The sequence below is a fragment of the Ruditapes philippinarum genome, unplaced genomic scaffold, assembly GCF_026571515.1.
Source record: "Ruditapes philippinarum isolate M1 unplaced genomic scaffold, ASM2657151v2 ctg3345_1_1_1_1, whole genome shotgun sequence".
Lineage (NCBI taxonomy): Eukaryota > Metazoa > Mollusca > Bivalvia > Venerida > Veneridae > Ruditapes > Ruditapes philippinarum.
Window position 1 is genome coordinate 227,084 of NW_026855583.1, and position 72,089 is coordinate 299,172.

Genomic DNA, 72,089 nt, shown 5'->3' on the forward strand with positions numbered 1-72,089 from the left:
CTATATCCTAATTAGAATTTAATCAATTATAAAATTGAAACCTATTAAGTAGTTCGGCCCACATAATTTACGTCCCAAGACAATATATATAACTATGATAATAGACTATGTTTATATTTTAGTGATAGTATAATACAGTGTTAATTAGTTTGAAAAAAAATACATTATTATTTAGTTAAATAACAAAGTTGAGTGTTAAACTTTAAAGTTGAACAGTCGTAAATTTATAGGGAATAATAAATCTATTTCTATTTTATTATATATTATTTTATTTTCTAGATCCTGGTCCTGGCTGAAATTTAGAGTATTGCAGCTGTAGTCTGTATACCATACACTCAACATGAAAAGGACTGTCAGGTTTGTTAAATTGAAATTAATTCTTATTAATTTATATATTTGAATTTATTATATACTTATAAATGAAATATTGAGAAATATTGATGAAATAAAATGCGTATTTTCATTTTCCGTATTTTCACTGTAAAAATTTATTTTTCACTGCAGTGAAACATATTTTCCGTATTTTCACTGGTGTCTTGCCGGACTACTTTCTTTTAAATTCTGCCAGTACACAAAAATTAAGGGAAAGTCTTTCAAATTTTATCGTAAAAAAGAGAAAAATGTATATAATAAACAGAAAATTCAAGTTTTTTTCTATAAATACATGATTTATTTTCATCTTGTGGCATGAAAATTACCATATTACACTCGTGGCTACCGCCACTCATGAAATATTTATTTTCATACCACTCGATGAAAATAAATCATGTATTTATAGAAAAAACTTGAATATCCTCTATTTATTTACAATACAAAGTATAAATTTTTCAACTAGATCTACTGGATATTTATCTTGTCTTAAAATATATTATTTTCTGAATATTCCTGTAACATTATTAATATAAAATTTACATGTTTGTTGATTTCAGGATGCTGCATAAAATGGTCTTAGCTAGAGCCTAGAATGTTAATTTCTTGGGAATATGCTGCAAGGAACTGACGGGGAGCAGTTTTTCTTACCAATCATAGGTGAGACTTTTAAATAGCTTCTTTTTAAAAAGATTTTGTTGTCTTATATACAGTTTTTGCTGTCAATATGAAACTTAGCTATGTTTCAATTTCTATGCTGTTTTATGGGAAAAGCATTTTAAGATAAAAACAAATCACTAAGTTGAGTAATTATATGTATAATTTGAGATTGACCAAGTCAACAACTTCTTATTTTTATTTGCAGAAGCAGTAAGAGAAAGCCAAGGAAGTACTCAAACACCTGACATACCCAGAAAGATCTAGAAGAAAAGATTGGAACAGATTGTAGCTTAATTGTTAAAACTATTAAAGTGAATTTAAGCTGCACTTGAACTGTATTTTTTAATTAAAATATCTGAAGTATTTAATATTGTCTTGATATTTTGTTAAACTTGGTAACTTTGCTTTATATCCAAAAATTAAAGTATGGTGGGTTTTCAACGTTGAAATGACATTGAAACTTCAACGTTGTACCAACGTTGAAGCTGCAACGTTGTATCAACGTTGAAATTTCAACGTTGTTTCAACTTTCAAATCCGAATATAAAAATCCAACCTTATTTCAACGTTGAAATCTGACCATAATTCAACGTTGAAACAACGTTGATGTGCCTGCTGGGAGTGTTTTAAGAGGTTAGGCTTTCGAGGGATTTTTCTGAATCTTAGTTTGAACACGTTCTTATGGACCTTTGCATCTAATTATGAAACAGTAACGATTTTTAAGTGTTTTGCTCTAGGACCATATAAAATATTTAGGACCGTTTAAAATATTTAAGACCTTATATAATATTTCGGTCAGTCATACAGATCGATTTTAATTGTGAAATTAAAGAAAAATACATATTAAAGGAGCTCAACTGAGGTCGAAAAGCCTAAACACATCAAAGTGGAAAGATTGTGGTCTGAAATTTTGCACACAGGTTAATGGCAAATGGTCCTGAAATCTTGGTAAAATATTGTCAGTCCCGTCATTTCAAAACAAACTCAGTAGAGTCCCTTTAAATTCGTTGAATACAATGTATTATCACAGTTTTATGCATTATGGATCTAATACGAAAATTCGACTTTGGACAGAATACTAAAATAATACGTACACATTTTTGCAAGAAACGTGCAAATACATTGAGTTGTAGATATCTTAAGCAATAAAGTATTATGTTTAAAATAATATGAGTGAATGCGGACTCAATGTATTGAAAAATAACAGCATTGTAGTGTTTTGCGATGACTAAGCAGATATCGCCAAATCCCGCGAGAAAATTTTATGCCTTTGTTAGTCCAGAAACTCCGGAACCTTTATTTAATGTAAATACAGTTTTGCTGCTGAATAATTCACCTTATTAGCTATGTCTAGGACGAAAATGCATTAGACATGAAAATTGTATGGAATCAAGACGCTTCTGTAATGTTGCTTATTCTTGGTGTGTGTTTTTAGTTGTTGTTGTTTTTTTGTTGTTTTGTTTTGTTTTTTTTGTTTTTTTTTGGGGGGGGTTGTTGTTGTTTTTTTTGTTGTTGTTGTTGTTGTTTCTGTCTGGATTTTTTTCTCGTTTATTGTTGTTGTTTGTTTGTTTGTTGTTTATCTTGTTTGTTTCGTTTCGTTTTATTTTTTTTTAGCTAATTATGATGTTAAAGTTTAAGTCCAAGCTAAAAATGACTACATCACGAAGGTGTTGCTATGTATTGTAAAACAATTTGTTGTGTTTCCTTCTTAAATTCGTTTTATTTTCACATTATCACTTCCAGCCACGATTTTTGTTCTCAGTAAACGTGTTTAAAAACATTATGAAGACATATAAAGATTACTTTATCAATGTGATATGGATGTTAACGAAGCTGCAACACATTCTTTGTCTCATTAATTACTTTGAGATGAGAGTATTTATTTTTTTACTTCATCCTTAATATTTATCTTAATTGTTAAACACTGTTTTATCGGAATAATTTTTGAACACCCGTATTCCTAATTATTGAGTTTTTAAGGAATTGCGATTATTTAAGAGCGTTGCGCTCTTTAGGTGTGGCTCAAAAGTTCCAGATGTAAAATCTTTTTGAGTGGTGATTTTCTCAAGTATTGCTTTTTCACGCGTGAGTAAAACATTCAGGTTGTTAGTTCTTTAGGAGTCGCGATACTTTTAAATATTGCGTTATTTTCGGCATGGCTTAATGGTTCAGGTGGTTGGCTATTTATGAGTAGTATAGCGATCAGTGTAAAAATCTTTAAGAGTGGCGTACATTTTTAGGTGGCGAGGTCATTAGGCATGGCTAAAAGACTCAGGTGGTTGGTTCTTTATGAGTTTTATAACGATCAGTGTAATAATCTTTAAGAGTGGCGGTCATTTTTAGGAGGCGAGGTCATTAGGCAAGGTTAAATGGTTCAGGTGGCTGGTTCTTTATGAGTGTTATAACGATCAGTGTAAAAATCTTTAAGAGTGACGGTCATTTTTACGACGTGCTGAGGTCTTTAGATGTGGCTTCTAGGAATAGGTGTTGCCTACTCTACGAGAGGCTTTGTCCGTTTAGGCGATTTCAGACAAGCTTATATCATGCTGTTGCTTAAGAAAGGGTCTTCACATTATTACAGATGAAACTTGTAATATTGTCGAACACAAATCATCCTATGAGCTTATACAAGAAAGTACATAAAGTATTTTGAGTCTCTGAAGAAATTTCTTTATTCCCGAGTAAAAACTGAGCCAGTGTCTGGCAAAAATTATTGAAAGACGGACATCTTATTATTTTTTTCTTTTTTATCTTTTCCTGAAAGAATCGGTCCTCACCGAAAAACGGCATGAAATCTGTTTAGTTCAAGTAAACATAAAGATTTTATAGAAATTACAACCTAATTGTCAGTTTAAACGAAGGGAAATAAATATGTAAATGATGATTTACATAATTGTGTTTGGTTTTTCTCCCATAGTTCCTGCCAGGAAATGTTGATAAATAAGTAATTTGTTTTGAAGAGCCTCAAGCACAGCATTTTCCATTTATTTGTTGGACTTTTACGCATAAAATTAAAATGTTAACATTATGCTATAATTGTTGAAATTTTAAAACAAAATGTACTTTAATAATGTCGATTGAACAGTAGAAAAATTATTATGTATTTGGAACATGTTTCTGTAAGGAAATAAGTTGTTATCGACTTAGTGTCCAGCTTAATTTTTGATCCAATGACAACGCTGTATCTCTTTAGACTGGTGTCCAGCTTTATTTGTCATCCATTGAAAACACTGTATTTCTTTAGATTTGTGTGTGTTTACTTTCATAGAAGAACAAAAGTCGATACTATATGAAATTCTTTTCATAGTAGCCTTCTATTTTTCATGGTGTTTCATAGAACTGCATTCGTAATTACAGGCATGACGTTATATAGAGTAAATATATTCATGAAGCCAAATAAAGCTTGGCACTAAGTATATTAGTATTCATCAGAAAACACGAAAAACGTCAGTACTCGTGTTTTCCCCTGACGCCCCACGGAGCAAAAATAGGACATTGCGCATCAGCCACCATATATTGCCCTTTAACTCTAGTTTAAGAATCAAGTCAGTCTGCATATCTTTTAATTTTACATCTTGATATCCCCAAAATTATTAATCAGAATCAGTTTAAATCATTGATCGAAATTGAATAAGTTGGCGTTTTCTAGCGATATGGTCTTACCTGAGTTGTAATGTTTTACAGTTGTGTATCCCATAAATTACGTCATTTAAATTACATCAGTTAAATTATGTCGTATAAATTTCAAATTTGAATTAAATAAATGGATGCAGTATATATAAAGTCAATACCCTTCCTCTTCAGTACTTAGAAGATCGGTTATTGTAGCGTACGGTATTAAAATCTTGGAATCGAAAGTTTGAGTCATTCTTGTCTTGGTCCTTGTTTATTCCGTGACATGTTTTATCTTTCTGTTGCGCATGCGCCGCCGTTGTTCTTTGTAATAGATGTTGAAAGCTATACATAGTCCGTTTCCGGTTTAAAAACGTGTTCGGTAGAAACTTTTCGCAGTAATTTTTCGCAAACACTGGGCCTACAATTAACTTTCGAAAACTGTAAAGAAGCAGTTTCATATATTGACAGTATAAGTATTGTAGTCAATCAACAAATTAATGATGGGACCTTCTAGAAGTGGGAAGAATGACAAAAAAAACTCAAGGAAAGGGAAGTAACTCCTCCCACACTCAAAAGCAGACGAATCAAGCTGTCGAATCTGATGATGATGAAGTTATGTTGGATGAAATTTTATCATCTATAAATGACCAAAGTCAATCTCCAAAGATGAAATCCCTTGCTAATGAACTTGCAACATTATTGTTGCCAGCAATAACATCTGTTCTCACTAATGTAATTGAGAAATCATCTGTGCAAAAAGATCAGTTTGAAAGAGCTAAGGCGAATATAAGAGTTATTAAGTATGAGAATGATAGACTTGAACAATATACTAGAAGAGAGAATATTAGAATTTTCAATCTTAAGCTGAACCCAGGTAAATCTCTGGCAGAAGGTGTTGTTGCCATGCTGAATGAAATGGCTTTACATGGGTATAATCCAGACGAGTCAGAGGGAGAGCCTCCATATCATTTTAAAGTAGAAGATATCAGTGTGTGCCATCGCCTTGGCAAGTTTCCGGAGGAAGGTCATCCAGATTCTCGTCCTGTTATTGTTCGGTTTGTCCGCAGGCAAACTGTACTTAATGTATTCAAATACAAAAAAAATCTTAGAAGATATCAGTGTGTGCCATCGCCTTTGCAAGTTTCCGGAGGAAGGTCATCCAGATTCTCGTCCTGTTATTATTCGGTTTGTTCGCAGGCAAACTGTACTTAATGTATTTAAATACAAAAAAAATCTTAGACATATGTCAAGATATCAAGAAGATAAACGTCAGGGAAAGAAGTATGTTTTCATTACAAAAGACCTTACAAGATTAAGAGTTAAACTTAGAGATTATGTTAAAATGCAGGAAGGTGTAAGCAGTGTGTATACTACTGAAAGAAATATCCATTGTACTAAAGAGGGTAAACACTATATTATCACAAATCCCGATGATCTCTTTAAACTTGGTATTGTGCCAGACCTTGATGAACTCCAGCTTCAGTCATTTGTATAGGATACATCGGAAGGTGGTGATGTGCCTCATTGTATTCTTGATTGCGATGACAGTGAGAATGTTCAAAGTGACAGTAACTTCGCACATGTAGAAGCCAATGAAAAGACAGTTCATGATCACACTTACAGTTATATGTTGTTACATTCCAGTTTAAAGTTTACATGTTTAAATATTTGTGGTTTGATGAACAAATTGAATTATCCTGATTTTCATGACTTTATTAATAATTACGATATTATTGGGTTAGTTGAAACCAAACTAGATGACTTTGATACTGTATGTTGTAATGGTTTTAAATATATTGGTCTAAATCGTAAGTCCTTTAAACGTAAATCAGGTGGAATTGGGTTGTTAGTGAAAGAATGCTACCATCAATATGTATCTGTTTTGAATTCTAGTAATGAAAACTGTTTGTGGTTTAAAATTGATAAGTTGTTTGAGTACAATATTATTTTTGGTGTTGTTTATATACCACCAGAAGGCTCTTCTTATAGTTCAATTGATATTTTTGACGATATTGAAAACGATATTTTAAATTTTTCAGAAAATGATCCATACATATGTTTGATGGGTGATTTTAATTCAAAAACTGGACATTTACAAGACTTCATTAATTTTGATGAAAATATTGTTGACTTTAACTTTGACTATATCGCCAAGTATCAGTTAAGCAAACATAATTTAGATATGTTAGGTGTTCCCATTGATAGATATTCAATGGACCATTCTTGTAACAATTATGGTTACAGACTGTTAGAATTATGTAAAACTTTTGATGTTCATATACTGAATGGTAGATGTGGTAATGATCAATATATTGGTCATTATACCAACACAAAAAACAGTGTCATTGATTATATTTTAATGTCTGCTGAGTTATTTCCGCAAGTATCTAAGTTTGATGTTCTACCATCTGATATTCATGTTGCATTATCATTTTGCTTATCTTGTAAATTTGTTGATATTTCTGAGAACAATGTTAATAACAATTCTACATCTAGTGTTGAAAAGCCTGTATGGGATGCCAATTGTAAAACACTGTTTGTTGATTCTTTTGATCATATGGATATTAATAATCTTGTTGCTCAACTTGATAATTTAGCTGCATGTTGTAAGGAAGAAATTTCCTCTTGTATAAATTTAGTTGTCTCAGATATTTCTGACATTTATACTAAAGCTGCAAAAAATGCAAACATGATTAAAACTGTTGTTGTAAATAGTAGGGTCGATAATGATACTTATAAATTAACAAAACCATGATATGATCAGGAATGTAGGGAAAAAAGATCTGTATACATGAAAGCAAAAAAATAATATAGACGTCTCAATTCCGATGTAAATTTAGAGACTTTAAAAAGTGCAAGTAAAATGTACAAAAAAGAAATAAGTTTAAAGCTTCATAAATATAATAAAACTATTAATAATAAGTTTAGAAATTTACGTCATTCAGACCCAAAAGCATAGTGGTCTTTACTGAATAAATACTCGGGAGAAAGAAATAAAATTATGTCTAATATTAGTGCAGAGGCTTTTTATGAACATTTCAGTAAATTGAATGAAAATAATGAGGGAGAGAATGTTGATTTTGATATAACCAATATATCAGATTATTATTTTGAATTGAACTCCACTATAACTAACAGTGAAATATTGAATACAATTAATGGTTTAAGTAATAATAAAGCTTGTTCTTTACATGACAATATACTGAATGAGTATATCAAGTACTCTAAAGATATTATGGTGCCTGTTCTAAATAAATTGTTTAATATCATTTTTGAATCAGCATGTGTCCCAGAAGTCTGGTGCAAAGGACTTATTTTTCCTATTTATAAAAAAGGGTGATGTAAATAACCCAGACAACTACAGAGGAATCACTATTTTAAGTTGTTTAGGAAAATTATTCACAAGTATTGTTAATAACAGACTTAATACTTTTCTAGAAAATTCAGGACTGTTATGTGAAGAGCAGGCTGGTTTTCGTAAAGATTATGGAACTGTAGATCATATATTTACTTTGAAACTGCTAGTTGATTTTTATCTAAGTAAGAATAAGAAACTATATTGTGCATTTGTGGATTATAAAAAAGCTTTCGATTCTGTAAATAGAACTTTTTTATGGATGAAACTTTTAAAGCACAATGTAGATGGTAAAATGCTAAGGGTAATTTATAGTATTTACGACAAAGCTAAATCCTGTGTAAAAAGCACTCAGGGTTTATCAACATATTTGTGCCCCCACGTTAGTGGCGGGCATTTAGATTTACCCTTGTCCGTCCGTCCGTCCGTCCTTCCGTCCGTCCGTTCACGTTTGTGTCGCACGTAATTCAAAATGTATTTGACCTAGAGTCATGAAAGTTTACAGGAATGTTGATCAGCATGTGTAGTTGTGCACCTGGGTATTTTCGTCTGGATATTTTAGTATTTTCAGAGTTATTGCACTTGACTTAGTAAAATTTTGCAATTTTCAACTTGTGTCGCGTGTAACTCAAAAAGTATTTGACCTAGAGTCATGAAACTTTACAGGAATGTTGATCAGCATGTGTAGTTGTGCACCTGGGTATTTTCGTCTGGATATTCTTAGTATTTTCAGAGTTATTGTCCTTGACTTAGTAAAATTTTGCAATTTTCAACATGTGTCGCACGTAACTCAAAAAGTATTTGACCTAGAGTCATGAAACTTTACAGGAATGTTGATCAGCATGTGTAGTTGTACACCTGGGTATTTTCGTCTGGATATTATTAGTATTTTCAGAGTTATTGCCCTTGACTTAGTAAAATTTGCCAATTTTCAACATGTGTCGCACGTAACTCAAAAAGTATTTGACCTAGAGTCATGTAACTTTACAGGAATATTGATCAGCATGTGCGGTTGTGCACCAGGTATTTTCGTCTTGATTTATTTAGTATTTTTAGAGTTATTGCCCTTCACTTAGAAACTTTTTGCAATTTTCAACTTGTGTCGCAAGTTTCTCAAAAAGGATTTGACATAGTCATTAAACCTTATGGGCAGGTTGCGCAAGCATATTTTAGATTTGCACCTTGGGTTTCGCTTGTGGATTTATCCAGTATTTGTAGAGTTATTTCCCTTGACTTAGTAAAAAGATTGACAGAACAGTGGCGCGGTGGGGGCACCCGTGTCCTATGGACACATTTCTAGTTTACAAGTGCAACAGGTGTCTGTCAAGGTGAAAACCTATCACCCATTCTTTTTTCTGTCTTCCTGAATGATCTTGTAGAACATATCTCAAATACGTATAATGGTTTAGATTTACTTTCGCAGTCTATTAAAAATGTACTAAGTGATGATATAGTAGAGGTTTACTTTAAATTGTTTTTACTGCTTTATGTTGATGATACTGTAATTTTTGCAGAATCTGCATCTGATTTTCAATTAGCACTAGATGCTATGTCTACTTATTGCGAGTTATGGAAACTTCAAGTAAATACAGCCAAAACTAAAGTGGTGATTTTTTCAAAAGGGAAATGTAGAAATACTCCTTCTTTTTACTTTAACAATGCCATACTTGATATTATTGAGGATTTTAGCTACTTAGGTGTTAATTTTAATTATAATGGTAAGTTCAATAAAACTACTAAATACCTATGTGACCAAGCTAGAAAAGCTATGTTTGCTGTACTTAAAAAATCCTGAACTCTTTGTCTTGATATAGATTTACAGTTTCAACTTTTTGACTCCATGGTCACTCCTATTTTGTTATATGGTGTAGAAGTGTGGGGTGTAGGTAACATTGATATTGTAAAGCATATTCAGTTGGAATATCTTAAACTCATAATGAATGTCAAAAAGTCCACTCCTAGTGTTATGGTATTTGGGGAGCTTGGTACTCTTCCAATTGATTGTGTCATATAATGTAGAGTCCTAAATTTTTGGTGCAAAATCATTAATTCGAAACCTGATAAAGTATGTAATATTATGTACAAACTAATGTTTGAATTGGACCGTCAAAACGTATATCACTCCCCATGGATAGTTTATGTTAAAAAATCATTGCAAGAGCTTGGTTTTGCTGAATACTGGATAAACCAATCTGTGTTATCACCTTCTTATTTTAAAAATATTGTCAAATCTAGAATCAAAGACCAATATGTTCAAATGTGGCATGAACAGGTGTTTAACTCTAGCAAATGTATCACTTACAAAATTTATAATCTTCATTTGAGTTAGAACCCTATTTTAAACTTTTACCTAGAAATCTAGCCTTATCGCTGTGTAGGTTTAGATGTAGTAACCATAAACTCCCTATTGAAAAGGGTCTTTATATAGGTTTGGATCATAATTTAAGATATTGCCATCTCTGTCCAAATAATTCTTTATTAGGTGATGAGTTTCATTATATTTTTCAATGTCCTTATTTTAACATTTATCGTAGAAAGTACTTGCCCATTAATTTACGAACATGTTTAATTTACAGCAATTATTTCAAAATACTGATAGAACTGTATTAATCAAACTGTCTGTTTTTACACTAAGAATAATGTCTATTGTGAAATAATGTTTACCACCTTCTAGTCAGTATCTATTGCCAAGTATTGTCTTTATTTTCATTATTTACTTTTATCTATTTTTATGTATTTTTTTAATTTTTTGTTATTTTTTCATCTTTAAGGTCTCATGACATTTGTAATCGCATTGTGACACTTCCTATTTAATTTTTGTGGAACTAATTGTACCGGCATGGTGTAGTTGCAGTGTGGGGCTTCATGGGCCCCATGTTGTGGTTACACCATGTCGCTGCATCACTTCATTTGCGTTTTGGTCAGGAACTTTCATTGTGCGGTTGCACTATGTCTCATTCTAGTCACTCATTTGTAAAGTCATTCATAATTTAAGTATCTCTAATCTTATTTTTGTATTTATCATGCAAATTATTTTGTCTCAAGCTTTATTTACACATCTGTATTATTTTGTTAATGCTCATTTGTTTGTGAAATTTTACTGTTTATAAAACTGATGCCCATATGGGCCTAGTTGAAATAAAAAAAAACTTGAAAACTTGAAAACTTGACGATATCGAAGTATTCAGTACGGATTTAACTCATTACAGGATTGGAGCAGTACCTGTAGACGCTTGCAAAATTCATGATCACAAAATAGACATATATCGTTGATTTCGCCGGTTATTACCTTTTTCATACATTAACATACAAAAATCGTTGTGAAAAGATGATTAAGATCTTTTAAAGTTCATTCCGTTGGGTAAAAATGCAATATTTTAGCATTTTATCATTCAAGCGCCTTGTCCGGTATATACCGGAATACGGTATTTAGTTAGGTGCTCCAATCCTGTTTTAGTCTCACTCATTCAGTACACTGTGATGAAAACGACAGAAAAACAACGTTTCAAAACTGAAAATCACAACTGTCTTTTTGAAAATCATTGTTCCCCATTTTTAATTAGAGAAATTTAAAAGAAAATAAAGAGCTCTTGAAAATATATATGTTTTTATTAATTTTGTTATAGGAATGTACATACAATATACATATACAAAATAGAGTAGAAAAGTAAAAAAAAAATGAGAGTAGGAAAAAAGTCGGCAAAATCAAACAACATAGAATTGACCACATAAAATAATTATTTAAAAAAAAGATATGTTTTCTTAAGCGCTAGCATAAAAAAGATGTCTAATGTTTTAAGTACAATTTATGAATATGAATATTCCAGGGCACGTTAAACATTGCATGGTTTGTAGACTAGAAAATAATATTTGGAATGGTAGCCAATAAAAATGAGGTAATGTTATAAATCTATATATTCAATATATTTCTTTATTTCTTCTTTCTTGGTCTCCATTTCAGTTGCTTTATTTTCTGTTTAGTAGTGTGAGACTGTCTTCATTTTAACATCCATTATTTGCCAGCCGTACCAGTAGTCTGGAAAAAAGAAACAAAAGCTGAAAATTCCATATTGTCTGAAAATGTAATTATTTTTGTATTTTGAACCAAATGTGAACTAGCCAATTTATTGGTTATTTCACACGTGTTTGCAAAATGTAATTATCTATAGTTATAAGTTTTTCAATCTGCGTTCCGTGACGTTTGCTTATAGTAGATATTAAATATTGTGAACATCGTTTTGGTACAGCGCTTGCACTTGAAAATTCTTTTAAGTAAGTAAAATCTTTGCAGAACGACCCTCTGTTGACCAAAAACCTTTCTATTCTTCCCAAATTAGACTTAACAATTAACTTAACCCCTAAAATAATGCACAGAAGCGCACCTGATGTCTTCATCCACCAGTAAAGTTGGAAAAACGCCATATGGCCTATACTGTGTTGGTGCGACTTAACCCCCCCCCCCACCCCCCCCCCTCCCTCCTTCCCCCGACCCCCAAAAATATCAATAAAAATGCAGGTTTAATTCCAATTTGTTCATCAACTGAACATTAAAACTTGACAATAGCGAACTAGAATAAATGTCTGAAGTAATATTTTGTCTATGCAATAAAACCAATCTACATTTAAATATTTGGACAAATTCATTCCTACTGCATTGAAATGTGCTCCGCCATACATCTATGAATTAACATTTTTTAAATGCCGTATAGGTCCATCCATACCTATGCAAGGGTTTTAAGAATACCAAAATATATCATTTTCTTACATCAGGAATTCGGCAGCAAATGTCATTCCCATAGCAATATACTTGTTGCCCAGAACAAATTTTTCTGCCTATACTTCCTTCACCATTTGGACAACCATCGTTTTCATCTTTGCACTCGTAATTGGCTTCTGTAATTGGAAATATGTATACAAATGCAAATGTCTTTGAAAACTGGCATGACGGTCTACTTCTGAAATAAGTGTCCGCTTGAAAACAGTTAAATCATATTCTAATCTGCTAATTTAAAAGCAAGTTTACATACATCTTTTGATTCGAAAAAAAACACACGAACATTAGCAACACGTTTTATACTTTTCTGAAATATACACATGATTAAAATGTATATGTACTCGTATACAGTCAAGTTTATCAGCTGTATATTATAATGATTATATATGATATTATATGTTTATAGATAATTAGAATATTTAGATATTTCGGCATCAATTTAGTTATTTCATTAAAAAAATACTCGTAGTTAAAAAAAACAACGGGTAGATTCGTTAATTATGTAAAATTTACTTTGTTCCGTTAGGGCCAGCGCGTTTTCTCTGAGAACGAAAAGCGCGAAACATGACAGTACGATGGTGACAGTGTGACAGTACGATCAGTACGATTGAGAAACACGACAACGCGATGGTGACATTCCATCGTACTGTCGTTATGTCACCAACGTACTGTCACACTGTCACCATCGTACTGTCATATTGTTATCATCGTACTTTCGTATTGTCGCCTTCATGACAGTACGATGATGGCATGGTGCACCGTACTTTCGTGCTTAGCCATCGTACTGTCGTATTGTCACCATAGAACTTGCGCACTGTTACCATCGTCCTGTCATGTTTCGCGCTTTTTGTTCTCAGAGAAAACGCTCCGGCCCTTACGGAACACTGTAAAAATGGGTGCGTAAAAACTTCCAATTCAGGGCAAAATTGAAAAAAACTCGACGCCATTTTGAACCTGATAATTCTGACTCTTATTTTTAAAATATAAGCCCCATTTCAGTTGTAACACTACACAAATCCAAAAAGTAAACTTTTTTGTGTGTTTTTGTTAGTATTGAAATGTTCATTTATAAAACTGACAATAAATATAATTATAAATTGCTTACCAGCCTGAAAAACACACATCACGACAAAGACACCAAGCACCAGTACAGCCAAAGACAATCGGTTGTTCATCTTTAATACAAAGTATCTCTTATTTTTCACTCTCTTGAATCACTTTAAGTAAGTTTTACGTTTGGTTAACTTGAACTACGGCACAGCTTTATATATACTATTTAAGTTTGGGCTTGGGCTACGTTCAACCTTCAGATTGTTTACGTTAAACTCATTATAAAAAGATAAACTTATTGCTAATGTCATAAACTACGTCATCTTATTCGCCGACGGCGCATTTTGAACTTAAATCTTCGTTAAATTTGAATATTATCTCACATTCGCTTATCTTAACATTAAAACGCCAATTCTCGCCTGGGAAGAAAAGGAACGATTTTTGTTTTAATGGGTATCTATCTGATGTTAATATTTACGAAAAAGTAGATTGGTCTAGAAAGGGAAGGGCACATTCTCCAAAAATATTTTTGATATTCTTACAAACTATTGCTTGAATAAAAACATGTTGATGGAGTTCTAAGTGATTTAGTATGAACACTCACATGATGAATATTGTTTGTTTTGTTTTTTGTTGTTGTTTTTCTGGGATATTTTATTATCTGCTATATATTGATATTCATATCAGAGCATTATCTCACGCTTGGCAACAAGTTCCAATGCTTAATTCTTTCCTGGTCTGTTGATATGTCTAATACTAGGTATGATCAACATAATTATTCATGCATTCTATGAAAGATCTTCTATAATTACAGACCAATCCACTTTAAAGTTTCCCTTCTTATTTCAGTTTAAAAAGTTAAACAACATAAAAGTAAACCATTGTATTACTATTTGGCTATTATAATACACAACCGATTCTAGACCAAGCCAGCCTAGTCAATTATTCTGATTGGTCACACCCTCGCCCTCTGATTTAGCGCAAGAAACACACTGCGAGTAACAAAAGTTATGATTATCATAAGAACTCTAGGAGATCTTCAGAGTTATCACAAGAACTCCAGGACATTTTGAAAAATCGGGTATTAAATTGTAAGCCGGGGCTTTATGTTTGCAATTTTGCATTATAATTAGGCAATAATGTATGGCAAGGATGAAGACCAGAAAAAAACAGGTCAATACGTGGAGAATAATCTGGAAATTTCACTCAAAACTACCAGATTTTAAGCAAGAGGCGATGAGAAATGGCCAATGAATTAGTTTTTGACTAGCTTAATCATTAATTTTTAAGTAAGCACCTAAAACTCACTTGTAAAATATGAAAATTACCATTTTTGAGAAGTGTTTTTGTAGTTTATACAAATGTTTTCCGACGAACTCCGTGACAGTTATCACAAGAACTCCTGACAAGTTTTTATAAGAACTCCATCCCTCGTTGTATTATTATTATTATTATTATTCTTATTATTATTATTACTATTATTATTATTATTATTATTATTATTATTATTATTATTAGCCTGATATTTAAGATAGTCTGATCAAAGTTTGTGGACGAAAGTTTTTTTCAATCTATAAGTTTGGGGATTTTATTTCAACTTGGTTATCTGATACGCCAAAAGTAAACTTTCAAACGGCAAATTCCTAAATGTGTTGTTCAAAACAAGTTGATTTCGTCTGTAAAAGAGACACCCACACATTTGTATTTCAAAGGATATGTTTTATGTATTTTGCTTCTTTTTTGTGTGCGTGTGTGGGGGGGGGTCATTAACTATCTTAATAGAATTTACCCACTGATAACTGATATTTTAGTGGTTTTGCAAAAATGTTAACGTTATCTCTGAGACTTAAGGGCATACTTTTAAACATTAATTAACAATGGGGCATTTTGTTTTTGTTTTTTTCAAACCTTAATTACTGGCTTTCAGGCTTCCTTTTTCGTACTGATTAAAATCAATCTCATTTATTCAACATGATATAAATCATAGAGACTAAAATCTTAAATTACTTAAGTACTCTTAATGCGTGTTTCATTGAAGTCTTTACCCGAAGAAAAAAACAATAACATGTTTTTCATGCGAATCTCTTAAAGTAGCATGCCTTCAGATTAAACCTAGTTTTCATGAAAATTTTAAAAACGCATTAAAATCAGTAAAATAATGTGAACAAGGTATGTGATTTACACATTGCAGACAGTACTTACAATCCAATAAATTATTGGGGGAAAAGGTTAAAATATGCCAAAAATAGACCTTAATGCGTTAGTCACGCAGTAGATACATGATGATCAATACTGAAAACCCAGTCATTAATCGCACATTACAAGTAAATCATTACTTGAATCTTTTTTACTTTTCTTAAAACCCTTGTACATTTCTTTGAAATTTGATTTTCTTGAAATCAATAGGCTCATCTAGAGGCGCGCATCTTTAACGTATCGATACACGTAATATGACGTCAAAACAATGCCCAAGAGATGTTTTCATCATTTTATCATTTACATATTTCAAGATATGATTTAGAGAAATATAGTTCAATTCTTGCTAATATCGAAACTGGTAAGAGAAAATCAGATACATAAAATGGGTGAAACAAGCCCCTAAACCAACCGAACTGTTGTAAATACTTTGTTTTCACTGTTTTATAAGGTGACTTATTTGTCCTATATAGGCGGTTATCATAACGATTTAACGCAATACAAAGTTGAAGCAATACTTCAAGACGCTTGCAGAAATAATGATCACAAAATAAGACAAATGTCGTTTTTTTTTTCTTCTTACATTCTTACATTATTCATTCATGGTCGTATATAAATCGAGTTGACAAAATGAATTAGCCGTCTTAAAGTGCGTTTCGGTGGATTAAGAATTAATTACTCAAGCGCCGCCTTGGCCGTATATACCGGAATACAGTATTTAGTATGGTGCTCCAACACATTTTTAAAAGACTTTGACACGTTATATGGACTTAAATAAACTTTTGTTTATATCGCAAAGAACCGTTTATATAGGGTTATAATTATCTTTATAACGAATTCATAATACTGCAAACTTTCTTCATAAGGGGAAAAATGAAATTAAGTCATAAATCGAGTGCAGCTGTGTAAAAAAATTATATTAACGTCAAAATTATCCAATGAAAAACAACGTTACAAACATTCAGTATTATGAATATAATGATTTATTACGTAATATCAGTTTTGATTTCTTCAATTATGCATATCAGCAAAATAATTGCTACTTGGTACGTTTGGCATAAAGAAATTTCAAAAGAAAAAAATCTTTCGAAGCAGGCTGCAAATTTTTATAAAATTTATGTTTTTAATAACACTTAGCACGTGCGCGTTTTCTGAAACGAGCTTAAAGTTTCAGTTCAACTCTTGTAAAATATTTTAGTGACATTATGCCCATCCAGTCAGTGAAAAGGTAGAAATAAAGATATAAAATAATGTTCAATATGAAAACAATTCAATAATCCATGCGACCAACATACATTTTTATAAATATTGTTCAAAATGTATCGATTAAAAAAGTGGGGCATTCTTTTATAATTAAGTTAGTTTTTACTTGTATCATAAACATTTTTCATTATCAACCATTATGAAAGTCTATCTTTTGAAATATATACCTAATTCAACGCTACTAAAAAACGGAAAAAATGAGCATAATATCACTTTAAAGCAAACTAATACAGTACATTAATATAAGGTAAATGTTAATCCGGGCGTGTCACAATCTGATTTAAATCCCCACCTAATTAACATGCAAGATCCGGAACTTTAGTCAGATCGAGGTGTGTTATGTAATTTGATGATAGCAAGTACGGAGCAAGACACGAGGACGTACATTGAATAAATAAGAAAAAATTATATAAATGGTTTATAGTAAAATATGTTTGATGTCTATTTATATGTTTCGCCTCTTTGTATATATTTTCACGCAATTTGTTATTTGTAAATATGGATAACTCAATTTTAACTGAAAGAAAATGTCAAAAGGGAACGAATTTAAGCAAAATTACGTTATCTTAAATAACTAATGATCCACAAAACTTATCTACCGTGTTGTTTGGTTGTTTGTGTGTTGTTGTTTTTTCTGGGAGGGTAGGATTTATTGTTGTTGTTTTTGTTGTTGTTGTTTTTCTGGGAGGGGGTGGTCTTTGGTTGGTTGGTTGGGTTGGGTCGGTCGGCCGATCCGTCTGTTTCTTTATATTGCGCCGATTTTAACACATATGTTTATCATATCCGAACGACCGATCCGCCTAACCGACTTTCCTGGATAACTAACCAGTAATTACCAGTTTATCCACAAGTGACCGACAACAATCCTCACATGATTTCTAAATCAGTTGTGAGATACAAATGAGCCGCGTCACGACAAAACCAACATAATGGGTTTGCGACCAGCATGGATCCAGACCAGCCTGCGCATCCGCGCAGTCTGATCAGGGTCCATGCTGTTCGCTTACAAACCCTATAACAAGTAGAGAAACCGATAGCGAACAGCATGGCTCCTGATCAGACTGCGCGGATGCGCAGGCTGGTCTGGATCCATGCTGGTCGCAAACCCATTATGTTGGTTTTGTCGTGACGCGGCACAAATGACCATTAGCCTTGGCTATGTTAAAATACGCCTGGTCTGATGATCGAACCAGTGACCCCTGGATTGCTGATTCTCTCCCTAGTGTACCCACCGAACGTACATAACATGTGTCAAAATATGAAGTGATAGCCAGTTTTCCGGTACCGCCGTTGTAGAATTTTAGACTTACTTCGGAATAAAGAATATTTTGGATTTTCTTAGCTAATCCGGGGTCAAAACAAACTTTAACAAGCGCAATAGGTTGACTAATCGACTGTGACTGGTAGTGTGCACCGTAAAACTATCACGGTACAAGTTTTGTTTGTACCGAAGGATAAGCCTGTAAAACCCCGCATTTCCCGAGTTCTATTGATATTAAGAATAGAGAAAAGAAAAAAGTCTTATATTCAGAACCACACGCGGTAAATAAATATAATTGCATTCCTTAAAGAAATCATAATATACTTTTTTCCTGAATTTGTTTAAATGAAAATTACTTTCCTCATTTGGGTGGGTGTGCAGCTTAAATAAGTGACACAAAAACAATAAATTCAAGTCGTGTCAATAAATTTACACTAAACAAACATTTATTATCATTAGCGTTTGTTCTTTATATGGAGAAAGGTAAAACTAATCTAGAGCTCCAATAAGTTGAAGTGGTCAGGCGCACTGAAGAGGTCATAAATACTAAATGGTATCCTTTATTACTTGACCCACCCTATTTACAAATGTATTTCATCGTTTTCGAAAATAACGGACAGTTCAACTGTACTCTTTTGTCTTTGCTCAAATATGAAATCTATTTTTTATTTTATATTTTTTGTTGTAATATGCACGGAAATTTATACTATACATGGAGCTAAAGGTAAAATATATTATATATTTGTTTGTATTTCAAATTGAACTTTTGATATTTTACGACTTTTTTACCAAAAACAAATCTTTTCTTGTTTCCATTTTTTTTTTTCGAAATCTGTCTTACATATTTATTTTTTAAAAACAATATTAGATATATTTCAAAGTTTGTCAGTTTTCACCCACTAGTGATATTAGCATGTTGGGAAGAGATTTGAATAACTGGCAAAAAGTTTTAAGTATTGTCAGATTCCTTGAATTTGTAGAACATGGCTTGCTCTGTATTGGTTGAATAGACAAATCATCATGCAAAAAGCATGGAAAGAGTAAAATGAAAATGTTTAAATCAGGTTGTTTTTAGGGTTAGTTGAACAGAAAATTTCCGCTAAATGTCGCAACGTGACGCTAAATGTCGCAACGAGACGCTAAATGTCACAACCACCGCTTCAATCTAAATTTTATCTGATATTTTTTGTTGATATGGTCAATCACAACTGAAGTGAACTGCAACGTCCGGGAATCGAACCTGGGTCGCCCGATTCACATGTTAAAACATGTTTATTTTATATTTATAAAGATACCATGTAATAATTATCAATATTTTCTTATATCAAATTTGAGCATAGTATATCTTTAAGTAAAAGATGACTCAAAACAATCATTTCATCATCCATGAGGGCAACTGATTATTTACATTAAAAGCACATTATGCACCAGAAACGAATAATGTTTTACTTCTTTAGAAAGCAAAATGTAAACAAAGTATAAAAGTTTGACTTCCATACACATTCTAATTCACAATAACTGTCCTTATTGCCAAAAAGCAATAGAGGAAAAGGATTAGTCAGGTAGATAGCCAATGAATAATTTTTGGATGCTATAGAAGTACACCAAAATTTAAAAGCTTTTCAGAAATAAAAATAAAAGCATTTCTTGGGCATAATGGGTCTTTAATACGCATTCAAAATATTTAATTTTTATCCAGAAATCAATGTAGCTTTGAGTAAGGACGCAACACAGTTGGGAGTCTACTGGGCACCTGGACGAGCCGTGGATGGTTGTTCTTTAAATGATGACCCTGATACACAGCTATGTTGTAGTGCCTCGGAAAGTGCGGATCCAACCGGCTCAGATAACTTTTGGCAAGTTGACCTTCAGGAGGTATACAGTGTCGGGCTGATTGTGGTGTATGGCCGTATAGCTCGTTAGTATTATACATTTTGTGAATAAAAATATCATTATGTTGCATTTTGACGCACCTTTGAACAACCGATTTTTTATACTCTGTATTCCGTATCATAGAAAAGTTTAGAATAAAATATAAATCGGGTTAAAAGCAAACAGTACATTCATTTACTACATGAATGAACGCGAATGCTTATATGGCAACATTTTTTGTTCACAGTATGTTGTGTTAAAAAAGTGAAACTTACGCACAAAAAAAACAACTGAGATTCAAGAGGATATTCCACAAAGATATCTTTTAAACAGCATACTTTATTCTCTCACATTATTTATTTTCTGATTTTCTAAATATGCAATGAAATATTTATTGGAGTCTTTCGCATTTTTTTACAGCAAAAGGTGTAGAGCAGTTAGGAAATTTTATCATGTACGGGCAGTCAGGAAGCACCGGTGATAGGGTGCAACTTTACAACAACACGGGAGTCGAGTACGGGGACGGTATTTTCCGGGTGGACGTCAATCCGGAGAAAAATATGTCTGTCATTCGGCTAGAACGTCCTACCCAAAATGGAATTATTACTCTTTGCGAGGTAGAGGTGTATGAAGGTAATGAATTATCATACCATTTAGAATATACCATATTATAGTACGCGTATAACAATTTCATCATCTCCTCTCGGAACATATGGGTGCACTTTAAGTAGCGCTTTCAAATATATTAAAGAAACAAAAAGCTTTATTTGGCGCAGTGCGTTATAACAAGCTAATTCAAAAATTTAAAGTTGCATGCCTCCAGATGGGCCGAAATATTTCAAGAAATTCAAACTTTAGAAAGTGTACTAAGATTTTAAAAAAATTAAAAATATTCAAGATTCAATTAATGATTTACATGTAATATGTGTTTAATTATTGATTTTTCAGTATTGATCACCATAATTTTACCTTGTTACTAACGCAGTAGGGGATAATTTTGCATATTTTGACTTCTTTCTGGTAATATACATGAATTGTAAAAGTAATGTTGGCAATGTGTAAATTACTTTCAAATGTTCACTTCACAGTATTGTACTTATAAATACATTTTCATTTTTTTTTATGAAAATTAACATTAATCTGGAGGCATGCTGCTTTAACGCATCATTGTTCAAACTGTACCTGTTGTATCGAAAAAGTTTTAGTTCTGTAAAAAGTTGTACATGTTTACAATTGCATGTACATAAATAAAATACCCTTAAATTACAATGAAATCTTGCTAAAATGTTAGGTAACAATACTTTGAACTTTTTACAAATAACATTTTTTCTGTTATGATGCGCAAATATTCTTTACTGCATAATTAAATAATTGAATTTCCAATTAAATAAATACAGTTTACATAAAATTTGCCATGCTTGTTCTGCATGATATTTGAAGCGACTTTATACTTAACCCTGTTGTCTTTGTCCAAACACTATAACAACCGCACCTTTTTATTCCTATAATGTCAACTATTTATCGTGGGAATGTATTCATTATCTTAGTTATTATTTACAGAAGGGGATAAATTATGACCGCTATAAATTATAGTGGTATACTAACTTTGAAATTAGAAGAACACTTTACGAAATCACTAAGTTTATCTTGTCAAAACCTATTGTTTCATAAATTAATTTCTCCGACAACAGTGGGTATTGTATATTTGTAAAATAAAGTGATTGTTATGGTTTTAAAGGAGACGGTGTAAATTCATCACCTTACTTTAAACCGCTTTATACTAGATTACAATAAAAGAGATCGTCATAGAAATTTAGTGCATGGAAAATTTTGCAAAATTAATATAAATCCGCCATATACATAAAATGAAAAGTAAAAAAATTAAAACTCAATTTTTTCCAATAAATTATGTATGACATTTTTAAAATTTCATAGCGGACTTAAAAACGTTAACTGATACACCGCTTGGTTTGCGTAGCTATAGTCAATTCAAGACATAATTGTGACAATTAGCCTACTTATAAGTTACAATGAGAAACAATCTGGTTAAAAACGCTACGCATTAGGATCTGACATCTACTCAAAGGAAGTCACCTTCTCGTGGTCTTTCATACAACCAATCATTGGCGAGCTTTCATTAATTTGAAAGAGATGCGGTTTCTAATTTTAACCACTGGAAAATCAAGTTATCTAACCAAAAATCAGCAATTTGTTTAATTGGACTTATTCTACTTGTAATAGAAAAAGTAATGTGATGGGCTTCAGGAAAAAAAATAGATTAAACTTGAATAACCGACAATTCTGACACTGGTACGACTGTACATATTTGCAAGTCTTCTCTCACCTGCAGAATTTTTAAAATTCACTTTCCAAGCTCCCATTTTTTAAAACTGACTATCAATCTAGAAATATGAAATGAGCCGCGTCACAACAAAACCAACATAATGGGTTTGCGACTAGCATGGATCCAGACCAGCCTGCGCATCCGCGCAGTCTGATCAGGATCCATGCTGTTCGCTTACAAACCCTTTAACAAGTAGAGAAACTGATAGCGAACAGCACGGATCCTGATCAGACTGAGCGGATGCGCAGGCTCGTCTGGATCCATGCTGGTCGCAAACCCATTATGTTGATTTTGTCGTGACACGGCTCAAATGTATCTTTTCTGTGACATCAGCATGAACATTTGGTTTGGCACGGTGTATTATAATTGTTGTTTTATTTGTCTTCAGCTTGCGACGATGGGTCATACGGTACGAACTGTTCATCTGATTGTGGAAAATGTATGAACGACCTCCCTTGTGATAAAGTTACGGGCGCATGTTCCTCGGGTTGTGAAGCTGGCTGGGTAGGACCGGAATGCCAACAGAGTATGTTTTAAGAATAAAGTTTATTTCTTTAGATGTAAAATGACATATCTAGTTTCCAATATGAGTAAAGAATGTTTCGACTAAAGAATGCTACGCTTTTTTGGTAAAGTATAAGATTTTTCTCCAAGTTCACAAAGAAAAAATCGGAGCAGGGTCCTGATTGTGTCTACATTGCTGTAGAAGTGTGCATGGATTAATGTACTGTGGCTAATATTCTTCAAATAGTCCTCAATCTGTTGCATAGCCACAAAACCAAATTATCTTTTGGATAATATTTAGGACTATCTAAAGATTATAATATAAGCTGGATAAAAAATACGAATCAAATCAAAGACCAATTGCAAAATTATGATCAACTTTTAATAACATACCTTTAAACAACACATTTCTTAAAAAATATTTTTTGTTTCTTCTACAATTGTATAATCTTATTTGATTTCAAGTCCATCTGTAAGTTAACATTATACATGTATATGTAACTATAAAACAATTTTGAAATAATATATGAAATGCTGAATCCTCGTCCATCACCCTTTGTAAACACAAAACCAGAACTTTAGTCGGATGGATTTTTCGGATGATTTACACATTTCTATACTGCGTTATGGTATGACACAGCAAGGGGGTTGGAACTGGTATCAACTCGATAGGAGGCGGATGGTGTCTATCTAGTCCGCGCTCGTGTTTGTTTTGTTTAGGATTCGGAGAGATGACTTACTAAAGCAGATGTATTGTTATGAAAAAAGTTGTTACGGACAAAATTTTCTTAAAGGCCCATTATGCCTCAGAAATTATTTTGTTTTTGTTTTTCAAAAGCTTTTTGATTTTGGTGTATTTCTATAGTATTCAAAAAGTTACTCATTGGTTAATTATCTAAGCCATCTTTTTCATCTGTTGCTTTTTGGTAATAAGTACAGTTATAGAGGATTAGTATTTTGTATGAAGGACAACATACTAGTCTACTTGGTTTACATTTTTTCACTATCACTTCTTTCTTCAGGTAACACATATCTAATAACAATCTCTAAAACCATTATTTTAACATTATAAAACTCATGTTTGCCATTTCTAAAGAAGAAAAAAATTCTTCTGGTGGCATAATGTGCCTTTAAACAAATATTAAGGTAGCTTACTAATGGTAAGACTTAAGTCTATATTGTTATAAGGAAACGTTAACATATGTGCATGAAATATAGTGTCGTATCTAGCCTGAAAAATGAGCAGGGTACACAGGAAACTAGGCAGGGCACAAATGGTAAATGGGACAGGGTGCGCTGTGATATTCACAATATCAAATTCTTAAAAAAGAGAGCTCTAAAATTCTAACATTTTCAAACTATTCTATTATTCCACAGGAGAAAATATTGCCCTGAACGCTACTACGTCTCAGTCCAGCACGGCAGCTGATTGGACGTCTGATCGAGCTGTAGACGGCTGCACCAATCGGAGCGCAGAAGCTCCGTGTAGTAGTAAAACACAACCAAGCACGGAAAATTTTCTTGAAATAAACTTGGATAAAAGATATACTGTCGGAAGAATCGTTGTAACCGGACCGGAAGAGGAAGGTTTAAGAACTTTTAAAGATGTTACTTTTTTAAAGCGGCCTTTAGCGTTTCTTAAGGATAAATATGTTTTTAGATAAATCGTTTCATAAAATTTAAATTAGTAATGCGGAAATGATCTTCTATTTTTAGAAACGAACGCCACTGGCGCATTATAAATAACTTTCGGGTCGCTTTGAAGAAAGCTTTATAGAGATATTATGCACTTTTCCAAGATGAACTTATTGAAATACTTATTTCGAAACAACACACAGCCTAAAATAATTCTTAAAAGGAAATAAAAAATGACCAGTTGTCATGACGACAAGGATGATTTGGTTGAAAGGGAGATTTGATTTTTTTATAACAAAAAAAAAGAAAAGAAAACAGCGAAGTGTCTATGTTGCCATTACTCAAGTTATTTTAGTTATCAGTTGTTTTAAATTAAGTTGTTGAATTTTGTGGATTGTAAATGAATCTAATATTCTGCATTTTTTAAAGAATACATTCATGTACGAAATGTTTTAAGAAATTGTGAGAAGGATTGCTGAAGATATAATATTTGGACTTGATTTTGCTTTATTTTCTTTGTAGAGGAGCTATCTGGTTTTCAAGTTTACTTCGGTTCTTTTTTGAGGCAGCTTTTATACAGTAATGTTGGCAAACCGTATGGTGATGGGATATTTACAATAAATCTCCTACCACCACTGGACATTTCAACACTAAGAATTATCCGTGACAACAGCACTGTCAATGTTTCACTTACTGTCTGCGAGGTGGAAGTATACGAAGGTAAACAAACGTTTGAGCCGCGTCACGACAAAACCAACGTAGTGGGTTTGCGACCAGCATGGATCCAGACCAACCTGCGCATCCGCGCAGTCTGATCAGGATCCATGCTGTTCGCTATCAGTTTCTCTGCTTGTAATAGAGTTGGTAAGCGAACAGCATGGATCCTGATCAGACTGCCCGGTTGCGCAGGCTGGTCTGGATCCATGCTGGTCGCAAACCCATTATGTTGGTTTTGTCGTGACGCGGCTCGTAAATTGTAAGAAGTTAATGCATAAATTTTAGAGTATTTGAACATAAAAATAATGTATAGTACAACCTCGACAGAGCGACCAATGTAGAGCTTTGACCTTTTTCATGTAATGCGGGGAAGTATGGGCATTTGAAAGGAAAGTAAATTTAAAAAAATTAAAATTGTATAAAATTATATACCTGTGAAATCTTCAGTATCATTTCTAGGTGGGCACCGCTATTTTTAATGCTAAATGATAAATGATGGGGGGTATTCCGATAACAGAATAATCGCAACTTTTCGGCTTAAGAACAAGACAAACATATATACGGTCATTCGTAAATGAATGAAAGTAATCATCAATCATGACAATTATAAATACCAAATATTATAGCTATTAGCTGATATAGAATGCAGGGTGTGTGTTATGAGTTAGTCTAAATGTCACTCCCGACCCCGGGGAATTGCAGGGGAATTTATTCATGTTTTAACATTCCGTCAGAAACCGGACGATGGTTTTGTATAGTGGGGTATAAGTACATTGATATTTATTGTTCACAGTTGCGGATTGTTTGCATTTTCGGAAAATTTACGACTAATATTTGGCCGTCCCCAAAATGCTTAGTGTTTGATTTTTAATGATCCAAAGGTCAAGTTTACAATTATTCCCTGAGTAGAGAGATCTGTCCACAAGTTACTGGCGCATTACCTTATTGTTTGTTAACTAAATCCTGCGACTTATGTGTGTATCTATATGTATCATGACATTGTTTTAATCTGTACTAGTTTGCCCTTCTGGTTTCTACGGTGACCTCTGTGACCAGCCATGTGGAAATTGCCTAGGAGGCGACGTTTGCTATGGTAACACCGGAAGTTGTCCTAGAGATTGCGCAGCTGGTTGGCATGGTGACACGTGTGATACAGGTACACAGATTTAAGTTTTTGTCAGTTGGGATTTTGTCTTTTAGTTTAGTTTTTCCTTACATCCTTATAACACTTTTCAAATATGTTAATTGTAAACAAGTAATAGAAAATATAAAAGTAGTTAAATATTTTTGTAAATCGTTGGCAACAGTCAACAGTTGATGGCCATAGGAAGGGCACCAAAATGGATGTCATTTACAATAAAGTGTGAGCTAATTCCAATTATGTGCGACTTAAAGTAAATAATAATTATACATATACATGAAAACTGAAAAAAAACCTAAATCGCTCACAGAAGCTATGACTTTGCATAATTTTGGTTCACTTTATGCAACCATGCCTTTCATATAATGTTTTAGAAGTCTCCATTTGTGCCATTTCACTACAGACAGTGCATGATACGAAATAACAATCAAACGTTTCTGTTTGTTAGATTGTTATATTGTTAAACCTTAATTTTGTGAATATTATTTCTAGCCTGCAGTCCTGGTACATACGGTGAAAATTGTGACACAGACTGTGGCGTCTGCTTTAATAACCAGTCTTGTAACATAGTAAACGGAAGTTGCCCGGATGGTTGTGATCCTGGGTACCATGGAGAAGCGTGTGATATGGGTAAACATTTAAACTAAAATTAATTTAAATATTCCAGATAATAAACTCATAACTCATATCTCAGACAATGTTCACACTGTATTTATTTATGAGAATCTTCTTCTGCCTAAGAATAAATTTACTACTTTTTTCTTATTTATTAAACTATTTACTGCCAATCAGAAACTCTCTCCAAGTTTGGGCAATCGAAGAACCGCAAAGTATAAACAGTTTCTAGAAACATGTTTTGTTTACATATGTATGTTCAAATGTCTATAAAGCATGACTTTCGTTCTCATGTTTACACGCTATTGATTTTAAATTTAAATAGCCATTACTATTTCTTTTTAAATAAAACAATCAAGAGCTCCCAAGGGTTTACTATTATTTTTTGGTTTGGACTTTGTATGTTGGAATGTTTCATGTTTTGATATACAATATACTGTTTTAGTGTGTACAAACGGAACTTACGGGTATGGGTGCAATGAGACATGTGGCTTTTGTTTTAATGACACACATTGTGACGTCATATCCGGTAATTGTTCATCATGTGCGGCCGGATATCAGGGAACCATGTGCAAGACAGGTAACAGTCTTTCAGTCCGAATTCTTCAACAGTCATCGTATTTTTTTTTGAAAATTACTTCCTATCTAACCATGGTCTTTCAATTTATTCATCTGTAAATTTTCAAAAAAGATTTTTTTGATATTTTATTTTATTTGGCCAGCTTTCCAAGAAGAAAATGCCGACATCTTCCAATGACCATAAATATGCAAACTTTATAATGTTTTACTCCATTCACTACCCTAATTAAATTGATCGAATGAGCAAACCCTTCGATACTTCAGTACTTTGACATATTTTGTGTATAAAGTAACTAAAATTATTTAAAGGTACACGATGTTTTTATTTGTCTTTCTTTCTCATTTTTAAATTACAAGCATAATTTAAACATATTTTAGAATGTGGACATTCGACATTTGGACCAGACTGTCTTCATATCTGTAACTGTTTAAACAATGATACGTGTGACACAAGCACGGGTATTTGTCAGAATGGATGTGCGGCCGGATGGGAAGGGACGACATGTAGCGCTGGTAAGTGCTTTACGTTAAAGCTGCATGCCTCCAAAATATTTAAAGAAAGTCAAACTTGAGAAAAAAAATAAAATATGTTTAAAAAAGAGTCAAGATTCAAGTCAAATTAACATGACTCCTTATATTCGAATAATGACTAATTTATTTATGATCATATTTCCTTAGGGCTTTTTTGAATATGTTGGCCTCTTCTTTTTTTTCTTTTTTTTTTTGGGGGGGGGGGTGTCTGTTTCTTTGTTTTGGACTTTTTTGTTGTTGTTTTTTCTTTTCTTTTCTTTAAAGTGTCGTTTGCAATATTCAAATTACTTTGCTTGTTCCCTTCACAATATTTTACTTTTAAATACATTATCTAAATTTCCACAAATCTGGAGGCATACTGCTTTAAACAAAATTGAACCCATGATACAACTCAAATACAATGTAGAAAACGTTATATTTTTTCCTAAGCCCATTTATTTTGTAGTTATTTCTGATCGCTAAAGAAAATTATCAACTGTACCTTTTCACATTTTTTGTGTTGTAATGAGAGAGGTTAAGCCTTTTAATTATAATTGTTTCGAAATTTATCTTCTAACATCGAGCCATGTCGTCTTTCAAAACCTTTAAGCTTTATAAACTCATCTTCAGGGAGCTTTTTCAGTTATTGTACCAATCTATTAGTGGAGCGGGAAATAAGGTCTCTCCTGTCAAAATAGTGCAAATTGTGATACAAGCATGAAACTTTCAGGAAATCATCTTTAGACTATAGAGATTCCAAAAGTGAAGTGGGCCCAAAAATATCTCTGCTCATACAAGATGGCCGCAATTTTCAAAATGGCAGCCATATAAATTTGACATACATATTAGCTCATTCAGTGAATTTTTTGTACAGACCTGAAACTTACACCAAAGCATGTATAAAGTTTCTCCTTTACAAAAATTCAAATCGTGAACAAAATCAGCGTTCATACCTCTTCAGAATTCAAGATGGCATCCAATATGGCCGCCGATTTTATGCAAAACTGATATATCTCTTTTGTCATATAATTTGTATCACAAATTATGCATATTTCGATAAAAAGTGTATAAACATATCAAAAATTATCAAATTTTATGTAAACCACAATGTTAGTCAAGCTTTTTAAGTTATTCATCCAAAAAGTATCGTTAAAAATATTAAAGAAAAAGTGCCAATATTTGCATATTTCTCTAACATGGTTTTCTAATAGGTCTTTGTACAAAACTTAAAAGTTACTTAGTTTCTAATAGTGTATTTGATATTTAATTAAGTAACACTATGTGTTTATTGTTAAGATATAATCTGTAGGTTTTATATTTTGTCAAAGTGGGTGGGGTAAATATATCTGATAATTGAAAAACATATACAACGAAGTTTGTAAGTTAATTTTATTTCTTTGCTTTTTGTTAAACTTTCTATGAATTCTTAGGAAAATATTTACTGTTAAAAATATTTGTTTTTTTAAGGAATTATTGCCTTCATTCAGGTCTAGAGCTTAAATGCACATACATTCATGTGTATACGGTCAGTTGTAAAATTTGTTTGCAAGATATGACTTGTTTCAATATTTTTAATATTATCAGTTAATTGTGATGACAGTAGACTGAATATACATAAACAAGACATGCGTTAAATATTGTCTTAATTACGAATACAATTAAATCCTTAACAGTTTCTTTACGAAAAGATAAAAATCGCTTTAAAGTCAACACAATGAGAAAAATAAAGTTTGCATTAGATATCAAAGTCTTACTGAAGGCTTGTTACAGTACGATTCAAAGTTATATCTACTTTCATGTCACTGTAATTAGGTATAATTGAATTAGCCCTGTTTATATAATAACATATCTAGACATGGTATTTTCAAAAGGTACAAAGTAAAATTAAGACTGAAACATCATATGATCTATGTGTAGTGAAATAATTAAGTATATCAATAGTATCGCTTGACCCACATATATTTGCTGATGATTTGAAATACGAGGGCTGTTCATAAAGTTTGTGGACTGCGGCTCTACTGTTCACATCTTTTAATTTGCGTATATGATTTTGCAAGGGACATATATGAAAATATGTCCTTAATAAACAGTGAAAATATCAATACAATATGTTTACAAATAACAATTCTGTGACAGTTACAAATCACAAGGGGTGCAAAATCCGGCGCACGCTGATGATGAAACAAAATGACGTTCGTGGCGTCGCAATATATAATGAAACATTTTACCAGCGTCATTGTTTCTGAAAGTACTTTTTGTAGTGTTCAATATCTGTGGATCATATACTAAAACCATTTTACTGTTTGTGATGATGACCCATTCTCCGTATAAAGGTCCGAGTGCCGCATACTTTCCGCTCTTTATCGGGATTTTTGAGATATTTCGACACTTAACGAACATAGTTATTAAGTTAATTGAATTGTTGATTTATAGTGTCAATTTGAAACCGCCCTCGTCCAAACTTTAAACAATATGATTATCAATGATAAAGAAAAATATTTTATCAACTGACAATAATTCTATGCGGTGAATCTACTGAACACCGGCTAGCATTTATTATCAAACGGACCAGGGTAAATACACGTAATGCAAATAATAACTACAATTATTTAATTTTACCCATGAAATATGGTTCTATATCAGTCAAATATATTTCATATTTTTTTAAAAATAAATATGAAATATAAATATGAAAGTGGGCGGAGTCAAAACTCATATTTATTTTAAGGGACTTCTTTCGCCGTTTTGTTTGAAAAATCTGATAAATACAAAACAACTTTTTCTTGAATATTGTTTTGAAAACTATCTAGCATGATAGAAAATGGTCTAACTAAGAAAATTAATCCGAACACCAATATCTTTAATGCAGTAATTAACGCTGTACAGACGTTTTAAGAGTTGTTTACATGACGTCACAAGGTAGCGCCAAACAGCGCGTGCTTACACATAAATTACTGCGCGCTGTACAATTGCAGTTGGTAGCAAGCAAGGGGATTCGTTACCATTTTCTTTGATAATGAAATTAAATAAAAAGGTTATTTTTTCGTTTTTTTGTGAAATATGGTATATATTTTCACTCAACATGATAAAATGCCACATATTTTCACTCGCCGTACCGGCTCGTGAAAATATGTGGCATTTTATCATGTTTCGTGAAAATATATTCCATATTTCACGCAAACGAAAAAATATCCTCTTATTATTTATTGTAAATACGCATATATCTTGATGAATGAAATACAATATTATTTAAATTAAATTAAATTGTTTGGCTAGAATTGAATGCATAGACCCGATGCAGAAATTAAACATGTCTGGAGTTCTGTAGATCTTTTGCAATTGACGTTACAGACGTCCCAACAATTTACCGCTAAAAATTATCCGTCGCCGCCTTTCTGTCTGTGAGCATGTATTTGGCCGTATTTTGAATCGCTTGCGCGACCTGTAACCAAGAGAGACTTGCTCGCAAAACTCATTGTTCTTCGTTAATTTAATCACCTCATAAAAAATATAAAGGAGTATCCCACATTTATTGTTTTTAAAAATTTTCAGAAAGTGCGAATTTCTAGTTTTTTGAACGGGCTTTTTATACTTTTCCCAACTTACCCGTCTGTCTGCTGCTGCTCAAAACCTTATTTGTTCAGATATTCAAACGTCCGAACGAACGTTCAAATTACAGATTTATGTCATTTAAATATCAATAGATGATTACTTGTATTTTATTTCAATAAAACAATCATTCAAGTTTGTTTCAAAATTTGTTTTATATTTAAACATTATATGAAAATTCCGGCGTGCGCCGATGTTGCGTTGCCATGGGTTTATTAAAGTGACAAAAATTTGTAAAGGGAAAAAACATTAACAAAAAAGGTAAATCTCCTTTTGAAATAAAACACTCTTTTGATTCTATTCCCCTAAGGGTTTTTTATGAACCCAAGTAAAAAACGGCAAAAAAAATCCCCACGAAACTTTTTTTAAATTTTCCTTTGTTTTAAACTAAAAATTTCTGTAAAAATTATTCAAATTTCATTTTCCATTAAACAATCCTTTTACCACTGCAAGGGGAAAAATTCCCATAACGATTTTTAAAAAAGAAGTAAAAATTTAAAAATTTATTTAAAGGGTATCAAATTTTTTTACCACCAAAAACAGTTATTTTTTTATGAACTTTTTGGAAGGGGTTTGCTTAAAAAAAAACTTTTCCCCAATATCTAGGTAATCATAGGGAAAACTGTTTACACAAGAAACTTTATTAATTAAAATTTTTATATGAGTCCATATGAAATTTGTGGGTTTTTTCCTTTTGCCAATAATTCCCCTAATTTTTTTTGAGGGATCACAGAAATGTTTTTTTCATTTAAAAATTTTTTGCTCTGGAAAAATTTATTTTTGGGGAAAAATTTTTTAAGACAGTTTTAAGTTAAAAAGCAAACATTAGTAACTACCGGGGGCCATTTTTTGACAGCCCGGGCACGATGAAAAGGCCTTTTCAATCGCTTTTCAAAGAAGGGGGGAAAATTTTGTTTTAAAGACTTTTATGGAAATCCCCATGTAAGGTTTTCCCCTTTTGGAGAACTACAAAGCCCTTTAACTTAGATTTTTCAACATTCCAAATTGGGAACTTGTTTAAGAGAGAAGACCTCTTTAAAAAATTACATTAAAAATCTCTTTTCGTTAAATTGTGTACTAGAATTTTAATTTGTTTAAAGTTTAAAAAATTTTTTCTTCAAAAGCAGAAATGCACAGAGCATAGATACTAAAGCGTATACATCATCTTGTGTCATGAATCTTGCTCATAGAGCCACCCGGGTATTGGGTTTGTGTGGGAAAACACAATAAGAGAACTTCTAGTGTTAAACTAAAATGCATAAAAATTGTTATGATGTCCTGCAGTTAAAATGGTTTTGAAAATGGGATATCACTTATTTTACACAGACTTTTGTAATTAAATTTGTATTCTCTAAAACTACAGTATACCGAATAAATTATGTATCATCATAACCTTGTTAAATACAAATATTTTTAAAAAATCATGGACAAAGATGGTCAAAATTGATCGTGCACCAGAGGTCACTAAAGTTTATAATGGTCTCATATAGGAATATTAATACTTATTTAAGTCCTCTCATGAGAAACAATTCTGAGAAACTTGATATTACAGGCTGTTTCTTTTTAAAGCATCCTTACAATATTTTCACAGAATCATATAATATGTTATGACAAAAATTGATACACCCAATAAACCTACGTTTATAAAGAATTGTGACCTTTCCCCAACAATGGTGTGTGACTTAGGGGTCATCATTGCCCTGTTATTGAAAATAAAAATAGATATAAAATAATTTATGAATTACAATTATTTTATTTTAAATCAATCAAAAACTGTATGTAGGTCAGGTGATATCATGTGATATATCTGTTTCACAACACATGGAATGAGATGATGTGATAGTAGCCTTTTTAATATATGCAAAAATTATTATCTTATTGAGTTAGTTTTAAGCCATTTTCATATTTTCAATATGAAATTGTGAAGGAGTTAATAATATGCGTCAATGGACAACCTTATTCATGTGCAATGTTTGCTCTTTAAAGCATGTTTGTTGGCTTATTGTCTTCTTTATATATTAACAATTAATAAACAATATCATCAAATGATTGAAACAAGTAATATCACGCAAACAAATTTTAATAAACTGAGTGTATACTAATTAATTTGTATGTGCATTTATTGATATTTTAGCTCACGCTACTTGACCCATGAAGGGAAAGATTATATTTTATAGTTTTTCCCTAACAATAAACCTAAAATGAATTCCCTGTATAAAACCCCCAAAGAAGACAAAAAATACATTCGTCCAATAAAAGACATACTTTTTTTTTAAAGGGAACAGTTTCATAATAATTTTTAAGAGAAAAAGCGGGAAGAAAAAACTTTTTACGGTCAGTGTAAATTTGTTTTGGTTTTCTTTTGTAATTATGGTATAAATTTACCCCACCCAACTTTGACAAAATATAAAACCTACAGTTTTTAATGGTTTTCTCATATGTTAACAACAAACCCTAATTTTGAATTGAAATTAGCAAATAAGAAATAGTTATTTTTTTTTTAATTTTGCATATAGAGTTTAGAAAACAAATTAAGTGAGAAATAGCAAAAAAAATGAAGGATTTTTTTTGATATCTTTAAAGATATTTTTAGACATTTAAACTTTAAAAAACTTTATTTTTCATTATGATTAACATATGATTTGATAATTTTTTGATATTGTTTTAAACACTTTTTTTTATCGAAATAATACTAATTTTGTGCTTTACAAAATACTATTAGAAATTATTATAACAGTTTTTTGCGTTTAAAAAAAATTTCGGCCGGCGCCATATTGGGACGCCATCTTTTGGATTGAAGAAGAGGTACGAAACGCGGAAAGTTTTAAAATTAAAATTTTTGTAAAAAGGAAACACCATTATACATCTTCGGGTTGTAAGTTTTCAGGTCTTTACAAAAATTTTGACTGAATGAGTTATTTATGCGCGTCAAAAATTTAAATGGCGGCCAATTTTGGGAAAATGGCGGGCCATCTTGAATGAGCAGAAGATTATTTTTGGGGCTCACTTCACTTTTGAAAACCATGTGCGGTCCTAAAGATGGATTTCCTGAAAAGGGTTTCATGCCCTTGTTATCACCATTTGCACTATTTTTTCTCCAATTTCCCGCCCCACCTTATTATAAAATTTAAAGGTAGTATTGAAATGCCTTGAAAAAACTATAGACCATATTACATTGCTTAGTTGTATAGGGAAATTTAGTTTATCAAGTATACCCTAAATGAAACATTGAACAAAAATATTTAGAAAGTTATAATTTTATTAAATTCAAACCAAGCTGGATTTAGGAAGCATCATTCAAGCTGTTGATAATATTTTTATTCTCCAGCATGTTTCAGATGTACCTTAAACTATAAGAAAACAAAACTTTTTTGTGCTTTTAATTGAACTTTCAAAAAAGCCTTTGACTCTGTTATGGAGAGCAGGCGTTTTGGTGTAAAAACTTGGTCAAATATAATATTTCTGGAAAGATTTTAAATATAATAAAGAATATGTACAGTGAAATCAAGTCATGTGTATCTGTAAATGGCAAATTTTCAAAAAAATTTTTTGGTTGTTACTAGGGGCCCTTAAGACAAGGCAGAAAATTTGTCAACCGGTTTAATTTTTTCTCTGTACCTAAATGACTTAGAAAAATAACAATGTTACGTAATAACGATGTTTCTTGTTATACTTGAAGATAATAACATTGAAATATTTTTGAAAACTAGTTGTTTTTGTTATATGCTGACGATACCAAATTCTTTTTGCTAAAACAGAACAAAGATCTTACATGTATATCTGTGTTGAACACCTTTTTCTAATTATTGTTCAAATCTGGAAATTAAATATAAACTTTGATAAAACAAAAGTAATGGTATTTGGTGATAAAAGAAATAGGAAACAGGAATATTACGGTAGATAATCACGTTTTTAGAGATCGTAGACACGTTTAAATATCTGGTGTAGTTTTTTCTAAGAACAGACAATTGCTGCCGGTTGCAAAGAAACATATTGTTTGATCAAGCAAGACGGGCAATGTTTTTTGGTTATATAAGAAAATAAGAAAAATCTAGATTTAGCTATTTGATTGTCAGTTTAAAGTTATCCGATCATTACAATTGTACCAATTTTTAACTTATGGGTGTGAAGTTTTGGGGTTTTGGTGACCCTTGTCGCTTATAGAAAAAGTGCATAACAGATTTCCTTAAATATGTATTACGTGTTAAGAAAAGTACACCGCATGTTATGGTTTTATGGCGCGAACTTGGGCGTTTCCATTATAATTGCTATTTAGAAACGAATTGCTGGTTTTTAGTTGATTTAGTTTTAAAAGACTTCAAACAAAAAAATTTTCGTCAAAATATTTATAAGCTTTTTATAAATTTTGAAAAATTTTTGTAAGAAAAGGTTTTAAGGAAAATACAAATTTGGTTTTTGAATGTTAAAAGGGATTTTTTCGAAAAAGGTATGAAGTTATATTTGGTTAAATCAAAGTTTTGTGGGTTTAAAGCTTTTTTGTTAAAAAAAATTGATATATCAATGGTTTACCAATTTGTACCAAAAAAAGGGCGTATGATGTCGAAACCCCAATGCCAAAAAAGGTTTTTTTTATTGAATGTTTCAAAACTACCATTGCTTTTTTAACCGACCTTTGTTTACTGTCAGACAAATAATTTAAAAAAATTTTTTTAAAAATTTTGTTGTAACAATTTTCCCCCCCTTTTAGAAAGAGGAAGGTGGGGTTAAAGGTTTTTTGTTAAATGAAAAGAAAAGGGAGTCCCTTTTTAAATTTAAATGATTAGGTGATGAATTCCCTTTAATTTTTTGAGTTATTTTTAATTTAAACGGGAAAACGACTTTCCCCAAAATTTAAATTAAAAAACAAAAAATTGTTTCGTTTAGAAAATTAATGAATGAAAGATCTCAAAAATTTGGGGAACTTTAATTAAATTTTTTTTATGTTTTCTTTTAAACTTTTTAAAAACCCCCCTGGCTAGTCACTTTTTTTTTGTTTTTTGTTTTTTTTATTTATAAAAATTTTTTTTATTTTTCAAAAAAAAAAAAGCATGTAACAATGACATAGTTACATTTAAAGTTTGAAAAATTTTTAGTTATAAAAACTTTTTTTTAAACTTTCAGAGTTCATTTAATTTTTTTAACAAACCCATTAAAAATTTTTTATTTTTTTTATATATTATTGTACACCTCTTATCATATGTAAATATGCTGAGTGTATCAATAAAACTTGAAACTTGAGTTACAACCACTGAATCAGAGATTCAATGTCTCAAATAGACGTATATATGAATAATTTGCAATTGTAAGATCATCTTATTAAAGCAGCACGCCTCCAGATTAATGCTTATTTTCATGAAAAATTTTACTTAAAAAGTAAAATGTTGTGAAGATAACAAGGAAAGTAATTAACACATTGCAAACGACACTTACAATCCACATAAATTACCGAAAAGAGGCCAAATTATGCAAAATTGATCCTTACTGCGTTAGTAACGCAGTAGAAATTTGGTAATAAATTCTGCAAAATCAGTCATTTAAAGCACATAAAATGTACATTATTACTTGAATCTTGAATATTTCTAATGTTCTTAAAATCTTAGAACATTTTTCTCAAGTTTATTTTTCTTGAAATATTTTGGCTTATCTGGAGGCATGCAGCTATAAATGTTCAAAGTTACGTAAAATACCGCCCCCATTTCTTCTATTTCTTGCATTGACCAGAGACATAGATAACACGCGTTCTTGATAACTTTAAACCTGCATCCATTAAGTTTTACTTGCTACAAAATGCCTAATTCTACACTTTTTGATAGGCATTAGTGATATTTCAATGGAGTATTTAGGAGCTGCTTATCTCTGTTATCTACATCTCTGTATTTACAGTTATCTCTGTAAAAAGAAAACCTTGTACACGTACAGGCAAATGTATGAACATACAAAATTGTATTTTACATTGTGCAAAGAGTTCCATAATATATTACATATTTGTTGGATGATAACACCATTTCAGAATGTCAGAACTATACATTTGGTCTAAATTGCTCGAATGAATGCGGACATTGTGTGAACAATGAGACTTGTGACGTCATTTCCGGAATATGTCCGTCCGGATGCGCACTAGGATGGTTGAATGAAAATTGTAACGTCTGTAAGTAGCACACAATGTTGATATACCGTGGAATAATTATTTTAGATAAGTCGAATAATAAGGACATTATTCATAGTATATGTTTTCCGTCTGAAAACTGAAAATGCACATGTCAGTGCATTTAATGAATTTGATAAACATATGTTTTTTTCCCTTTCTATTATGACTATTTTCATGTTTGTTCTCACAATTTCAGAATTCCACAAAAAATTATTATTAACTGTAATTTCATGGTAAAGAATAAAGTACTATTTATTTATTTTATTAATATATTTATTTATTCAGCGTGTAGTTCTGGGTACTATGGTGAGAACTGTACTGAGTCGTGCGGTCACTGTCTGAACAATGAAACTTGTGATTTCGAGACTGGAGTTTGTGCAAGCGGATGTAAGGCAGGCTGGCAGGGGGAGAAATGCAAAACGGGTAAATACACAAACATATTATTATAATAAAAAAAAATATATTTATCAAAGTTAATCTTTTTTTTTTAGATTTTGCCTTATTTCATATAGATGGCGATGCTTTTGAGGTGTATGTCATATTGTATGTATACTATTATAATTATGTTTATTCAAATTTGTTTGTGTTTTCGAATATTTTCGAAATAGATAGATTAGATAGCAGCCTATCTCGCTTCAATGTAAATGTCAATGTCAAAAGAAATGTTCATAAAGAAAATCAAAAATTCTTACCCTAGGGTTTTATTAAGACATTTCCAGCTTTTTATTTATTAAATTGGGTTCTTCGTGCAAAACAACCAAACGTCATGGCGGTGATAACCCATTAGACAAGCCGGATAAAAGAAAATGATAATTTCCAAAACCAACACGTGAAAATCACAAAACCAGATTAACCCATTCAAAACTGAAAATGAATTACTTATTATTCCTATTTCAAAACAGACATGTCACTTGCATAGTTTAAGCAGCGAAAAAATTAAGTGTGAGATTGAATTTTGTGATCTATTGATAATAAAAATAATATAATTTTGCCGCTTAGGTACAGCAATAAAAATATCGAAATACTTGAATAATTAATGTCATACTTAAATCACCGTTTTAGAATGCAACAATGGAACGTTTGGAGAGAATTGTGTTGGTAACTGTTATTGCGCGGGTATGGAGGCGTGTGATAAAGAAACGGGAATTTGTCCTTCCGGTTGCGAGATAGGATTTTCCGGAGAATTTTGTCAATTTGGTAAATAGTAATTAAATACTAAATTCTTAGCTTAGACGTAAATACTTATATTTCAACTTAAAATCGAATTCGTTACATTAATTGTTGGTTTAAATTCTTTCCATTCTCAAACAAACAAAAATGAACATTTAGAAAATGATGATTAGTTTTAAAATATTTTGCACAAAAAAAATATTCTTTTTTAGGTGTTTGAATAAAATATGTCATTTCTGGCCAATTTTAACACTGGTCACATAAAAATATGCCATTGCCGTGAAATAAGTGATGACGCGTAATTAGTGATGTTGAGTATACTATGTTACAACGCTTTCGAGAATCTACCATAATATTATGAAAACAACATACGCAACAACACATCTACAATAATCATAGAAATAGTTCATGAGATATAGCTGAATGCCCTTCAATAGATTTCAGAATAATACTGGTTAATGATACATTTTGATTACGATCCTTTTTCGGTATCCATTTGTGGTGAATGTGTCTAGTATATCGTTTTGAATTTAAAATATATTCAAGAGAGATAACTATTTTTATTTGACACAAGAAAGCGCATCTATATTAAACTCTTTACACAATGCAGATACAAATAGGGCTATAAATAAAACAGCCAGACAGTCCACAACTTTATCTGCCGGCGGCGTCGACTTCACAGCGGATCTTGCAGTGGATGGTAATTTCGAACAGTCTGGACCATCTAGGACTTGCAGCGCCACCCAGCCAGCACCGGCCGATAACAATCCACCTTTCTGGTTTGTAGATATGGACAACGTTACCAGGGTTGATTATGTGGTGGTTTATGGGAAAGCAGGTAAACTACAAAATAAGAAAGTGATGAAAGAATAATTTTCAAATCAACAGTTACTGGAAAAAAACACTATTATTGTAGTTTCATTTTTATTTTGTTGGTTCATGTGTAGACGTGTCTTTTCAAGAGGTTAAAAAGCTTATGAATATTTCTAAAGATATTTTTAGAAAACAATTAAGTTTTTAAGTCACGTTGTATCATCTAAATCATCAACATCAACGTTATCATTATCATCTTCATCATCAGTAACATCATATCACAATCGCCATCTTCATCATCATCGCCAACAACATTATTACAATGTCATAAAAATAACTTCACGTATCAATATCCTCACCATCATCGTCATCATCATCATGTCATCGTTATATTAATATCTTCACCATTATCGTCATCATCGGGTCATTATCAAGATTTCATCAACTTTATCATCATCAGCAGCAACAGCAGAAGCGCCAGCATCATCATGTTACAATAACATCACCATATCAATAGTATCACTATTATTGTCTTGTAAAAGTCACTTAACCCTTTTAACTTTTCATTTCGTTCACGTCAAATAATTCCCGATATTTCTGTCAAACTTATCAAAGGATGGCAAACCCCATTATTTCTACATGTATATTTATATATGTTACAGATACATCAGCCGAGTTGGAAGGTTTTCTTCTGTACCTTAGTAACTCAACCAACATCACTGGCCTGGATCCCATGTACAACAACACCGACGTACCGTATGACAATGGTGTTTTTAACGTCAGTTTTGGAAATGGCGTGACGGCACAGTTTATCTACATCACTTTAGAAGATGTTCGTACCCTGAGCCTGTGTGAAGTTCGTGTGTTTGGAGGTAAGTATCAACTGAACACATTGTTTTGAATTCATGCAATTGTCCGAAATATGTTAATTTAGTTTTGAATGATTTTCTTGTAAACTTTTATTAGCTTTAAAATAAGCTTGTCCACATCCTAGACTAACCAATACTGGTGTATTACACGGGAAATCTTGGCCTCCTGCTTCTGCAAAATGTAACTGTTACATTTTTTTGCATATTTTCGCGTCTGCATCTGAAATTCAACAATTTGCGACTTTCGAATTTAATAAACACATATACCCAACACAAGGGGAGTCAGCGGCCGAGTTGTTAAGGTTGTAGACTCCAAATCGCTAGCTCCACGCCGCTGTAGGTTTGAGTCCTGCCAGAGATTCTTTTATGTTAATAAGCTATCCAGCAAGCTTACGGAACGTCAGTTGTTCTACCCAGCTACCTGTTTGTGCTTGAAATAATGTTTAGGCTTTATTATGTGTGCAGGGAGGGCACACTATTAAATCAAGATTTAATTTCAAACAAAAACCCATTTGGTTTAGTTTACATAAATTGCTTCGCCACCCAACACCCTACCTCTTTCAACATTTGTAACATCATGGGTGTACTGAAACACATAGTAACAATGTCCGAAATGCTATACGAATTAGAATATTTCATTTTTTATGTAGGAAATGCTCATCTATGTGCGTATACACGTATAATTTGTATTTTAGATCACTAAAACAACATCTTTTATGTCTTAATTGGCTAAAGAATTTATAATACACGTATAAATTATTTTAATCAGAATGTCCAGACGGTACTTTTGGAGCCCAATGTCAAGGCACGTGCTATTGCGCAGACGGCAATCCATGTGATAAGACTTCCGGTGTATGTCCAGATGGGGGCTGTATTACAGGGTGGATTGGTGAACAGTGTAACGAAAGTATGTGAAGATACTGGACTCTTTTGTCCGCTCAATATATATTTCATATTTTTCAAAATAATAACCATTTAAAGCTTAACATCAAGATATTCTTTATTTTGTAAAATGAAATATTACGTCACCTAAAAAAAATCTACAAATATCTGAAAAAGGGTACATCCCTAAAAAATATTGAATGAGTCGATTCATAAGTGTCAGTGAAATGTTGAACATTTTCCACGACCACTAGCACCAGGGTAAAGCGGTTTTCAATCCTTCAAACACAACATGTATATATCTATATATATTAGAATAAATAATAGATTCCGAAGGAACAGAAAAATATATATTAACTCTGAGATCAAGTACAGGTCGCTTTAACAATTGCCAATAAAGCACTTGACGACCTGCTGTTGTGCAAAACCATACACAAAATGTTGTCACGAAAATTACTTCTCTTTTGAATGTAGTTCAACATATTTCCACTTGTTCTTTTTCTGTGTTCATGTCAGAATGAAGTAGAAAGTTTTCTTGGGTAATCATATATAAATGCTTGTTTCTAGTTGTCATCAGATGATTTGTAAAAAATATCTTGGTCTTCGAAATTGTATTACTGCGTATCAGAACTAATAATGTGCTAAATGATATCGCACCATTATTACTTTAAAGCAGAGAAAACGGAATGCCTCAGGAACGCCAAACACGACAAAATTGAAAATATTTGATTGAGCCTGTTTGATAAACACTTTAATTGGGGTAACTAGTGCCTTCTACATGTAGTACTCCGCCCTCAAGGGCACAAAAGTAGCTTTCGCTATATAGTACTCCGCCCTCAAAGGCACAAAAGTAGCTTTCGCTATATAGTACTCCGCCCTCAAAGGCACAAAAGTAGCTTTCGCTATATAGAACTCCGCCCTCAAAGGCACAAAAGTAGCTTTCGCTATATAGTACTCCGCCCTCAAAGGCACAAAGGTAGCTTTCGCTATATAGAACTCCGCCCTCAAAGGCACAAAAGTAGCTTTTTCGCTATATAGTACTCCGCCCTCAAAGGCACAAAGGTAGCTTTTTGCTATATAGTACTCCGCCCTCAAAGGCACAAAAGTAGCTTTCGCTATATAGTACTCCGCCCTCAAAAGGCACAAAAGTAGCTTTCGCTATATAGAACTCCGCCCTCAAAGGCACAAAAGTGGCTTTCGCTATATAGTACTTCGCCCTCAAAGGCACGAAAGTAGCTTTCGCTATATAGTACTCCGCCCTCAAAGGCACAAAGGTAGCTTTTGCTATATAGTACTCCGCCCTCAAAGGCACAAAAGTAGCTTTCGCTATATAGTACTCCGCCCTCAAAGGCACAAAAGGTAGCTTTCGCTATAATAGAACTCCGCCCTCAAAGGCACAAAAGTAGCTTTCGCTATATAGTACTTCGCCCTCAAAGGCACGAAAGTAGCTTTCGCTATATAGTACTCCGCCCTCAAAGGCACAAAGGTAGCTTTCGCTATATAGTACTCCGCCCTCAAAGGCACAAAGGTAGCTTTCGCTATATAGAACTCCGCCCTCAAAGGCACAAAAGTAGCTTTCGCTATATAGTACGAATCCTGGTCGTGTCACCAGGTTTTATTTTGAAGCACAAATTTACCTACTTGCAATTTCTGCCGCCAAAGAATTTTTAGCCGAAAGAAGGTCACTGCACAGCCGTCAATGAGCACCTGACGTTTAAGCCTTCACCATGTACTACTGGCTCAAGCCCCATAAGTACCCTCCCTCTTCGTCCCATCCTCCTTTTAAAAGCCAATCGCATCGGCTTCACTCCAGGCCGCTTTTAACGTTACTCTACGCTGTAGAAAAGTATGCGAACTAACGTCTTACACGTTGCATTGTTTCCGATGCTCGGTGACTCATTTTTATTAAAATTTAAATTCAAATGAAAATCAGATGTTTGATGAAAATGCATATGCTGTAGGCCTAATGAGTTTTGTTAAATTATCTGATTTTGTTTCAGCATGTCGCCAGGGCTTTTATGGAGATGCATGTTCAGGAATATGCGGAGCATGCGCAGACAACATGACGTGTCATCACGTCACTGGTTTATGTGACAACGGCTGTTCCGACGGCTGGTCAGGCGTCATGTGTAATACATGTAGGTATATTTATTGGTGAGAATAATCTCTCATAATTCAAGCTGTAAATTATTTTCAATGAACAGGACTTAATTTTGGTTGTCTTAATATCTTTTCAATATTTTCATATATTTCTTTTTTTTATCAATCATGTGCTTGTTTTATCATGTTAGTTTCAAACAGTACATAGGCGTAAGTCAAAAATGTAAATTGTAATTTAACATGTGTTTTTCACAGCTTGTGCACCGGGCAAGTATGGAAAGGAATGTAACTCTACATGTGGGAATTGTAAGAGTAATGCCGCATGTGATCACGAGACAGGGGCATGTACCGGATGTGCTGCAGGGTATCACGGAACTTTGTGTATGACAGGTAAAATTGTTTTTATTCCCGGCAAAAGATACTTTTTAGAAGGATTTTTTCCCCAAAATTTATTAATTTTTAAACCTACATGTAAAATAAAACAGTCTCCAACATATTCTGCTACTCTGATTCATAAAGCATTTTCATTTTGAAAAATATGATACCAAAATTTAATATGAAAATACATTGTAATCAATTGTTTAGGGTGTACAAACTCAAGTTTTGGTGAAGATTGTGCAGGAATATGCGGGAACTGCGTAAACAAGACCGAATGTGACGTCATAACCGGAAACTGTGACAGCGGCTGCGCTGACGGATATGTTGAACCATTATGTACAAAAGGTATGTTTAGTTTAAATTATCATTTTAACATTAAATTTGACTGAAATCTCGAAAATGATATCATGTCAGTCTATTTTTAGATCCACGCGAGGGGTTAATCTATTTTTAGACGGTAACTTAAACAGGCAAGATCACGTGAGGCATAATACTGATGCATCATATATGGCAATTTATATCATGTGAGATATAGCACACAGTTAGAACACGGCTACTAAACCCATACCGTAAGCACCATGGGTGCATCCATGCAAATACTTGGTCCTTCTATTGTGCGTTAAAAAACTTGGATAAATCATAAGTCGTGATTTGTTTATATAACAGTGACTTACATGTATTCGTTTATTTCAGTGCAAGCGATAGTTGGTGACGATTCTGATAGTGACAAAAACGTAGGTGCCATTGTTGGGGGAGTGATTGGTGGAGTAGCCGCTGTTATTCTTATTGGAGTTGTGTACAAACTCTGCAGTAATCGAGGGTATGATACTCTTTACTTGCTAATATCATGAATGGGTATATTTTTAACTATATTTATTGAAATACATATTTTGTTTGGCAAGTTTTTTAAAACATCCGACAAATGATAAGACTAGTAATGTTTACAAAAAAGTTAATAAGGGGCACAAATCCAAAAATATAGCTTTCCGAATAATGACCATTGTCTCTGAACTTTGTGGTGACAAACAAGTTTTAAAAGGTTCATTTTGATATCAAATTATTCTATAAAATAATTAAAATTGACACGCACAAAAAAACTAAGTTAAAAAGGGGGATAAATCTAATGTATTGCTCCAAGGATTATGCTCCTTGTTTTACAACTGCCCCTTGTCATGATGATCAAGTGTTCCATGTTACATATTTAAATTTTTCATAGTTTAAAAATCTTTGTATTTAAAAAAGGGGCACAACTCAACTGTCCGATGAATTCTCCTTGTCAACCAACTGTGCCTTTTCAAGATTAACAAGTATTCCAAGTTTTATGTTTCAAGTTTTGAAATTATTAGTCGCCGGTAGAAACCGGCGACTATATTTGTTACAGTTTAATATTATATCTATGGTAGGAGAAGGCCTTAAAATCTGAATATAAAAGCAAATCAATTACTGAACAATTATGGACCACAATATATATAATTAATTATGTTTCATAATCTTAAAAAATCAAAAATAAAGTACCGTTGCTAAATGAAATGAAATATACAAAAATTGACATCTTAAAAAGCAACATTACAATTTTCATAAAATGAATTAATAACGTATCCCTATGGACCAGTCATTGAATTTAGGGATACTTTTACTTTTTTTCTAAGTGTCAAGCGTTGCTATTTTATGATTGATAAATCATGAATGATATTTGAAACGACACATTTAAATTATTTGGTTGTTTACATCTTATGAGACCTGTTATATTTCATAATTTTGTCTAATTATAAACATATTCTCCCTGTTCTATTGTAAGAATCACGTGACTACACGTTGTATGTTAGTGTTATAGAATCTATTAATAGTAACAGATTGCTGACAAGTAGAGATTTTGATGCTAAAGCATCAAGTCGCCGGATAGAAAAATGATTGTATTATCATAAATATAAGAAAATATAAGTTTAATGGTTCAAGTATAAAAATAAGAGGAACAATGAGTTGAGTAATGTTTGCCACTGAGGCTTGTAAGGCAAGTGCTATGCTGGTAATTCTTCTTGTAATTATACTTTATACATATACTGTTGTACCATACATTGAAATCCGTATAGGTTACTAGTTCAGATTCAGATAATTACCGACAAATAATTACCGATCATCGAATATTTGCAAAGTGACTATGAAAATATATATGTTTAATTATTACATGAAACAATACAATTTTACTGTAAAAGTGTTGTACATCATTATTATGTGCTATAGAAAAAATATATAATTTAGTTGAAATCAATACACGCATTCCAATCGTTACATACGATATATAAAATAAACGTTTAACTGCCTTTCAGTGCGATAAACTATCAACACAAAGATAGTTTATTATTTTTTTCTATGTATCTAATACGATTCCGGACCCCTGACGTCATATCGTTTTGGAAACCTGCGTGACGGAAACCGACGGAATATACCAAAATCAACGATTACTATTATATATTTCAATAATGTGCCTCTTAAGCATAACATTATTTTGGGATGTTCAACCTAAACTAAACAATTGAACTTTCTTGTCGAATGTTTGACAGAAAGGGCCAAGTTAAACCCTTTACCAAGAAGAAAGGAAAAGGTTTTGAAAATGTATTTTTAAAGTAAACAGGTTTCTCTAATGATATGAAGTATGAACCTGATTAATGAAAAATAACTTATGTAATTATCTGTACAAAATTACAATGATTTACATCTTATCAGTTACCACCATTAACAAATTACCTGTCTTATCAGCAATCTGTTACTATTAATAGATTTTATAACGATATACAACATATATAAACATGTAGTCACGTGATTCTTACGAAAGACCAGGGAGCATTTGTTTATAATTAGATAAAATAATGTAATATAAAAGGTCTCATAAAAATAAACAACCAAATAATTCTAAAGAGTCATTTCAAATATCATTCATGATTTATTTATTATAAAATAGCAATGCTTGACACATAGAAAAAAGTAATAGTATCTCTAATATTCAATGACTGATCCTTGGGGATACGTTATTGATTCATTTTATGATAATTGTAATGTTGCTTTTGAAGACGTCAATATGTGCATATTTCATTTCACTGAGCATAGTTATCATATGTTTGATTTTTTGTGATTACTGAAAAATAATTGTTGTCTTTAATTGTTCAATGATTGATATGCTTTTATTTTCAGATTTTAAGGACTTCTCCTACCATAGGTATAATATTAAACTATTACAAATATAGTCGCCGGTTTCTACCGGCGACTAATAAGATATACAAGTTACTTGTGATTAGTTGGAAAGCGTCTGGTTAGATGTAATGTATAAATAATTACAAAGTTATCTTTCATTAATCAGTTTCATCTGTTCTATTGTAAGAATCACGTGACTACACGTTGTATGTTAGTGTTATAGAATCTATTAATAGTAACAGATTGCTGATAAGATATACAAGTTACTTGTGATTAGTTGGAAAGCGTCTGGTTAGATGTAATGTATAAATAATTACAAAGTTATCTTTCATTAATCAGTTTCATATTTTATAGTATTAGAAAGGTCTGTATACAATGTACTCATAATTTGCACATCAAAGAATTAAATAAGTTTTCAAAACCTTTTTATTTTTTCTTGGTAAAGGGTTAAACTTGGCCCTTTCTGTCAACGTTCAATAGTTTAGTTTAGGTTGAACATCACAAAATAGATTTATGCGAAAGAGGCACATTTATTGAAATAGTGGTAATCGTCGTTTTCGTTATATTCCGTCGATTTCCGTCGCGCAGGTTACCAAAACGGTATGACGGATAAATTAGATACATAATAAAGAAAACTAATGAAATATCTTTTTGTTAATATTTTATCGAACTGAAAGGCAAGTAAACGTTTACTATATCGTATGTAATGACAAGAATATTGATTTCAACTAAATAATTAATTTTTTGATAGCGCAAAAAAATACGCAGATACCACTTTTACGGTAGTATCGCATTGTTTCATGCAATAATTAAAACATATATATTTTCAAATATTATATGGCCGTTGGTTATTTGGTGTATCGGATTCTGAACTATACAAAACGGATTTCGATGTCTGGTAGAACGGTATATGTATAAGATAGAATTACAAGTAGAATTACAAGAATATCACTCGCATTACAAAATTAATCAAAATTATGAAATAAAAAAATGCTAGAAATGAAACACGATTTATCAACTTATGTTTCATATAGTTAACAGAAATAATAAAAAAGACAGTTTTATGAAAACTACAAAAGGGATTTTCAAAGATTCGAACTTGACCTACTAGGTCACAACTTCGTCCTACTTACCGCCTGTACGCCATCGAGCAATATTAATTGATTTAATATCGAGATCTATACTATCAATAAAATCTTTAGCATAAATCATAATAAGTTACATAAACTAACGAAACACCTCCCGAAAATTAATGAGTCTCAGGTCAATATTGCCAGACAATACTTGCTTAATAATCATAGCAGTTCCTTGACAATAATGCTAAGCAAGTTTGCTTTACATATGATGTTTTATTGTGAATAAACAATTACACAACATATTGTTCCTCTTTTCTTTATACTTGAACTGATATTTTCTTATATTTATGATAATACAGTCATTTTCTATCCGGCGACTTGATGCTTTAGCATCAAAATCTCTACTTGTTCTAATTGATAGAAATCTGGAGAAAGAGTGATCCCTCGGAAACATTTATAACAACAAAATTACATGAAAAATGCAGACTCGGTTTGATTAAGTCTGTACATTTTGACTAAGACATTTTAAGTTAAAAGGGGGTACAACTCCAAAAATATAGCTTTCAGATAAATGCCTCTTGACTTACGAATGCCTCTTGTTATGAAGAGCGAGCATTCTAAGTTTCATATTGATACCTTTAAAATTGTTTGAGGAATGGCCTACATTAAAGTTTTGTTTTACAAATCGAGAGCTACGGCGACGTCGCAGCGATCATACTAGCTTGACTCTTCTTCAAAACAGTGACGTAAAACAGTGACGTTACGTCACTGTGATCATTAAAGCTCGACAGAGGAACTTAAAAATTAGTATCAAAAAGTCATGTAGTGCTATGCATTTTGTTGAAATGACAAAAATAGAAAAAAAACACACGTTTTTCATCTCTTTTAGGAAGCTTCCAAGAACAGAAAAAGCCATGTCATATTACCCTTCGATGAGATCGGCAGAGGCCGCCTCGGCAACTAACACTGGCTTCAACTCGATGGAAGGCAAGTTCTTTTATATTAACCATTAAATTGATATTATGCCCATCCAAGGGTATATAGTGACTGAATCGGTGAAAGTCAAAATAAGTTTACATTTTGTTATAATTCCTTTAATTTTTTTCAATTAACTTCGCATGAACGATTATACTTCTAAAACAGTTTCCAAGCATCCAAGAATATGCTAAATATGAACTGTTATTATTATTATTAATTCATTTTTTCTTTTTTATCAGGTTCTGTTAACTATTACAATTTCGACAGCAACACTAGGTTATGAGGACGAAGAAAATATGAAGAAATACAAGTCTTAGGAGACTTATAGGTTGGTTCTAACGGAAATTGTGCACAAAGAAAAGGAATGTTATTACAGAAGAAGAGAAAACACTTTCAAAGATATAATTATCTAAACCAAAAAGTAATTTCAGTTAAAGTGGCATTATGCCCGTTCAAGTTTAAATGGTCAGTGAACAGGTAAAAATAAAAGTATAAAAGTGACTTGAAGTTTTATCATAATCGTGATCAATTCTATATTTTACTATGAAAAACTAATTAATAGTCCACGTGACAAACGGAAATTTCTATAATAAATATCGTTCAGAATACATGTATATTGGTAACACTCAATTCTTAAAAAGAGAGGGGGCAGTCTTTTTATGATTTAAGAAGTTTTCATATAAACATTTTGAAATATGTAACTAATTTAACTTTAGTTGACAGCGAAAAAAATGAGCATAATGTCACTTTAACAGATACAAATGAGCCACGTCACGACAAAACCAACATAGTGCGTTTGCGACCAGCATGGATCCAGACCAGCCTGCGCATTCTGATCAGGATCCATGCTGTTCGCTTACAGACCCTATAACAAGTAAAGAAACCGATAGCGCAGGCTGGTCTGGATCCATGCTGGTCGCAAACCCATTATGTTGGTTTTGTCGTGACGCGGCACAAATGTTCATCATACACATGCATTGTTAACAAATTTGTTGCCTTGTAGAAACGTTCAAACGGCTAAAATTTTTCATATTTGTACTATATAAAAATTATACAATTTACCATACAAATAACTTACTTGCAAATAATCATAACATTATTAGAATGTTTATATAGCAAAAACATACGAAAAGTCATAAAAACAAACATGACTTAAAGGTGATTAAAGGGACTCCACTGACGTTTTTCGACATGAGTGGACTGAAGATATTTGTCCGAGATTTTTGTACTGATTAATGTAGGTCTATACCGATAATTTTAAGCTCATTCTCTGGCCTCTTTTTTCGGAAATAATCATTTTCATTGAGAAAAATTACCCGAATGTTGCAAGTGAACGCTCTTCGCTCATATCCGGCTAAGAATTGTACAAAAAATCGATTTTTAATTTAATTCCAAGTTTATTTCTTTTCCTTTTAAAATTATATTTGTAAGCTTTTGAAATTTTGTGATTTAGGCATTTGGACTTCAGCGGAGTTCCTTTAAGACTCAAAAATGCTTATATTTTTATCATTAAAATATTTTTTATTTCTTTATTGTTTTCAAAACGTAACTTATTGGCCATATAGCTGAGCGATCTTTTGTGTATTTAATTTTGCATTTTAGAATTAAGTACAGTTATAGTGATTTAGTATTTAGTATGGCAGCCAAAATGCTACTTTGTTTACGTTTTGTTACCTTACTTTGTTTACATTTTGTTACCTTTAACACAAATTATATTACATTCTATGTTATTTTTATAAGATTATAAGCATCTTATATAAAAAATGAGCCGTGTCATGACAAAACAAACATAATGGGTTTGCAACAAGCATGGATCCAGACCAGCCTGCGCATCCGCGCAGTCTGATCAGGATCCATGCTGTTCGCTATCAGTTTCTCTACTTGTTATAGGGTTTGTAAGCGAACAACATGGATCCTGATCAGACTGCGCGGATGCGCAGGCTGGTCTGGATCCATGCTGGTCGCAAACCCATTATGTTGGTTTTGTCATGACGCGGCTCATATTGTAAATTTATTGTTACAAGATTATCAAACGCTTGCTTGCCCTTTCCACAGAAAGAAAAAGTATTAACTTCTGAGGCTTAGTGTACCTTTAAGAATTGTAATTTTGGGGTCATTCTTAATTCAATAAATTGTGATAAAATGGATAGCGTGTCAGTTTATTAATTCTTTTAAATTTTTTTCTATACATACATTATTTTGTATATTTTTGTAATAATTTAGTATGAAAGTCAGTAGAATTGTTGTGACCAAAAGTTTACCATAAAACTATTTTTATATATTTTTGTAAATCATGAAGTGTATGTAATAAATCTTGATACTCATATAGTACTTGTGTTGTATATGGGGGTTAGTGATTGTTTATACTTTTCCCAGGGATTGGTGATTTTATTCCGGCGGCGGTGTGGGGCTTACTCAATTTGTATATACCTGCAAAGAAACCAAACTTCATTTGCATCAACTGCAAAGAAACTAAACTCATTTGATATACATCTATTACGAAACTAAACTCAGTTTGTATTAACTGCAAAGAAATGTTTATTAACGTAAAAAACTCAACTCAACTTGTATACACCTGCAAAGAAACTAAACACAATTTGCATACATCTGCAAAGAAACTAAACTTAATTTTCATTCATTTGCAAAGAAACTAAACTCTATTTTTATACATCTACACGGAAACTAATTAATTTGCAAACATCTGCTAAGAAACTTACCTTAATTTGCATACATCTGCAAAGAAACTAAACTTAATTTTCATTCATCTGCAAAGAAACTTAACCCTATTTTCATACATCTGCAAAGAAACTCACCTTTATTTGCATACATCTGCAAAGTATTTTACCTTTAGTTACATACATCTGCAAAGAAACTGACCTTAATTTGCATTGCAAAGAAACTAATTAAACAACTTTTGTAAGCATCTATAAAGACACCAATCTCAATTCGTATAAACTGCAAAGAAACTTTACGCCAATTGTTTTTTGGGTTTTTTATTTTGATGATTATTTATTTATTCATTCAAACCGATTACATCAATGCCATTTTGGTTCCGTTTTCTATGAAACTGTCTTAAGCAGATGAGAAGTTTTGGACGCATAATTGAATATTTTTGATCGAATAATACATGTATATGTTTCAGTCACTTAACTAATTATATAAATTCAAATATGCCGTTTTCATTTCTTTTGTGCTGTAGGCAAAATCGAAATACCTTTCATAAACATAAAACATTTTAAAATGATTTAAATTACCTTATACTTTGCCGCAATTTGATACGTTTGCATTATAAAGTCAAAGCATAACTGTAGTAGGTATTGCATGTATATGGAAACCATTTTGTACCAGGAAATGTCAAGTTATTTAATTTGTTGATCTGTCTAGAAAAGACGTTTAATTTAATTGACATGTTTTATCGTGTGCTCTACATTGTCCGACTACTTAATTAATAAATTTAAAAAAAAACACCTAGTTATGGGTTTTCGAACTTATTTCAAAATTGTATTACTAAGTGTTTTTATTGTGTTCTCATTAAATTTATATCTATGGATATTTTTCCCTAAATCGTCAAAACTTGGACATTTAGATATTCCAGAAAAAGCATTTGAACAATCAAATACAGGTAAAAATTCAGACAATCGGGTTAACGAGCTGCTTGACATAAGCGCTTTAAAGAAGATAAACGCATATCGGAAATCTACGTCGCATATTAGACTAAACCCGGAAGTAAAGCAATTGTTAAACATTCGCTTTTCACACTTGAAACCACCATCTTTAGTCGACATGGCATTCACTCTGGAAAATAAAGCTATTTGCAAAACGAATAATTTAACTGTTGTGATTATGATACTTTCTGCGCCGGAGCATACGGAACACAGGAGAGCAATTCGTGAAACATGGGCAAATTCTTCCCGATCTTCATCAATGCCGGAAGTCCGGACTATTTTTGTCATTGGACGTTTGAAACATTGGACAACGCAATCGCTTATTGAGAAGGAGTTTGCGGATTATGGGGATATTTTACAAGGCAATTTTGAAGACAATTACAAAAACCTTTCTTTGAATAGTCTCTATGGGTATCAGTGGTTGAATCAGAACTGCGCTAACGCCGAATTCGTAATAAAGTCCGACGATGACATTGTAATAAATTTTAACAAATTGTTCCATGCCATTAATAACAGACTTATGTTTGTTAACAGGACCAGAGAGGTCGCCTGCTTTCGTGTGAGATCTACAGTACATAGAGAGAGACATTCTAAATATTTTGTTGGCGAACATGTTTTTATGAATGTAGATTATACTCCAGCATATTGCGAAGGAAAATTTGTCTTGATGACAATGGACTTGATACCTGATTTGCTAGAATCAGCTTTTTTAACACCATTATTTTGGCTAGAAGATATTTACTGGTACGGTTTAGTGATGTCTAGTGTTCCAGATATAACATACACTAGGATTATATGGGGCGAGAAAATTGAACCTAAAGCAGAAAAAGCAATAGAATGTTTGCAAAAAAGGGACAATTGTAAGTTTTTCATTACCTGGCCGAGAAATGTAGCAGAAATAAGAAAAATATATACTCTTATGGAAAAAGATAATTCTACATATACAGAGACGGACTTTATAAATGCTACAATAGAGCAGGAGATATTTCTTGTTTCATAATCACATCGATGATTGAATAATATTTTAAAATTAACCTAAACGAATTTTAGCACCTCAAATAGATTTTTCCTTATGTACATCCCCGGTGATACATGGAAACTGTGATGCACTTTTGTCGTTTTCAATTTCACGATCACCACTGCAATTAGCAGCCAGGCCAAAGGAATGCATAACACATGTTGAAAAGAAAAATGTTTTAGAATTGTTTTATTTTAATGATATTCTCTTTATATCATATTTTCTTTATTTGTGTTTGTTTCATTTTTAAAATATAACGATCCGTACCGCATAACTGATTATAATTCAAATTGGTTGGAAGGGAGATAACTTTTTTGCCGTTGTCATAATAATCAAGAGAAGTAATATCGTCCAGATTCCCGTCATTCATATTGCGCTCATATTTATCTCAAACTTTTTAAGGATTTCGTTTCAATGCAAACGATGTGTAAATCTAAATATAAATTTAATATCTTTTTCTGGAAATGTTGAAAGAAAATATATGCACGCTTTTTAATAATGTAAATGCCAAAGGATCATTTGTTTCGATTTCAATTAAATTCGGATATTTTGAAATAGAGATATTTTGATATGAGAGATATGTTTAATATGTAAAATATCTGTCGTGAAGGAGACCTTAAGACACCAAAATTTATTTTATTTATTGAAATCAGGCCATACATGGAAATTGTATGCAAACTACTTTTTTTTTTCTCGGGCCAAAAACTACTTTTTTATTTTTCGGGACAACTCTCGTTGAGTATAGAATTGAGATTTAGATAGAAGATAGACAGACAGGCAAACATACAGTTATTATCTGGTAAAAATACATGTTATAAAGCAAAAACAAATTCAATGTCAACATCAAGAAATAAATGTGAACATGAAACTATATGTGTTGATGATATACATTTTGTACCAAGGATAACACAAAAAGAAGGCAAAAAGCCGACTTATTTCCATTGTGGTCCTTAGACTGTCAAAAATTATTTTACACAAAACATATTTAAACTAAATGCATATATATTTACATTAAAGTATCAATTTTTATGCTACATTTGTATTTAAGGTTCACATGTATATTATTATATAGATAATGTGAATTCTTCATAAAAATGTCATGTTGTGTGAGAGATGAAGAAAATGTTGTCTTTAAATTATATAGGTAAAACACAAAAACACTGGATGAAAGTTGTTTTGATGGTAAAAAAATGTTCAACCCCGATGGCAACGTAATTTTGATTCATATCGCTTGTTTGTTAAGGAAGTGCTCTGTTAATTATACACTATCTTAAATGTCGATGTCCTTAAATCAAATGTTTATATGAACATAAACCTATTAGTAGAAAAGATAACTTGTAAATAAACACAGTATTGAAGACGAACTTCATATAATATTGAAATGTCCATTTTATATTATCATTCCACGCCTTGTAAAAAATGAACTTTTAGCGTTTAAACCACGTGATGTTCCAATACAAATGATTTTGGATCAAATAGTATCAATTGAGCCTCGTTTATATATCCAGAGTACACAATATTCATATCAAATGCATATCACATCTATTATAGCGACGTTTTCAGTTTAAGAGTCCAAAATATGTTTATTATATATCCAGAGTACACAATATTCATATTAAATGCATATCACATCTACATAAGCGACGTTTTCAGTTATAGAGTCCAAAATATGTATATCAAATACATATCGTATTTCATCCAGCCTAATTACCATTTTCAAGGTAAAACAATAAATCATATCAATTCTTAATTGTATTTGAAGTTTCAAAATTTCAAAAAAGTGAAATAAATATTGATTATATAGGACTCGAACACAGCTCTAACTCGGCTAGCGCCTCGTCCAATATCGAATTTTTCAACTGTGTACAAGCCAAATAGAACTCAACAATGTATAATAACCTCATAATATTACATAAGTAATTGGTGGCAAGTCAATTTTGTAAATCCAAACTTTACTTATCAGTTAGTTTACTTTTAATACATGTATATTCATTCTTATCTTGGTTGGGGTGAAAATGCGAAGCTGATTTAAACCACTTTGGAAATCCCTTCATGGAACTTACCAGTGGTGCCGATTTCAAATGAGGAAACATGGTTCTGGTCTCATTAGTCCTTAGGTTGAGAGGTACCCACCCTAACCACTATACAACTCGTCACGTCATTCAACCTACGCTCGCCACTCGCCAGGACTATGACAGTTACAAGTTTATTTTGCTGGTATCTCATACAAGTTTATTTTGCTGGTATCTCATACAAGTTTATTTTGCTGGTATCTCATACTAGATCTTATACATTGAAAAAAAAATTATTTTTGTTTTTGTTGTTGTTGTTGTTGTCGTCGTCGTTTTTTGTGTTTTTTTTTGTTTTTTGGACGAAGTCCGTCTGAGACAGGTTTGATTTCCTGTAAAACTTACAGGGAAGTACTGAATACTGGAAGGATTTTCATTGGTCATTTTTAACTTACAATCTCATTGATCATTCTAAAATTAGTATAACAATCTGAAACGTATATAGAAATAGAATCAGAGCGCAGCAGATAGTGACTTTTGTATCAGCGTCATTAGCCTTTTTATTGAGATATCAACTGTTAAAGGGACGTAATCGCCATTTACATTAGGTTCTGAATGAACGTGGTCAACGGGCGATAAGCGGATTTGTTTTCATGTTATTCTTGTGGGAATGTATAGAACTCGGAGAACACTTTGCTCCAAAATGTTCAACGTTGATTCTTTTGGTGATTTGTCTGAGATATACTGCCTTACGTATCCATTATGACAGATCAATTATGTTAGCAGTGAATAATAATGTCTACTTTTATAGTATTGATTCTGGTGATGAATCATATGTATGATGATGATGATGATGATGATGATGATGATGATGATGATGATGATGATGATGATGATGATGATGATGATGATTATGATGATCAATGTACACAACAAATCATGAGTGATCTCTGCTAGTGATAAAAGTTATGTCAATAAAACAGATAAGAAAACACATATGTTACTAGTTCGACAACATTACCATAAGATTGCTTTCGCGAATTCATATGACAAAATTTTTGTCGTCTGCATTTTTTTTTTATATATTGTTCATTTGTTGTTCTCACACAAAGACATGAGTTTTGCCATGACAAAATATACTTGTTTCTATTACTTCGACAAATCCAATTTCTGCACAAATGTAACGGAAATTTAGATGTGCACATTTTTGAAAGGAACGGCTGCAACTGGTTGTGAAACAATAGTCATAGTGACGGCAATACTTCACCGATTATTATATGCCATGTCTTGTTAGAAAGCTAATACCCCCTGTGTTAAGAATATATGCGATTTATTGCAATCGAGCTCAAATGACTGTCACAAAGTGTATGTTATAAACATTCGCGTTTTCGTGTGTATTTCAACGTAAATTTAGATGCGAACATTTTTGCAAGGAACAGCTGCTAATACAATGATCACTGAGACACAAATGGTTCGCCGAAAATTATATGTTGTGTCTTCTATAACATCTAAGATCTTCTGCTTTAAGAATGACTGCAATTCATTGCAATCGGACACAAATCAATGTCACAAAAAGTGAGCTACTAGTATTTCGTGTGTGTATTTGTAAATCTGAGTAGAAAATCTGTTTCATCAAAAACAGCCAGTTATAGCCAAATATTCAATATTGCACTGAAATGTAAATCCAGTGGGATCACTAACAAAGTCAGTTCATCGTAAAGTATGTTACTTAATGCACACGTCACGTTGTAAGAGACGTTGTCCGCAATGGAATTTCGAGCTCTGCGCTGCTGACATGCGTTTACAAACTACAGACAGTAGCTTTTTAAAGATTCTTCTTGATTATATTATCTTTTTTGTGGTTGTTGTTTTGTTTTTTATTTTGTTTGGTATTTTTATATTTATTTTGGTATGTTTTAAGTCAAGGCTACGTTGTCAACGTCAAATGGTTTTCTAGAGTTTTCCTGGCAAAAAAAAGACTTGAGGTGTCTCATCGTGCATTGTTAATGAGCCGTGCCATGACAAAACCAACATAATGCGTTTGCGACCAGCATGGATCCAGACCAGCCTGCGCATCCGCTGGTTTTGTCATGGCACGGCTTATTTGGGGTGTCTTCTGCTCTGGCACTAGAAGACACCAGAGTTGAACCGCCGACCTTCCGTAACCTTGCTAGTTAGCTTCCTCACATAATAGAATCATTTAAATATCATATATGCTTGTAAGATTTATCATTGCTTAGTTGAAACAGTGTTTATTTTGCTGTCATATCCGTAAATTTACAGTTTACAATATAAGCAATATAACATGGGAGACAAAGGTTTAGGTTTCTGCTAAACACCGCGTGAGACTGTTACAGTTACAGGTGTCCAATAACAAGAGTCCAAACTAGTCGCCCTGTCCAAGTGAAAAAGCGAAAACTTCAAACTGAACTTTGAGGCTGCCGATGATGACAGTCTAAATAAATGCTCTAAAAGTGCCTAATATTTTGACAGAAAATCTTAATCACTCCTTTATTAATTTCTCTATTCTAAGTGTGCTTTTTCTAAAAATTACTTTTATTTTTAAAATTTCTCAAGATTGAAATGTTTTAGTTAGTTCTCCTTACAGGGTCTTTCTAAACAGAAGTGTTAATGCCATAAAAGAAGAAAATACCTTCCGATTCAGACTAAAAAATTGTTGGAAAACCAAATTAGGACTTATAACACTAGTATTATTAGTTTCTTATCTTACGGGTTAGTTTCTTTACAGATTATATAAATTTGTTCCTTGAAAAAATCTCCTAATTAGTTATAAAAGCCTATGTTACTCCTAATTCAGAGATATATGAATAACCTAATTAGCACTTTCTTACTATCAACAAGGAGTTAAAAAATGGGTATTTGGAGACATTATTAACTAATTAGGAGTTTTAACTGATATTTTAGGAGGAAAAAACTTTGAATGTCTTACTTAAGAGTTTTAAAAACTTATTAGGGGAATAAAAAGCCCGATAAGTATTTTGCTTAGACAACTAATTAGGAGTTACGTAGTTCAAAATAGGACTTTTTAATCTCCTAATTAGACTTACAAATGAGTTTCTAAGTCCTTAATTGTACAAAGTATTTATTAATGGTTTATTTCCTATAATCATACTTTTAAATCCTAATTAAGAGCTACAAAGTCGTAAATAGGTTTATTTCTCCTAATAGTTGTTTTATAAGAACATTAAGTTCAACAAATTCTGAAAATGTTGTCCTTAAATTAGAAATTTTCGACCGTGCAACCACATACACGCATCGAGAACTTGTGGGAAGACATGTGACCGTGCGACCACATTCACGCATCACAAGATTCCCCTTCTCATACGAGAAAGGGACCAAGAGCTGTCCGCCCATTTTGCAAAGGACAGACTTTAAAATTTTGCCATTTCCTTCTTGTTATGAATAAGTAGGGTCACAGTCATGTTCTGAATTAGAATATATACAACTATAGTAATGCAAACAAAGCATGGTTTGAAAGTTTACAAAATTCATATTTAATTTCTTTGAAAGTCTTGAGTTTGCAGTGTTTTCTACTTTTTATTCTATATTTATTACAGAATTATTCAATTTCTGCAGAACATGAACGTTTCAAAAACGTTTTATATTATATACATATATTTTATGCATTTAATGTGCAAGATATATTTCACACTTTGTTTGCAAATATTAATATTATCCTGGTGGGGGGGGGGGCATTTTAGACAGGACTGTTGAGTGTTTTAACCTAATATGGGTATGCTGAAGACGATGAGGGTGGATCCCAAGATTATGAAATTGACCTTGACCTTCAAAAGGTCAATTCAAAATGGCCGTTTAAAAATACTAAAATTGGTCATTAAAACTATGATACAATATGATGCAATTAATTATTCTTGTCAAAATCAAATGATTATTCAATATGATGTGATTTTAATGAGATTGGCCACCAAATATTACGATTATAAGCCTAATGGCTCAATTAACAGTTATATACAGTACTGTTTTACTTGCGCGTTAAGGTATGACACTAAGATTGAAAAAAAAAATTATGTTTTGTTTACTTGACTTGTATATAACAATAAACTTAGTTTCAAATCCCTCTATATAAATATTACCAAAGAATAAATATTTTTATTGTGGGAATACTGTTTTTAAAGCCCACTCGATGAAATAAAATTTCATCTTATACACAAACAAACACAATTTTCTCTATATACTCCATATTAATTCTCGTAAACTTTACTAACGAAATCGAAGTGGAATCTAATATTTCAATGAGTGCTGTAGTGTATTCATAATTAACATGTCAATAAAATAAGACTATACAAAATAAGCAATTAGGCTATGTATACCAACAAATAAAATAGTGTTGTTCCAACATGCAAAAAGGGGATTAAGTATGCGCAAAATCACCACAAAATCTTTTTAAAATCGACATGTGACACATTATAAAATTTATCTATAAAATTAAAGATACCACCTTAAAAGTAACTAAAGACATAATAATTACATAATTGCACGTATTTTAAAAAAGTGAATTAAGGCAGTACACAATATAAAGAATGTAACAATGACAACAAGTGAACAGAGATGAGGATTGATAATAGAAAAATAGAGACGAGGACAGGAGAATGGAGAAGAACGAAGACGAGAACCGTTAACAGAACAGGACAGGGACCAATAACAGAAGAAATGACAACAAGACAACGGAGACAGAAAAATAGAGACCAGGACCGATAACAGAATAACGTAGGAGGACTGATGATAGAAGAATGGAGACGTGGATCGATAACAGATACGGGAACCGGTGACAGAATAATTCACAACAAGAAAACGGAGACCAGGACTGACAGAATAGAGACGAGAACCGATGACAGAAGAACGGAGAAGGACGAAGACGAGAACCGATAACAGAACAACAGAGACGAGAACCTATTACAAAACATCTAACAACAAAAGAACTGAGACCAGGACTGATTACAGAAGAACGAAGATCACGACCAATAACAGAAGAACTGACCACAAGAGAAATGCGACCAGGACCAATAACAGAAGAACTGACAGCAGAGAATTGCGACGAGAACCGATAACAGAACAACGAAGACGACGACCGATAACAGAAAAACGAACACCAAAACCCAAGAGTACTCAGAGAAAGGTGGTCTTTAATTAATGTATATTGTGCATGCACACGTTGCAACCCCCTCACACACGCACGCTGTGCAAATATAAGTAGGCATCTGAGTAGCCACTCTATATGCTTGCATAGAGTGCCAGATAAAATACATGAAAGCTCTATATCTAGCAGATAGGGCAGGAAAGAGTGTGTGTTCACTGCATAAACCCGATATATGTTTAAATGCATCAAGATTTTCAGTACTATCTTTTAATATTACTTCTATATTACTATTATATTGGCCTATAGAAAAATGTCCGCCATCTTGGATTTTTCGGCCATATTGGATTGTTTTTGTTTTAATTCTGTTTTGGTGTCTAATTTGTTATTACCTAAACATACTTTGTGACAAATTTCAGGTTTTTCCTTTCCTTAAAAGTTTTATTTCATATATCACCCATTTATGATAAAGAAATTTGGCGGCCATTTTAGTGGTCATTTTAAATGGGCATTTCAATGGTCAAGATCAAGTTTTGGTATCCACCTTTATCGGATTCAGCATACCTTAAATAGGTAAAATACACCAATATATCACTTGTACTACAAAATGCCTCTAGCATCTTATAGAGAGCCAAATTCTCAAAATCAGTCCTGCCTATTTCTTGCCAAATTACGCAATTATTTCTTTATTTGATTTTGTGTACTCATCTTATCTTACGTGAAAAGCTAATGCGATGAACTTCAAACTTGAGAAGCAGACTGGTAGTGCTAACACTTGTAAAACTGTACAGGCTAAACCTTAACCGAAATGGACTTTCAAGCTTCCATTTTTTAACTGTTCATTACTTAGATAGATATGAGCCGCGTCATGACAAAACCAACATAGTGGGTTTGCGACCAGCATGGATCCAGACCAGCCTGCGCATCCGCGCAGTCTGATCAGGATCCATACTGTCGCTATCAGCTTCTCTACTTTTTATACGGTTGGTGAGCGCACAGCATGGATCCTGATCAGACTGCGCGGAAATGCAGACTGGTCTGGATCCATGCTGGTCGCAAACGCATTATGTTGGTTTTGTCATGACGCGGCTCATTATTTTTTTAAAAAATTAGTCAGCCAACAGTTCAGAGCCTGATCAGACTGCATTGATATTCAACCTATTTTGGTGCTATATGTTCAAATGAAAAATGTACAAATTAATACGCATCATTATTAATAAATATAGATATAAAAGTACGTTAAAATAGCTTTAATAAATTGTAGTTCATTGGAATATAAATTGATCATTTAACACAATATTTTTAATGACTCGATATTATCGAATTGACAGACATTTCCAAGATAAGCTTGAACCATGCAATGCCTTCAGAAAGTTTAACCACACTACAATAGGTCATAATTACTAGAATATATGTATTAGAAAAGATTTTTATCAGAAAACTTCAAAAATTCGCGGTGATGAAGTTTGAACTTTAACCCTTTGCCTCGTGACGACAGCAGAATCCACCAATGCGACAAGTGTAGACCAAGATTATAGCCAGCACATGTGACAAAATAAGACAAAAATCAAATTTCTGCTGAAATACTTTGCTGCGAAATATCTAAAATGATAATAAATGTAAAATAAAATAAATCCCCTGCTTTTAAATTATGGTGCCATAACAACCTAGCAGGGAAGTCCACATTACGGTCTTTCAAATATTTGAAAGACTCTGTCCGAATATTGAAGAAAAATGGCCCTGCTTCACACCACTTTTAAAAATTACAAAGGGAAGCAACCAGAACGAGGATAGAATAGTATTTTGTAAGAGTTGTTTCCCTTTGTCCATAATTGTAAATTTTTTATAGTGTATGAGTTGTTTCCCTTTGATTGATATACACCATTTTACACGAAAAGGTAAAACTTTCTCTAATTCGGTAGCTTAAAGTATAAAATAGTTCAGTTATAAATAATATAGATAAATATTTAAAAAAAAAATATTTAAAACAGTGTCTATTTGCAATCGATAGATAATAATTATCTAAAAATATGTAACCAATAAGTTGAAAAGTGTACAGTATACTGTAGGCTATTTTACAGCAGAAATGGTGATTCTAGGTTTCACGTATCGATACAAATTAAATATGTAACATATACAATGCATAAAACGTCAATAAAATAATATCACAGTATGAAATAAAAAATAAATAAAATTATCAGGGTGATCTACGTCATACATAATAAGATTTATATTTGCCTGTGTGAAAATAAGTGAAAGACCAATGTGTCAGAGAAGAAACGTATTTTAATTTACTTAATACATTTGTAAGTCTGACAGACAAATGTTAGATTACAAATTTGCTGATTTTAATGTTTTAAGTCTAAAATCAATCGGGATTTTATACATGTATGTGCAAATTTTGTAATTTTATATAGAGAATAGTGGTGTTCAAATGTTAGATTACAAATTTGCTGATTTTAATGTTTTTAGTCTAAAATCAATCAGGATTTTATACATGTATGTGCAAATTTTGTAATATTATATAGAGAATAGTGGTGTTCCTAATGACGCTTGGGGGTCTAACCTTACCCCTTTTCTCAACTCCACCTTGCTCTGTCCTTTTCAACTCTTCATTGATATTAAAAGAGGGGCAAAGTATAAAATCATTACTTTGTTTTGATATGATTTCCTCAAGGATTAAAAAAGATAACATTTGCCATATTTTTAGTATTTACATGTATTTAATATTTTATTTACTTTATGAGCCTTGGTGGTAAATACTATTTTGAAAATCACATGGAAAATAAACAAGATTGAGTTAGATGCAAAATTTTGGACAGTCTCCTTGATTAAACCCCTATGTATATTTCAGAAGTAAAACTTGTATATAATACACTAAAGAAAACGGAATAAACCTTACATAATTATATTCCTGCATGGTTTTTATGCCAGGGTCTATTTCAGGACATAGCAAAAATTTTTGATGTTAAAATTAATGTTATGTTGACATTTAACAAAGGTGAGGTCCATGGGGACATGATCTGACCCCCAAGTATCTGTGGTGAAACATATATGTTGAAGTATTTATCTTTAAACTATTGCAATGCCCGATATTCAGTTTGTAAAATAAATGCTTTTTATAGAATATGTGAAATAAACCCCCTGAAATAAGCTGTAGCAATAGTTTTCAAAAGATGTTTTTGAAATCAGATTACTAAAGTTTCTTTATCTTTTCTTATCTCCCTTGTTTTGTTTTGTAATTTATCTCACCGTCCAATCAGTAACAACTTTAGAATCAGTGTAACAATCCTAATCACCACCAGTTTTTGTATCTTCACAATCAATTTTTTTTATCATCTTAAAGCTTTTGTTTGTAGAACTCAACAGAAATGTTAAAACAAAGAATATGTCACTAAAGTTACAATGTTTCTATCTCTGTTTGAAATCATTTGAAAAGAGAACTGGCTCCAGCCAAGATCTGATAAGCCTTGTGTCCTATATTATGATCTTATCTGTTACCGTTTTACGATGTTTGCTACTTTTTTTTCTAAAGCTATCTTCACAAGATATTATGACAAAAAGTTGTTAAAATTACTAACATGATACTTTTTGTACAGTGATTTTCATAATGGTGAAAATGTTACAGGTTTTTATACATTTTCCCGCTTATTTTGTCATCTTTAACACAAAAAACAAAAATAAATAATATTAATAAATAAAAATAATAATTAAAATAAATAATTGTACTGAAAGTTTCCTTCCATTAAGCATGAAAGTTTTGAATCTTTTGCACTAGGCTATTAATTATTATTATTTTTGTCAATTAAATAAATTAACTTTTTTGAAATGGTAGAAAAAAGGAATGGTATCTATGGTATTTTAAATTTATACGACAGAAAATTATTTAAGTTTGTACTTTTGTTTACGTTATGTAATATTCACTTTCCTTAAAAATTTATTCAAAATTCATTTCAAAGTTACACTTGTAATAGGGTATAAAGTAGCAATAATATACAGAGGTACAATATACCTATGTCAGTAGCAAAAGAGCGAAGTAAATGGTTACATTTGCAGATTCAAACCAGACTATACTCGATTTTTGTATTTGATAGTGAAATCTTTGAAACAACTATTGGATTGTTCCAAAGTGAAAACATGGCAAGTTCATGTGACAAATTTAGTTTGGCAAGAGTAATAATTTTCTGTATATGAAGTGAAAAAGAGAATTAAGAAAATATAAAGCAAACTTATAGGACATTAAGTTAGTCTGCCAAAGCTGTGATTATGGTTTCAGTTCTTAGGTGTACATGCATATTAGCATGTTAAGATCACATACATAGGGGCATCCGTGGCCGAGTGGGCAAGGTCAATGACTTCTAACCACTTTCCCTTCACCGCTGTAGGTTCGAACCCAACAGGGACTTTGAATTCAGTGGTTCAGAAATAATGCACGGAAGAACACCTAAGGTTTCCTTCCACCAGTAAAGCTGGACAGTTGCCATATGACCTACAATGTGTTGGTGCTATGTAAAACCCAACCAAAAAAAAAAGGTCAGAAATATCTTATCATCATACAGTCTTCCAATATTAGACTCCGTATTGACACTATTAAACATTGTCATCCATGTTGATCTTTTGCCATCTATATATCGTATAATTTACATTCTGATAATAATCATAATGAATATACATTGTGTGAACTTTATCTTGCAGTTGTTGCATTTGATTATCATCGATTATCAAAAAAAAACTATAGCTATGAATTGTATCATATACATTTCTGCATGGTCACTGCTTTATTTAAGAAACCACTGCAATAATGATCTATTTGGAAATATTAACAAATGGGTCATCACCCCGCAATGCCACCACCTGTCAACACGTATAACTATCAAATCTATCATTTCAACAACGTAGACAAGATCAAGTGTCAGAATATCTGCCGATAACTGACTTTTGATTGGCGATAGTATTAAATACTATTTAGTAACATCTTACTGCGAGACTTGTTGTATAAATGAAATAACTTCGATATTAACGCCACCTCGAGGCGTCAGTTACTCAAGAAGAAGCCACGACTATACTAGATTGTCATCACTGATAACCATCATGCTTCGCATTCAAACTTAATGACGTAAAAAGTTTTGGCGGGTAGATTTGACAAGTAGATGGTATACTGTATGGCAACCCTTTATATCATCTTTAAACCTTAAACAGTCTGAATTTTTAAACTGGATTTGACCTGCTTCCCTTTTTTATTTTAAAGTCATAATCTTGACATAATTGTAGTAGTTGCATTTTGCGGGTCACTTTTGGAAAGAAAAAATAATAAGATTTGTAAAACAATTGATAAAAAGTTGAGATGCTGTAAATCTAATATTATTGATACAGCTTGATTCATACCATGATTATTAAAACATGATTCAATAATATTTGGTATGCCTGAAAGGAAAAATCATACATTTGGTAGGGAAATTTCATGATATATATATATAATTTTTCTGTGTTAAATTCTGTGGGTTTATATTTAGCTGAAGGAACTCAAATTCTACTGTCGATGAAAATGCATATTTATGGAGATAACAAATTTTAAGCATCCATGTTAAGCTAAATGAACTTGCCCTGCTTGGAACAAGGGAACAGTCCATTACATGTTAAAGGGATTTTAGTGCCATAACCATAATATTGAGTAGACAACAGTGTGTAAGTCTTATAAGACTGAAATAAAATGCGAGCACTGGTCTGTCTATATGCTGGTGACATAGGTTTGTTATTATCCCTGCAGATGCTTGAAAGTGCTAGTCCATTAGACAGTTAAGTAAAGGTCTTTAAACATTTGCTAATACATTTGTAAAATCAATGCATACAAAAAAATTCTATTAATATACATGCAATGATGCAATGAATTAATTGTACACAAATTGGCCAAAATTGTACCAAATTAACAGACTGAATATTTCTTATTCCCATGATTTGTAAACCTGCTTTTATAAAATCGGAGAAATAAGACACCAGTTATCTGTAGAATTAATTTAAATGATCACCAATTATTGAAAATAGATTAAATCACAACAATACAAGATTAAATCAAAACAATGATAATCGTCTTCAATATCGCAGCTGATAGCATACAGTACAATTGTGAACAACCCATGCAGAAACCTGTGAACTACAGTCTGATGAACACTGTCAAGATGATTTACAAAGATGAAATCAGAATACATGTACTGTAAGTAATTATGTAGTGCATGCATAGTCTTGACTTACTATTATAAAATTGTTTAACATGGGATATGTTATTTTGATTACCAACCACTATTTGTGAATGTTAATTTCCTATAGGCCAATGGGAGTTATTCTCACTGTTAATTTAAATGTACCATGTGACTAAAATTTGTTTACTCTAACTTTTCTGAAAAATAAAAACCAATAGAGACAGTGTTCCAATGAAGTATATGTTTGGGGTAATAAGATTTGTGAATATCAGCAAAAATATCATTCCTCGTAAAAATACTGTTACCCGACTCATTAGCCTCCAGTAACAGCATTTCCTCAGGATAATATTTTTACTGTTACTCACAAACCTATGTGTTATTTACATATTATATTGTAATATATTTTATATTATATAGGTTGGAAATGGGACTTTACATGATTTTTCACCTCTGATTTTTAGTTTATTCAAACAATGTCTTGCACATGGGCTTTCGTTGAATGTTTTAGTGAGGGATGAGTATGACTTTGCTATCATGTATAATAAGAGATTATGTTAAATTTAAGTGTTGTTTCTGCTTGGTGTAAAATTCCCATTAAAAATACATCACTGCCTCCACTAAGCTGTACACCAAAGAAACAATTAAAAGAATACTGGTTCCTTGCTTTCAATTTAATTTCATATTATTGGTTCTCTATGGAAACTTCCCTTATAAAATTCATTGCTGGGAAAGCCCTAATAAGCAAAAGCATCGATGTTGAGACTTCAAAATGCATAATTAAACACATATGCTAGCAAAAAAATTGGGGCCAACAAGCACCCATTTTTCAAAATTGTAAGTTAATTTGGTACATCTAAAATAAAAAAAAATAAAAAAAACAGAATAGATTTCAGAACTGTGGGTACAAATTTTTAGTATTTTCTTCTCTTTATAATTTTTACTGTATTCTGACATGACATCTGAAACACTGTGTCAAATATATGCATATTTTTGTTGTCACTTTATTGCGAAAAGCTCTTAAAATTACTCAACCAGCTTTGAATAAACAGTCTTTGCGACAAAGATGCTGTAGGGAAAAACGGTATCTACTTTCACTTGGATTAAAGGGTGCCGTTGAGTTGTTATCAAGTGAACAAAAACATAAAATCAAGACTAAAGACGTATCTCCTAACTTTTTTTTTTCAATTATTCAACATTACCATTTTATCTAACCTAGGGCAGAGGCCCCATCAGATCTATTGATTTTGTGTAATTTTAAACATTTTCGAAAGAATTTCTTTTGTTGCGATGAAATTGGATAGCAGTAGTTAGCGTGAATTACTGACAATTTGGACAGAGTCGGTGTCGTATAAATCATCTACTCTGTTGTTGTGTCATCACCGCTGTATCTCATTCTGGTCACATGACATGGTCACGTGACATTGGGCGATAAAGGTTGGGGGGAAAATAAAGAGTTCATTGATAACTTTACAGTATAACCTGAGATAGAGAACATATGATAACAAAGGCATCCTTTAATCACTGGTTTTATTTTAAGAAGCTTGACTCCAGATTCGTTCAAATTTTTATTAACATTTCAAATAACATTTTAAATTGTATAAATTTTATCAAGTGAATAAGGTAAGCAAAATAACTTAGCAGAACACAAAATGATTCACATATATTATCTAAAATAAAACATAAACTTTGAATAAATAGCCCTTCTACTCACATATTAACAAAAATTGGTAAAATTATGTAGTGAAAAATTAGTTCAAATTGTAAATGTTTCATGTAAATCCTAATTTAATAGGATGGTGAACATTTATAGATTTCTTAAACTGTATATGCATTTTAGACTTTTTAAAACTTTGTACACTGGCCACTTGTCAAAAAAGACCACTAATAGATTCAACAGAGGTGGTATTTTTGGAAAAGGTTTAAGAAAAAAAAGCAGTATAAGAGAATATAGTGTGTCATTTCAATCACTCTTTTCTATTCTTTCACTATGATACACTTACTTGAATTAATCTTGAACAGAACAGAAACTTGATTTGATTAATCTTGCTGGTTGTATGAATTTTTATTTCAGATTTGATCTGCAGTTGAAGACTTCCTGGGTGGTGGTAGCCTAGTAGGATCGTGGTGGAGGAAGGGAGCTTCCTTGGGTGGTGGTAGAATGAAGGTAGCCTGGTAGAATGGTGGCAGAGCAGGGGCAGGTAATCTTGGTCTTTAATCACCAGACTGGGCATCTGCCAGCTAACATACACTGAAGGAAAAGAGAAAGTGATCTGATTTTATTTCTAGGTATATACATGTACTTTAATTGTTTGCATGCTTAACCACTTGCCCCTCATCTATGTCTGGTGTGAATACCACCAGGGGCTTTGAATTCTTTTATAGGAGGAAGCCATCCAGCTAGCTTACGTGAGCTCGGTATTTCTACCCTGGTACCTGCATGTGCCAAAAATAATGCATGGAGGTCCCTAGCACCTGAGGTTTTCCTCCAACAGTAGAGCTAGAAATTTGCGATATGACTATTACAATGTTGGTGTCACTTAAAACTTATAGAACCAGGCTAGCATGAACAACAGAGGGTATGTCTGATGTAGTGACATGTTAGTTTTTACCAAAAGTAGGTTTTTCTATCAAATGTACCATATCTTCATGAAATGAAGGAAAAGTCAATGGGCTTTATCTAATATATTTTAATACTGTTTTTCTTTTTTAGATTTCAAATGTACAGCATGAGTACTCATTTTATTATGGCATGCATATAATATTGATATGAATATAGATTTCCAATTATACAATCCAATTTGGACGTAAACTTTATTATTTATAGAGATTTAGCAAGGTAAGAGTTAACATTTTGATTAACTTGACGTTTGTAATTTTTTACAGTCTGACAACAAAAGTTTACAGTATTTACAATTTGTAACCTGAGACAAACCGGTACTTGACTCAATTGCTGGATGTCATATCGGCTTGAATACAGCTACCATGAAATTTACTGCGGTCCACCTTGTAATTTAGATCGAGGCGTCTTGACCGCGGGCTTAAATTTCAAGGTAAGCAGCTTGCCTCGGGTATATTCGTTCGGACATGTAGTTAGTAATGTGATTTATTCTGAACACCCAAGAATTGACTGTAACAAATTTCAGTTAGTGTCCGTTTTAACTGCAGTTTAATTATACTAATTGATACTCTTCCAAATGGTCACATGACCAAGTTCAAGTGGAATTATGGGTAAAGTTTGGAGTTTTATGGTGGCAGGGATTAAAGGTCAATTATGGAAGACAGGGTATATGGCCAGGGTAAAAAGGGGTCAGGGATTTTGAAGGGTTGACTAGTTAGTTCTGTTTAATCATAATTTTGTTTTGAACCAAATAATGACCCTGAACAAAATTATAGCTGTATCAATAAACAACAGCAATTTAGGTATGTGAAGATGTCTTGAGAGACCAAAATGACCAGGCTCTACACTGTTAGTTTATACTTATTTTTTACTTTGATTGTGTAGGAAGCTATAAGCTCATCTGTTCCTGGAACCAGCCAGTACTAAGCAATGAGTGTAAAGTTTCTTGCTTGCGGAAACAAATGCTTGCCCCTTGCAGGGTTAGAACCCACACAGCCAGTAATCCTTAGATCATTAGCTGGACACATTAACCACTCAACCATGCTGCCACTCTTGTTGTGCCTAACTGTTTCTATATTTAAATTGCTCAGATAATCAGATAAACAATGGATTGTATGGACAGAGCTAATTTGCACAATGACCTTAACAAAAAATACTTTAAGAATATGAGAGAGAACAAAGGTTGTCGAAGGTGACAAACAAGCAAATGCAATGAATTGCTAAGACTGTGACAATTTTTTTTTTCAAATATGTGTTTGAGTATGCTTTTGCATTAACATAACTTTAAATTATCACGAAATAAAGACTTTTTTATTTGAAGTTAATACACAGTCAGATAGTATTACAGGGTTCGGGTTATTGCGCAATAATTGTGGGCGTGGCAGATTGCCCCCAAAAACTGCCCTTAAAAAAAGAAGTTTAAAATGGGGGTTTTTTTTTTCGGGGGGGGGGGGAAACACGACAAATACAGCGAGGGTAGCAATTTAGAACCTGGGTTATATCACTTCTTTGAAACCTCAGTGACATTTTAATTTTGGATAAATTAAAGGGCCATGACTATAACATTATGTTGAGATAAATGGTTAACTTACCTGATAATTTTGGTACACATCTCCGCTGGTTTATGAGCAAATTAAACCTTTTATGCCGGGCTTTCTCTTAACCTTTTGTCATAATGGACAGGTGGGGTTTGAACCAAAATGATTTTAGAATTGGTTAAAAAGAAAATTTTGAATATCTTTGTTCGACCTTTTTTGCTAGTATTTTTTTTAAAGTTTTTTTTTGTTGTTGTTGGT

The 72,089-nt window shown here is 32.2% G+C and overlaps 2 protein-coding genes and 1 long non-coding RNA gene across 3 annotated transcripts in view; all 3 read left to right on the forward strand.

The window, feature by feature from the left end:
• The window catches only part of LOC132743782 (uncharacterized), a 1,911-nt gene extending 341 nt beyond the window's left edge, over positions 1-1,570 (forward strand). The window contains exons 2-4 of the long non-coding RNA XR_009627618.1: positions 280-357; positions 930-1,029; positions 1,235-1,570. This is a non-coding gene — a long non-coding RNA (uncharacterized LOC132743782). The remainder of the gene's footprint in view (positions 1-279; positions 358-929; positions 1,030-1,234) is intronic.
• A 17,445-nt stretch (positions 1,571-19,015) lies between these two features.
• LOC132743786 (multiple epidermal growth factor-like domains protein 6) lies at positions 19,016-49,954 on the forward strand. Its single transcript, XM_060732358.1, has 22 exons — positions 19,016-19,025; positions 20,242-20,460; positions 20,835-21,047; positions 23,147-23,284; positions 24,640-24,849; positions 25,420-25,617; positions 26,633-26,770; positions 27,248-27,385; positions 27,816-27,950; positions 28,328-28,462; positions 38,079-38,216; positions 38,502-38,639; positions 39,279-39,413; positions 39,997-40,224; positions 40,862-41,071; positions 41,838-41,975; positions 43,951-44,088; positions 44,306-44,440; positions 44,636-44,773; positions 45,122-45,248; positions 49,583-49,680; positions 49,911-49,954. The coding sequence occupies exons 1-22, from the start codon at positions 19,016-19,018 to the stop codon at positions 49,952-49,954; spliced, it is 3,201 nt and encodes a 1,066-aa protein (XP_060588341.1).
• Positions 49,955-53,454: 3,500 nt separating this feature from the next.
• LOC132743787 (beta-1,3-galactosyltransferase 1-like) lies at positions 53,455-54,336 on the forward strand. Its single transcript, XM_060732359.1, has one exon. The coding sequence runs from the start codon at positions 53,455-53,457 to the stop codon at positions 54,334-54,336; it is 882 nt and encodes a 293-aa protein (XP_060588342.1).
• Positions 54,337-72,089: the final 17,753 nt, after the last annotated feature.

Coding starts and splice junctions, on each gene's coding strand:
- LOC132743786 (XM_060732358.1), top strand. Junction 23,285..24,639: donor AGGACCGGAATGCCAACAGA/GTATGTTTTAAG, acceptor ATTATTCCACAG/GAGAAAATATTGCCCTGAAC. Junction 39,414..39,996: donor CGGAGAATTTTGTCAATTTG/GTAAATAGTAAT, acceptor TACACAATGCAG/ATACAAATAGGGCTATAAAT.
- LOC132743787 (XM_060732359.1), top strand. CDS start 53,455: ATGGCATTCACTCTGGAAAATAAAGCTATTTGCAAAACGAATAATTTA.